The sequence below is a fragment of the Photinus pyralis genome, unplaced genomic scaffold (assembly GCF_008802855.1).
Source record: "Photinus pyralis isolate 1611_PpyrPB1 unplaced genomic scaffold, Ppyr1.3 Ppyr1.4_LG7, whole genome shotgun sequence".
NCBI lineage: Eukaryota > Metazoa > Arthropoda > Insecta > Coleoptera > Lampyridae > Photinus > Photinus pyralis.
Window position 1 is genome coordinate 1,939,720 of NW_022170738.1, and position 61,049 is coordinate 2,000,768.

At 36.4% G+C, this 61,049-nt stretch overlaps 7 protein-coding genes and 2 long non-coding RNA genes across 11 annotated transcripts; 7 read left to right on the forward strand and 2 right to left on the reverse strand.

The window, feature by feature from the left end:
* The first annotated feature begins 8,440 nt into the window (after window positions 1-8,440).
* LOC116176876 lies at window positions 8,441-14,195 on the forward strand. Its single transcript, XR_004146536.1, has 4 exons — window positions 8,441-8,610; window positions 8,670-8,873; window positions 12,950-13,451; window positions 13,500-14,195. It is a non-coding gene; the product is annotated as an uncharacterized LOC116176876 (long non-coding RNA).
* Window positions 14,196-18,981: 4,786 nt separating this feature from the next.
* On the forward strand, window positions 18,982-21,219 carry LOC116177421 (uncharacterized transmembrane protein DDB_G0289901-like). Its single transcript, XM_031496396.1, has 2 exons — window positions 18,982-20,739; window positions 20,791-21,219. Exon 1 carries the CDS (start codon window positions 19,050-19,052, stop codon window positions 20,718-20,720), a length of 1,671 nt encoding a protein of 556 aa, XP_031352256.1. The 5' UTR covers window positions 18,982-19,049; the 3' UTR covers window positions 20,721-20,739; window positions 20,791-21,219.
* An 8,913-nt stretch (window positions 21,220-30,132) lies between these two features.
* On the forward strand, window positions 30,133-30,910 carry LOC116176912. Its single transcript, XR_004146555.1, has 2 exons — window positions 30,133-30,572; window positions 30,623-30,910. It is a non-coding gene; the product is annotated as an uncharacterized LOC116176912 (long non-coding RNA).
* Window positions 30,911-33,812: 2,902 nt separating this feature from the next.
* Window positions 33,813-40,268, forward strand: LOC116175768 (G-protein coupled receptor 143-like). The gene is made up of 6 exons (XM_031494050.1): window positions 33,813-34,521; window positions 34,577-34,688; window positions 38,951-39,045; window positions 39,112-39,290; window positions 39,345-39,672; window positions 39,723-40,268. The coding sequence occupies exons 1-6, from the start codon at window positions 34,354-34,356 to the stop codon at window positions 39,924-39,926; spliced, it is 1,086 nt and encodes a 361-aa protein (XP_031349910.1). The 5' UTR covers window positions 33,813-34,353; the 3' UTR covers window positions 39,927-40,268.
* Window positions 40,269-43,203: 2,935 nt separating this feature from the next.
* Window positions 43,204-46,530, forward strand: LOC116175769 (transmembrane protein 65). 3 transcript variants are annotated; one of them, XM_031494054.1, is made up of 6 exons: window positions 43,220-43,531; window positions 43,587-43,834; window positions 43,923-44,048; window positions 45,166-45,207; window positions 45,259-45,326; window positions 45,379-46,530. In XM_031494054.1, the coding sequence occupies exons 3-6, from the start codon at window positions 44,036-44,038 to the stop codon at window positions 45,688-45,690; spliced, it is 435 nt and encodes a 144-aa protein (XP_031349914.1). In that variant the 5' UTR covers window positions 43,220-43,531; window positions 43,587-43,834; window positions 43,923-44,035; the 3' UTR covers window positions 45,691-46,530. The 3 variants fall into 3 exon arrangements, with proteins under 3 accessions (XP_031349913.1, XP_031349912.1, XP_031349914.1); XM_031494052.1 differs by having other exon boundaries at window positions 43,215-43,834; XM_031494053.1 differs by lacking the exon at window positions 43,923-44,048 and having other exon boundaries at window positions 43,204-43,834.
* Window positions 46,531-47,610: 1,080 nt separating this feature from the next.
* On the forward strand, window positions 47,611-50,198 carry LOC116175407 (protein CNPPD1). The gene is made up of 5 exons (XM_031493515.1): window positions 47,611-47,909; window positions 47,973-48,069; window positions 48,119-48,324; window positions 49,161-49,289; window positions 49,341-50,198. The coding sequence occupies exons 1-5, from the start codon at window positions 47,868-47,870 to the stop codon at window positions 50,130-50,132; spliced, it is 1,266 nt and encodes a 421-aa protein (XP_031349375.1). The 5' UTR covers window positions 47,611-47,867; the 3' UTR covers window positions 50,133-50,198.
* Window positions 50,199-51,721: 1,523 nt separating this feature from the next.
* LOC116175410 (sugar transporter SWEET1) lies at window positions 51,722-53,095 on the reverse strand. The gene is made up of 3 exons (XM_031493518.1): window positions 52,602-53,095; window positions 52,211-52,493; window positions 51,722-52,162 (listed from the first exon to the last, which is right to left on the reverse strand). The coding sequence occupies exons 1-3, from the start codon at window positions 52,769-52,771 to the stop codon at window positions 51,953-51,955; spliced, it is 663 nt and encodes a 220-aa protein (XP_031349378.1). The 5' UTR covers window positions 52,772-53,095; the 3' UTR covers window positions 51,722-51,952.
* Window positions 53,096-54,985: 1,890 nt separating this feature from the next.
* On the reverse strand, window positions 54,986-56,441 carry LOC116175408 (COP9 signalosome complex subunit 5). The gene is made up of 4 exons (XM_031493516.1): window positions 56,070-56,441; window positions 55,788-56,022; window positions 55,546-55,740; window positions 54,986-55,502 (listed from the first exon to the last, which is right to left on the reverse strand). Exons 1-4 carry the CDS (start codon window positions 56,228-56,230, stop codon window positions 55,059-55,061), a joined length of 1,035 nt encoding a protein of 344 aa, XP_031349376.1. The 5' UTR covers window positions 56,231-56,441; the 3' UTR covers window positions 54,986-55,058.
* Window positions 56,442-57,544: 1,103 nt separating this feature from the next.
* LOC116175411 (A-kinase anchor protein 10, mitochondrial) lies at window positions 57,545-60,070 on the forward strand. Its single transcript, XM_031493519.1, has 3 exons — window positions 57,545-57,771; window positions 57,821-57,988; window positions 58,070-60,070. Exons 1-3 carry the CDS (start codon window positions 57,747-57,749, stop codon window positions 59,671-59,673), a joined length of 1,797 nt encoding a protein of 598 aa, XP_031349379.1. The 5' UTR covers window positions 57,545-57,746; the 3' UTR covers window positions 59,674-60,070.
* The last annotated feature ends 979 nt before the right edge of the window (window positions 60,071-61,049 follow it).

A 61,049-nucleotide genomic window follows, 5' to 3' on the forward strand; every position in this document is an offset into this window, starting at 1 on the left:
CGTCTGAAAGATCAAACTTTGGTTATTCGACTACTGGAAGTCGTCGCGTTTCCATTCGGGCGTCGAAAATGTCCACATCTGAAAGAGATACAGATAAGTTGCCCGCAGGGCATACTGCGCCAATGGGTAACGAAGAAGATAAGATTTTGTTTAAGGAAGACGCGAGTGATTCTAAGAATGATCAAATTGTATTTGAGGAAGAATCGTCAAATAAGATCAAAAATTCGAGTTTCTCAAAGGAAGGTCCCGAGATGGGTAACAAGAACGCAATTACTGTAGGCTTAAAAGAAGGCATTGGCAGAAATGCTAAAGGCGATCCAGCTCCCGCTTGGAATTAATTAATTGTAAGTAGCTTTTTGAATTTTTCTTCCAACCGTAGACATGTTGATTACATTTATCAGAATGAAAGTGGATACAATGATAAGTTAATTAAATTTAATTACATCTTATCAGAAATTACAACACTAAACGCGTTTATATTATGTAAACGATCTTTGTGTTTCTACGACTGATAGATAAATTGTTTTTCGCCTAAATCTAATCATTTCTAATTTACGAATTTTCATTGTCATTACGGAAGCATGAAGTTGCAGTTCTCATGAAAATTACTTACGTCACGCATCAAACTACGTACATTTAATTTTTAGTAAAATTTACTATACGAAGTCGCTTCGCAAAATGAATTTGTAAAAAGGCGTTGAGTGAAAATTACATAAATTTGGTGAGATGTGTACCTAGGTCAAAGAGGTAGTGCTCTTTGAGATTAGGTGGCTTTGTTGTGGTATTGAGTTTTTCCCAGACCAAAAAGCTCGCCCAGTGATTAAAAATGAAAAAGAATTTTGATTTTCAATTTCCCATCGGGAATTAAAAACTATTGTAAATTGAACATAGAAAGAATGCAGGTTTCGTTTATCGTTTGCGTAAATGCAAGAAGTTCAACAACTTGTATTAGCCTGTACAAAAAAACGCAGCCTTTAGGTACTTATGCAATAGAAAGGTGACAATGACCTCTGAACTAGGAGTTTCCAGTTCAATATTGCTTTGCCTCGTTTAAGAACACAATTATTCTGTGATATTTTAAAACCTTTTTGTATAATTTTTCGTCGTTTATAGTTTAGGATCAATCGTCCTCTAAAGGATCGAAATAAAGGACATATACGCATCTGGGAAAGAATGTGTCAAAAATTGCATTTGGGCAAATTTAGCCTCCATTTTAAGTTTGTAATTTGGAATGGAAAAAAATCAAAACTTGTAAAAACTCGTTCATTTAGCTTGTTAGGGAGAAGTTTAGTTTCAGCATTCATCACAGCATTATAATATGGACCCCCCCCCCCCTCAATTATCACACTATTTTAAAGGCCATCAAATTCCTGTTACAAAAAAAACAAAGTCAAATTTGGGTGGTCTCGTTACGTATTAATGTTAAAAAATTAAGACGAGTACCTAGAAAATAAATTAATTTGGCACATCTCACGTTTTAATTGCGTAAAATTCATTTATTTTGTATCTGTCTTGATTAATTCACAACCAGAACATCCAAAATGAGGGGAGGGGGGCATATTTTACTTAATGTTAAAGTCGGGATGCAGGGATGAATACTAAAACTATGGTAAACCTTCCATTAAATTTCCCTCCAGCTACCTAAATGGACTAATGGAACTAGATGAGAAACAGATAGGTAAATAGCAAATTACAGTTGCGAAAATCAGCTTTGCCTAAAAAAAATCGACAGAAAGTTCTGAAATTATGCTCAATGGTAGAGCGTTGAGTTATAAATCCGGAGGTCGGGTGTTCGAACCTGGGTTGAGGTGAATTTTTCGTCTGTGGCAGAGATGGGAATTGCCTTAGATCAGTTTCGAGCATTCTGCCGGCTACTCCGAATTAGGTTTTCCTGCAGTTTTCCTAATTCGTAAGGTAAAATACCGGAGTAGTATAGAACAACTTAAGACCTTCTACAGAGGCACCTCTAAAAAGCATTATGCGGGTCACTCTGTAATTGGGCGCAAGCCTGTTGAGGGCCGAGAACAAGAGAGGGATAATAAATAAATAAATAAATTGTAGACACGCAACCACATGCTACTGTAATTGAAAACATGGAAGAGGATAAGTTTTTGTTCAGTGCTGACGTTATGCTATCCCTATTCTCAATAATAAATGAAAACTAAAGAGAATTCGGTTGATCGGTCATTGCAGAAGTTGACACCAGGCAAAGTGAAAGATAAAAACAATAAACGTAAGTTATGGATTGCAGAAGACGATGAATACGTACCAGAGGGAGTAGAAGTAGAATCAGGAAACAATAATAAACATGGATATCATGTAGAAATAGGGGATGGGTACACAGTAACAGAAGAAAATAGTCAGAAAAAGGCGTAAACGGAGGCATGCAGATAGCACGGATTGGAACAAAAACTTGAACGTCAAGTAAAGGGAACAACGCATTGAGTACTCGAGGAAGAAAAAACATACCTAGTGAAAATGGATGTGCAGATCAGTACTGCATATTGGGAATATCTGATGGCGTCTCGTTCCTGGATCATCAGTGACACAACAGTACCCTTGACAATGGCTCCGAAATGTTCAGGAACGCTACATTTAATACTGACGATGCATTCCCGAAGAAATCAGTATGTTGTGTAGGATTTGCTTTTAAAGCACGGTACTTTGTCATAGAGGAAATAGCCATTTTCTGGATCAGTGCTGTTACACTAATATTTCTGACCATGATGGTCAATATATTACGTTCCAGGTAAACAATCTAAAGCATAAACGTCACAAGGTGAGATCATTCTCAAAAAATCAGACTGACTTATTCACGCATACCCTCAGGGATCTAAATTGGCATGATATACGTTGGACATCCTTTATTAATGTACTCACCTACTATCATGACATATTCTTCCCCTACAAATACGTACATTATAAAAAAGATAAATGGTACTCACCAGAACTGTATAGCAGCAGAGAACATCTGAATTTTCTACATAATTTTTCAAAACACTATCCACAATTTAAGCCTCTCTATAGAGAAGCCCAAGTTAAATATATCCGCCAACTAAACGAAACTAAAAAAGCATACTACAAAAAAATTATCGATAGTTCGAGTAATAAATCCAAAACCGTTTGGAAAATTATTAACTCGAATAGTAACACCAAAGTAGTATCGGACAATCAATTTGCGTTCGACAATCCTACTACAATAGTAAACGAACTCAACAACCACTTCATTTTCTCGGTGGATAGAAATGGGCTACCATCAAACACATGCCAAAGCAGCATTGACGCAAAACTTACTTATCTTTCCCTACTATTCAACAATCTTTGTTCCTATATCCTGTTGATAAAACGGAATTGATTGACATTATTAGCAACATGCGAAATAAACATTGTACTGGGCAAGATGGTATCTCCGTACAAATGCTGCTGAAGATTCTTCCGGCTATTAGCTATCCCTTACTTACGCTTCTTAACCGATCGCTAAGTGATGGGATATTTCCAACCGTTCTTAAAATTGCAGTCGTCAAACCGCTACATAAAAAGGGAGATCGCAATTCTGTGAACAATTATCGTCCAATCAGTCAGCTAGGTACCTTTAGCAAAATAATTGAATCAGTCTTATATAATCGACTGTTAAAATTCTTTAAGTCACGAGTTACTTTCAATGCGTTCCAACATGGTTTTCTATCAGGGAAAAGTACAGATACAGCGTTGTTCGAAATTACAAACTCCGTGATACAGGCCCTAGATAAAGGTAAAATAACATGTGGCCTATTTTTAGACTTGTCCAAGGCTTTCGATAGCGTTAAACATACAATACTGTTAAATAAATTGGAAAATTATGGTGTAAGAGGAGTGGCCCTGAAGTTGTTCCAAAGTTACCTCTCTAATCGTCAGCAGTACGTTCAAATACAGCAGAATAACCTCTGTTTCACATCTTTACCCCTCGAAATTATTTTAGGAATACCACAAGGAAGCAAATTAGCTCCACTGCTGTTTGTCATTTTTATAAACGATTTACAATCGGTTTCAATGTCAAATAACAACTGTTCACTCATTAACTATGCAGATGATACAAATGTTATAATGACTGGATCAGATATTTCTAATCTGACACACTGTCACGGAACTCAGGTACTTCAACTAAGTAAATGGTTTGAAAATAACGGCCTCCAATTAAACATAGACAAAACTCAGTCTATTATATTTAAAACAAAACAATCTAAAATGATAACTCCCAAGTCACTAACATTCTCGTCCAACAAAGCACAAATGGAAGTAACGACAGTTAATCATTTAAAGGTACTGGGAATCCGCTTAGATCAGCATCTTGATTTTTCGGAGCATTTCAGTATGATACGTCCGAAACTAAATGCTGCCTGTTACAGTCTCCGCATCATGGCACAGCTGCTTGAGATACAAGATAGGTTACGCATATACCACTCAAATTTTGTATCAATACTTAAATATGGACTATGGTATAATCATTTGGGGAGGCTCCTCACAAATGCAGCGACTATTTAAAATACAAAAGACGGCCATTAGAGTAACCTTCAAGCTAAATAATAGACAAAGCTGCAGAAACATCTTTAAGCACAACAAGCTCTTAACCATATACGGATTATACATCTATGAATGTATAATATTTCTATTTAAAAATTCTCAATACTTTAGAACTAATTCCCTAAACCATCAGTACCTTACGAGAAACAAAATAAATTATGGAATACCTGAATACCACTTGTCATTGTTTAGAAGGGGCACCTACTACAATTCAATGAAATTCTTTAACCATCTCCCAGAAAGTATTAAACTGATTAGGGATATTAACGAATTTAAAAGAAGACTAAAACAATTTTTAATAAACATGGAACCCTATTCCATTAACGAATTTTTAGAATAGTAGGTAAATGTAATACATTAGGACGTATTTCTTCTTATGCATTGAAAAGACTTCATTTTGTATATAGTAAGAAATAAAGAAGTATTATTATTATTATTATTACCTGAACCTCGCAAGAAAGAGAAAACGTTTTGCTGTAAGATTGTATCCCTGAAATAGTCACAATTCTATGACTGCCCTTGTTTTTTCATAACCCACATCATTCTCTTTGACTTAAAGCACACAAATAATCCCAAGCACTCCAGTTTTTTCGACAGCTCCTGATAATGTTCATCTACTGAAAGTGCCCAGGCTCGGTCATTTTGATAATTAGGTCTCTTTACTGGTCCATATGAAGAACTGCGTGCCAGGTGAATGAAATCTCTCTCATCCCAGTCGCGTAGATAATTGCAAAACCAGAGACGATCTGCAATATGGGATTAGGGATCACGTGAAAGGGTATTAATGCTCTTCTTTTTCGGTATCGTCTCACTGTTTTACGTGGCATAGCCTTTTCTGTCTTTTGCAAGATTTCCACGGTAACATCTGCATTGCTCCGACATCTTTGCCAACGTTTCTCAGGTCGCCATTATCCAAATCTTATTTTACAGTTATCATAACCTTTTTTCCAGGTTGCCGTAACCCACCTATCACTTCGTGGTGGAGTCTCTCGGCAATCCATTTTGTGTGAATGAATTGTGCACCAGCTTCCGTTGCCTTGCGATACGCATTTGCTCGAATACGGTCAATGAAACGTTCCTCTTCCGTGCCATTACATAGATTCGCCATAGCATTGAATGGCCATAGTTCTTCAATCACTCTGAAACACATAAACATTCACATTATTCAGAAAAAAAGCGAACTTACATGTAGAGTAGTAGCTTTTTTCTACAGAAATGTTTCGATCGCAACCTGTGTAATGTTAAACAAAATGAGTTTCTTCAAAACCTAGCTTTTCCGCACGGTAGCATCTGTTGAGACCCAGCACTTTCCTTTTATTGTAGTTACTTCTCATGCATCGCTTAGAAGTTTATTGAGCAAAATTCCTAATCGCTGTAGCATGTTTTGATGTCGATATTCAATTTCTTTTTATAAGAAGTACTGTTAAAATTTCACAAAAATTGGTCCACAATTAAAAAATTTACCCCTGCGCTTTCGCCCGTACGCAAATTTTTTATTTGGCTCATGGCTAAGATTTATGAAGCAATTTAAATTGTAAAACAAAGGCCCCTTAAGATATCATCTAATTCAGGCGATTGAAATACTATATAGTAACCAGTGTAGAGTAGATCTGTTGATTATTTACGAATAAGCATAAAGTTGGTTAATTGTATTTGAATTTGTTATCTCAGTGCCTATTTTTCCTTTTAGAATTGTCTAAAAATTTGAATCGTAACGGGAATGTACCGTTACACGTGGTGGCTCTTCCAAAGAGTTTGATATTAACCTTGGAACACATCAAGGTGTTTTGGAGCCACTCATTTTCCTCTTTTTCATTAATGACCTGCTCAGGCATATTTCGCGTGTCATTATGTATGCCGAAGCCCTTTATAAAAGAACTTTATTATAAAACCACGAAGTCTTTGCAATATGATTTGTGAATCACAAGTTCAAATTCATCCAATAAGACTTGCAATTCCAGCACTCTTAGAAAGGCTTGTAAACCTAAAACCCCAAGTCGCTTTAAATGGAACTGAAACTATACCGAGTGAATATTCCAAAACCGAAAATGGGCAATTAGCATGGGAAAAAGGTTTTTTTACAGATCTAGTCCTTCAACAATCCTATTGATATTGATTTGGTCCCAATTTCGTTGCGAGGAGGTAGTTAGCTGATGTTTAATAATTCCACAAATCCAATCCAACATCATAAAGCAAGTTGATAAAGTTTAACATAGCACATACCAACTTAGAGGTTGAATTAACAGAGGAAAAAAATTTGGGAAATCCAATATCAACCGCAGAATGGGTTCCGAGACTACCGGATTTAATTGGTAAAGGTGTTAAGATACAAGTAGTAGATAGAGCAGAGAATTGGGACAGGTGCAGAGAAGATATGTTAATTTGGGGATTACGAAACAGGTCCGAAGAAGGAAATAGGTGTTTTTAAAGTGTTTATCTTCTGATCAAAAACTTTTTTACGTCGAGGGTGATGGGGAATCAAAGAATTTTCAAATCGGTTACAGTTTGAATTTCTCGGCATAGTTCTTGAAAATGTTGAGCTATATTATGTTCATCATAGGCATGGACGAAAAAGAATTGAGATTTAGATGTGTTTATTTTAAGATCAATCTTTTCACATTTTCCATTAGATTTCCGAAATCTGAAGTCTTTTAAATATCACGTTCGGATCACCAGTCAATGTGCCGTCGTCCATATAAAATAAGCACAGTTTAGAAGGAGCTTCTCAAGTATTGGTTGCAAGGCCAAACAGAATAGATAGGAACCTGTAGGTTCACCTTGGTGGCATCCATTTTGTGACGCAATAGTCCTGGAGTCGACTGAGTAGAATATACTTGGTTGAAGAAAGGAATTAAAGTCAGTGATTTGCACTTCACTTCCTCAATCATTGCATCGGGATCAAAAGAACTGAATGCGTTAGCAAATTCAGTTGTAGAGTTTTAGGATGATCACAGTCTAATTCCATGTTCTTCATGCCCACATTTAGTAGCAAAACCGCGCTGTCGGGGTTGAAATTAAGGAGTCATGGAGAAGCTGACTGAGTGGCAGGCCAATTTTTCTGTTATTCTACTGAAACATTTTCCAACCCTACCTTAACGCGGAATAATGTCATCATCCCTGTCAAATCAATGGAGTAGTGAAACCTTTACAATAACAATTACTCAAATGTAAAATTTGAAAAACTGACAACTCAAATGTAATACCCTGCACAACTGTTCATAAGAAAATAGCAACCATTTTTAGTGACCTGGCTCTGTGTGAAATTTTTATATTTTGTAACGACAATAATACAATATGACCAACCCAAAATTCAAAACTAATTACTTTGGACTACTTTGCAAATTGTAAATGTTTGATTTGATGGATGCAGTAGGTCCTTCATTAATTCTTCATTTTCTCGATTAACTTCTTCAAAATCTTCACTATTTCAAGAGCTTCATCGACCTTAATGAGATTTTGCGGTTTCGTCGGTTATTTTCAGGTGTAAAGGGTAGCTCTAGATTTGCTGCTTCTTTTATTAGGACAACATTCGTCCTTTTTGCATTATAAGTTGTGGTTGCGACACTACTTCGAAAGACGATATAAATCATTAGCTGACTATCCTTCAGGAAGGGAAATTTACTATTAGAGTTTGCAATTAAAACATCGAACGACATTTTTTACCCCAGTCGAGAGACATCTAATTAGTGTACGCCACAATAATTAATTATAACGACTAGCGCATCTAAAAATAATAGCAACAATGAAAATTAGTAAAATTTAATCGACCTTGACCGTTTAACATGGACGTAACAATTTGCCTCGAAGGTTGCCGAAATAAAATAATTACCTAACATTTACTGAGTCATTTTTTCAAGTAAAGGAAGGATTCGATTAGTTACGGTTACCTGGTACACTCGTGGCACAGGAATTTGTATTGTACCATAGATTGCGTAGTAGTACTAGCGTAAGAGAGATATCGTCCCCGTTAAATATAGTATAAAATCAACGTGAATGTCAATTTTAAATCACTTTAGTCTCGTGTAACGTTAGTGGGAAGAAACTTGCGTGGTAGGTACTTAGTGGTTTAGTAGTAAATTGTAGTGACCGGTGTTCATTTCTGCACGCAGTTAAGAATGTCCGAAGGCCAAACAAAAACACAGACATCAACGATGGAAACCCTTCACGCCTTACCTATACGGCTTGAAGATGTACAAGGAGAGGTTGCGGAAGAACCAGTTGTTAAGAGCAGACGCAAAAGAAACGTTATCGCCGTACCTCTTCGTGGTAAATTCAGGGATCACAAGGGCAACGTCGTGAAGCCGTTCGAATGAGTATGTTTTTAGTACTAAAAAATCGTATTTGTTTAGTATAGACTAATAGCTGCTTGCCGAATTGAAAAAAAAAGCGACAGCTTAAAAAATGTTCATTGAAATAATGCCAAAAATTTATTTGCGTCATTGGTATGCAATTCATACTTCTATATCGCATGTATTTATTTACAATCGCCTGTAACAGAACGCAGATGGCTTGTTACATGATTGGAAACAGGATTGTGTATAGACGAAGTCAATTAGTATGACCTACTCTCAGCGTTTTACGACTTCGGCAGATCTACCTGTGGGCACGAAAAAGTGGAGAGCCGTTCATCGTGGATAAGTCGAATTCTTTCAATTTACTTCAAATGTAAATGAAAAAACCAGCAAGTTGTCTTCTTGAATTATACACATTCTTTCCTAGAAAAAGTAAGGGCTGTCGACCTATGCTAAGTAGATTACTATACAGGGTGGTGACTTGCGTAACGCATCATAGGGATTTCAATGTAAAATTCATAACATGCGATTATTGGCTCCCCAAATTATTTTGGAGCAAAGATGTATTAAGGTTTTTTGTAGAAAAAAATTTTTTACGTCAATCAACCGTATTAGATTTCAATTTTTTGCATAATAAAGACGGAAAATTGGAAAAATAAAACCGCCATCTTTTTCAATAATCTGTGATGCCATGGAATGTCTGCTATAAAAAAAATCAAATTCTATCAAAAGATATTATATTTAGAACAACGAATTCAACATAAAGAAAGACCAAATTGCTAAAAACGGTTTTCTAATATAACAATTTACAATAAATGTTCGAATAAGTCACCATTAACTGCAAGACAGTAATCAAGTCGATCATAAAATCCATTTCGAAGTGCTTCTAATTGCTAACTGGATATCTTTTTGTTTTAGAAAATTCCATGGCATCGCAGATTATTGAAAAAGATGCGGGTTTTATTTTTCCAATTTTCCGTCTTTATATGAAAAAGATTGAAAACTAATACGGTTGATTAGCGTAAAAAATTTTTTTCTACAAAAAGCTTTAATACATCTTTGCTGTAAAATAATTTGGGGAGCCAATAATCGCATGTTATGAATTTTACATTGAAATCCCTATGATGCGTTACGCAAGTCACCACCCTGTAAATTTTCCACGGTGTATGTATATTCCTCAATATATGAAGTAGATGGTGCCAAACATTCGTCTTCTTTAGTAATAGCAGTGAATAAAAAACACAGTATTCAATGGGGGGAGGATAAGACGTTACAATTTACTGTTGAAAGGGGACACGCACATCACTAACTAAAAATGTTGCTTAAAACATTAGGATAATCTATCCCCAAAGGCTGGTCCACATTCGAAGATTATATCGATGCAGCCTACCAGCTCCAATTAATGGATTTCATTCATATTTTGAGATTTGTCCGTTCCTCCATCAGTCCGCGCGTCCATTTACAAGTAGGAGGAACATTTTTTTTTTTATTTTGGGATCTGTTCTTGTTTTTACCCTCTTACATTTTCCTAATCGACGAGATGTACCGAGACACGTAAACCGTATCAATGTGAAATTTCGTTTTTGTATAACTATACTAACACTCAACTGTTACCAACGACATTTTGCTAGTATACACTCATAGCAATTACTTTTTATTGTTACATTATGCAAAATTACGCCAATATACAGTCATTAACATTTCCAGCAGCGTACTTAAAAAATTTATAGCGAACAGATGTATCGGTTTGCACTACAGAACTTATTCCAAGAGGCGATAATTTGTAGTCTGACGCGTATATTTTAGGGAAATCTGTGACAATGTCTCAAGTAGTGAGAATAAAATGATTAAGAGACTAAAAATAACATTACGTCGTCATTCTTAGATAACTTTCGATAACACTATAAGGAACTACTCGATGTGCTCAAATGAATGTCGTACCTATTTCATTCGATAGATCATGAAAAACTATGTTGGTATGCAAATTTTCCGATTTAAACTATTGATGGAAGTCTGAACACTTTTAGGTAACGGTTTGCGTGAAACAGCCTGTATATACGCATGTATGTGTAAGTCCTAATACAAAATTCGCAATAATAAGCCGTAAGAAAGGTTCATTTGCTGACAACGCCATGGTATCGACAAATTTTGGTGTTCCGCCACACTTACAGCAGCGATATCTTCAGGTGTGTGTACATTACGATGATGCACAGGCCTTTGAACATCCAACACGGACCCCGTTTTGTCGAATTTTTTCACTCTTTTACCAATTGTTTGTGCAGACTACAGTAGGACGATTATGAAGGTCAAATCGTCCCTATTTGCGCGAAACGTGGTTACGTTTGAATCTGCACTTTTGTAGTAGGTTTTAACAATTTTAACACGTTAGCTTTTGATAACAAATCCATTTTCGTAAATGTCAGACATTCAACTAAAACTTTGACACTACGGTTGACAGATATCTTTTTTGACAGCTGTAAAGTGGCAGCTCTACGGTTTTAAAACCACAAAATTGATAACCCATTATTATCACACTATAACACAAATGATATATTAACTTTCAGTGGTTTCACATTACACAGATTATTATGTCAAAATTGGTTTTCTTAAACAAATATATAATAATTTTTAAAACGCAGAGAGATTATATTTTTTTGTGCACTAAAAGGATGGTTTGTGGAACGTGTAGACAACAATCAAACATTGAAACAAAAATATTTGATGAACATAATACTACAAATATTACTGCACTCTCAGTAGACAAATTTTTTTTTAATTTTTATTTTATTGCCTTCATTTTATATAAATTCTTATGTAATGTATGTCAAATGTATAAAAAATAAGAGGGGAGGGGTTACACCTTTATGCTAACCCCGCCCTATTAACATTTTATGAGTATTCTTTTTTTAATCGTTAGAGCCGTTGGCTTGTGTTTTTGCATTAGTCTGGCAGATTTCAGTAAAAATTGCGCATTAGATGAAGAAAACATGAAACTCACAGGTATTGATTAGGGTATTGTCCTGATGATTTTAAGATCGGGAGGCCTACAAAAAGTTATCAAAAAACAAAATGGCGGCCGTTCAAAGATTAGGCCTTACTTAATATGGGGAGTGCCTTATTCTGCAGGAACTATAAGTTTTTATGGAAACATGCTTCTGATCTTTTTTATAGCTCTTAAAAATACCTTTACAGCGATATATTACACGACTACTTCCTACTTCCGGTTATCGGAAATGACGTCAAAATCCGAGGTTTTCGTATTCATGCAGTTGCGTACTTTGGTTATAATTCAATAACCCCTGGTTTTAAGAAAACCATGCTTCTAGCCTTTTTTATAGCTCTTAAAAANCGAAGGCGCATGGAAAAAATGTTGGTCTAAGACGCATTACGCATAGTATACCTATATGATATTAGTATAACTAAAGGGTAGATAACACCCTAAAATAAAACAACGTTGACGAATTGCAGCTAAAGGACTTGCTTTAGGTGTCAAGTGTAAGATAAAATCATACTAAAATTAATCGAGGAACCAAAATATGCACTAATATAGGTACAGCGGGTTCTAAAAATGCAACTTTTTTATAAATTATCCTGTAGTATATCAATTGCAATTTCGTTGAAAATGGTTTTAAATTGTAGCATTAAAAGTCCACCTGTTACAAAAGCCCTCACGTCAGAAAGTGGACTAAACGATCCGTGTTTGTAATATTGATACCAGTAAAGTGGAGTGTTTTCCAAAATTAACAAGTAAAAACTGGCCTATTGTAAAATTTATAGGCAGAAGCACTCAAAACTGATCATTGTTTCGTGTCCTAGGCTCGTGTGCCCTATATTTACAAAACTAAGTCTGAAATTTACCTACAACCATGACTGTGTCTTATTTAGTTACCTACTTATGTGCTTCTATATTGCTAAAAGTTTTCGAAATTCGAAAATTCTCTTTCTGTTACAATTCAAAGATGAAATGCGACCATTTGTTGCAATTTTGGTAATCATTTGACGTGGTACTTTTCACAACTACTTGCGAAATATTTCTTGGTAAAAGTTATCTAACAAATAATTGTCAGTAGAAACTAACGATTTTCTTCTTGTTTCAGATTCCAGTTCGACTTTGGATACAATGCTTTATTGGAACTTTTCATACTTTTACAATAAAACACAATAATGTTAGGAAAACTATTAGTAGTGTGTGATTTGTTAAGGATTCTCACACTGTAAACTTTTGTTATTGCTTCTTTGTAAACGTTGTTCGAATGGAGATTTACTAAAAATCAAAGTAAAAGAGAGTGTATTTTTTATAAGTTTAGATTCGCATCTGGATAAAATTTTGGCATTCGACCTTAATCTACTTAACGCTGAATAAATGTATGACAAATGCGCTCGTTCAATGCTATTAACATTAATAAATCAAAAAAATAATGAGTTCTATCATTCAATTGAAGTTTCCATTCATACTAAACGGTTCTGTTCTGGTGAAACGACGTTCGAATCCACCTAGGAAACTCACGTACCCACTCTCAAGAATGTCCTTAACGGTTACTAATTATATAGTTTGTTTGTGCGCATTAAATTGCTTAATTGCCTGCGTTGGAAGTGAAGGTAACACGACAATTTGTGCATCTCATTAATTTAAACATATTGAGGCAGGTTTAGGAGTAAGTAATTTCTCCAGTAGCCCGACTATGCATGAATCGTCTGGGAAGAACGACAGCCAAAAGCCAATAGGATGGTATCTCGAACCGGAAGGAAAAAATTTAAATAGATCCATGTCATTTTGAGTTTGAGAACATGTAGGTATAGCCACAGCTGAGTATACTTATTATACTCGTTCCAGTAGTAAATAAATTAAGAATATTATATGCATAGTTACAGCGGCATTGCTTATTAAAATGAGTTTTGGATTAGATCCAAATGCAAACACTTAATCTTTGTTATCGAGGAAGATTTTAATACCCGTTTGAGCCGAGAGTGGATTACACACCCTTGTCTCTGAAATTAATTTCTCTGCACTGTTTCCTGAACCGAAGCAGTATCGCACAGTATCCAAGGTGGCAGCCTCCCTTTCTCCATATCAAAAACTGGAAATGGATATAGTGTTAACTAAACATCAAGATGCATTCAGTAACAAGGTTGGTCTGCTAGAGGGTTCACCTATAACGTTACATCTGGAACGTGATGGAACGCCAGTCCGCAAAAGTAAGAGAAATTCCGTTAGCACCACGCGACCCGTATGCCCAGGAAATTGAATCAAAAATCGCATCGGGTGGTGGTCACCAACAAAAATGACTACCACTCTTGCAGATCATGCATCCAGAAAAATCGCTACTTGATCGAACATCCAAATCTAACGAGAACTGCGCCAGGTATGCACTTACGCCGTCAAAATGTCGGGAACATCACTGTAAATAACCCCACGCCACGGACCTTGGGAACGGATTCATGTCGATTACGCCGGTCCCGCTGCTGGAAAAATGTTACTCATCACTCAACCATCAAGGATCCCCTAAAAATAATCCCCACAGCTAATACATTCAGGTTATGTTGTATCATAACATAACCTGAATGTACCTATTATTAGCATAGAATTTCTTCGTCAATCCGGGAAAGTCCCGCACTATATCACAGAATAGTCTCCTGCACAACTCTTTCTGGAACTATCACTACGACCTATTCAAACATGACGATCTGTACACAACAATCACTGAACTGAACTCATTTCGGTTGTTTTACGCAGCACAAGGCTTTATTTTCTCCCGGATACCCCACGAATGGGCAAGTGGGTTCCTGGTCGATCAACATCCGGAATCCCAGCAATGGTCTGAATAGACAGCATCACAGAGACCCCGACCTGCGGTACGGTCGCTTGCATTACGATGGACCAAATTCTGTAAATTCAGACATCGCTTCAAAAAATTGCGAACCGCGTTGAGTTGTCGACAGCTGGAAGCAGGAGCTCTTTCTGGGACCTTTCAGGGAGCTAGACTGCCTCCAGGATGCAAACTGCAACCCCTCGCCTGAATGCCGCACCACTGTAAGGCAATCCACGAAAAACCAATAATACTACGCCCGAGACTACGCCAATGTAAGACGATCCACAGAGGGTCGGCCACACAACTGCGAAACACTCCACGGAGAGCTCCACGTTTGCGTAAACCTCCACTACGAGTTTCTCCAGAATGATGGTATGTATGATGAGACATAGACATTGAGAGAGGGGAAGATATGGTGTGTTTGCCACGATAATATTTTGCTTTTTTTAAATTTGTAAAAGTATTTGGAGTAGTTTTTATGAGGACGCATCGTGATGATTGGCTGTTGATTTTTTCCTATTTGTCAATTACGATTGTGACTGAATTCAAGAAGTAAAATAAATGGATTTAAAACCACGGAATTAGCAAAAGTAGCCCTTGTAACTGTAATTTGTCCACATTCAAGTGCTATTTGAAGTGTAGATTGGAGAGAGCTGATCCACGACACAAACAACGTTACCACACAGTCAAGCTCTCCAAATCATTACGCCTCAACGTCAACCCCCCTCCCCCGCCATCTCATTAGACTTCAACGTCTTCCCCCCCTCATTACTCTCCCTATGGGACATAACCTGATAATCTAGCAGGGATGCTGCACACAGGTTATAACTGGTCAGTAGTAGACTATTAGTAACTACTAAAATTGCAACATTAACTTTATTTATAACATAACTATTATCAACATCTCATACAAGGGGTGGCATGGTCATCCTCTTATACGACTTCTTCATCTTTACCTGTCTAATCCACTATCTCCTTCAAAACGTCATAACGAAGATATTTGGGTACGACATTTGGACGCAGATTTGAGGTATTGAAATAGTTTGTTTAAATAATAATAGAAATAAAAAATTAATAAACGACAAGTAAAGTCAAGTCTTGCATCTGCGTAAGTATGTTAGCAGGAGTGTCAAGTAAAGATTACCAACTTAACAAGGTACTTATCACCCCCCTCCCTCTCCGCACGTATTTTGTAGCTGGTACCCATACCACCTGGTACATCTGGTTATGCGCCCAATTACGCCGCGCCACTTGAGTTACCTATAGCTAACGTCATCACAATTAAGTCAAGACAACTTTTCAAAAAGTGGGAGGGGCCATCTAAATGTTTTTAAAAGTTACTTTTTTTTATCATGTTGCTATACTAAATTGTATCATAAGGTGTCAGCTAAAATGCACCTTCGATTTTACTTTTCTGAATTAACTTCCTCTTTTATGCCAAATTTGAGGATCATTATGTTTGTGTACTACAAATATATCTAACACTGTGTTGTACCTTCCAAATATAGTAAATGTTTTTTTTTATTGCAAAATGCATTTATGGGCGTACTAAGTGGTATCATAAAAATCCTCACGTCTCTTGTTGCTACAATATTTTTTGTTTTGTAAACCGTTGTACTTGTCCCATAGATTGTTTAATCGCATACCCATAAATACAGCAAAGGGTTTGTATAAAACCACAATGGCGCAACAATTTCTGTTTACCGCACATGAAGAAAGATACAATGTAGTGTAAAAAACATGTTAAAAAACGTGACTATTGGAAACTTTTCAAAAATTTGTTAAGGCTTAACCGTGATGACGCTAGCTTTAATTCAAGCCACAAAATACGTAGTGTGTGTGGGAGGGGGGAAGGAGCAAGTTAACGGACCCTATTGATTGGTCCAGTGCCTCTATTTGAGGTGCGCACATACAAAATTTCATTTAAATATCTATCACAAATTTTTTAAAAAATCGTAAAGCCGCTAGTGAGCAAGAGGCGAATAGTGCACTTTCAAATTTGTTTTTTCGATTTTAATAGCTCGTATGGACATGTCACGCGTTAACGAGAATACAAACATGAAATAATGTTTAATTTCTGATCGAATGACACCAATTCCAAGTCTACAAGTGGTGTAGTTCCGGAGCCTTTGTGACATACAGACAACCAAGAGCGCAAAAGTACACTTTTTATTTTTTGAAAGTGAAAGTGCACTAAAAATCGGTTTGCGCATTTTTTGATTCGGCATTAGTTTTACGTTTATTTGATGCCTATGTACAAAATTTCATTTAAATACCTTAACAAAAAAGAAAATTGGATTGCGCAAATACAAAAGTTATCGTGCATAACTGCACGCGGACAGACAGGTGGACGGACAGACAGGCAGGCAGGCAGCATTACAACATTATAAACGATGCCGAGGATTGTTAATAAACGGCAAAAGTGTAAAATTACCTATAGTACATGAAAAACATAGATGTCTTACCATAACTTTTTTCTTAAGCGGTATAAAAAAATTCCTCCCTTGGTGCCATCCTCGACACCATAACCAAGTAGCGAAAAAAGTAGAACAATAGCTCTTAAGATAAAGAACTAGTAGGGACTGGACAGACAGACGGACAAAGCGGACACAATAGCGATTTTTTTGAATTTTTGTGGAAATGCGCCAAAAAGCAGACATACGCCGCCTGTGCCAAAGATATTAGAAATAATACACAGAACTGCAACCAGTTATGATGAGTGTAAAATGTATAATTACAAGAAACAAAAATCTATGAAAGAGAAAGATTTATGAAAAATCGCTGGTTGGAGGAACAAACGCAAGTCAGAAGAAAAGGCACTAAGTAAGATTACCTTACAATGAAACTGACGTCTAAAAAGGTTCCCAAATACTTAATTTAGAAAGACAAATAGAAATTAATCAACAATTTTGGAACAAGGATAACCCGAAGAAAATTGTTGTAAAACTGTAGAGAAAAAAGTAAAAAAATAAAGCAAGACGACAAAATAATTTTAACTGTAGGTGTCCTTAAAAACGTATAAGCGCGTGTCATCCGGCCAATCATAGATTTTGAAAGAGTGGGAAGAATACTGAACCTAATTATATTAGTCCAAAGAAGGATATGGGTAGTTGCTATCGTAATGCAGATGTAGTAAACTCTGCAGAAAACCAATGCAACAACTATAAAAATTACATCGCATTAATCGATCGATCGAGTCATATTATAATTACGACTCAAGAGGGCGGGCCAGCGACATTAATTTAATCAGCCTCCAGAACTCCCGTTTTAAATGCTGAAAGTGAAAAGTGACGTGAAATTTTGCTAAGACCAACCTAAAACATATAGGTTTATATGGACGTCTTTCATAACATGTTTCTCTTTTATTTCTGTGCAGTTGTCATTTTCGCTGAATAATCTGCCCGTCAACACAAATGACCATCCACTGAGACAAAACATAACATTGATTTTAAATGTCCAGTTGGCAGCCCTAAAATTTCAGCTTAAAGTGAAATTTTTCGCACCCGAATCGAGAAGTTATTTCACTTTCAAGAAAAGCACCTATTGCGCATGCCCTCGGCTAAGAGAATTTCAACTTTCAAAAATCTTTCAGCTTGTAAAATTCAAGTTTGTTTGTCAGAATTCAAAAACAGCGGAATTTTTTATTTTTTGCTATTAGTACATGCAGACCAACTTTCCACTTCACCATAGCATGAGTACGTCGTTTTCTTTGCATGCCTTCTGCATTTTTGGTTGCTTATTAGGTATAGATATTACTGCCCAAAACGGGTCGTACTAGGTTTCGGAAAAGCTTTCAATGCGTCATTAACATAATATACCTACAAAACCACTGATTTATGACGCACATGGAAGCATGTAGTTAGTTTCGAACACGAATTCTGCAGGTTAAATTTAATAATAAATAATAAGTGGGTAGGTCTTAAGTATGTAGCTTATCAATTAGGTATAGCAATAATCCCTTAGTATAGTTAAATAAATTGTAAAAATACAATAGGACCATCACATCCTGTTCGCAAGTATCTCTTTGTCTTCTTGGTAAATGCAATTACGGTCTAATTGGTAAGACGGAAACTAAATAATTAGTACGTGTCTTCGTTTTATTCTTAAAGCAGCCGACTAGTTACTAAGATAACGCCGAGGGAGGTTTTTAATTACCTATATCATATTATATATTAAAATGACCTTTTCAATAAGACGCTTCCTCAAATAATTTTGCAACACAAAAATGATTAGTTAATTATCAACTTGAACTTTATCACGCCACTTAGGGCAAGGAACGGATTGTTCCTAATAACGGCCATCATTCAATTTACAATGGAAATATAACACAAATACAGTGATACGTGCTCTAGTAAAAAATCTTCGGCCTACAAAATAGGTTAGAAAGATGAGCGTTAAAGTAATCGTCCGTTTGATCGTGTGTCTGTGTTTTATTACCGTATTAATGACTACATGTGAAAGTAAACGTGGTGGTGGTGGACGTAGAGGTGGAACTTATCGAGGATCCTCAAGTGTTTGGAGCAAATCTAAGCAATCGGCGACTGGAAGTAATTACGACCTATATAACTCCAACAGAGGTAAATCTAAGAACCAACCGCTGCCGGAAGTGGCAAAGAAACCGAGTGGGTCAGTGGAGACCCCCAAGGCTTCAGCCCCACCCGCTCCGCCTAAAAGTAATGATGCCAAGCAAACATCTGGAGCGTTTTTGAATCAAGAAAGAGCACACGATGTTCAACAAAAACCGATCGGTTGGGATACCCAAATCAAGAATACCCCCACAAACACTCAGCAGCAGCCTATTGGGTGGAACGTAAACCGTGATAGTGGAAGTGTAAGCAAACAATCAGTTACCAACGTTGGTAGCAGTAATGTGGGTAACGCTCCCCCATATTCGCCGGGTAATACTGGACAGAGCACGTATGGAAATCCCCCTCCTTACTCTCCCAACAGTGGACAACACAATTACGGCAATCCGCCGGCTTACAGCGGCAATGCAGGGCAATCTAACTACGGATATCCTCCAGCTTACAGTGCCGGGGTCAATCAGCACGGAAATCCACCCCCTTACTCCTATGGTGCGAACTCTCCCTCGTACGGCGCTGGTGCACCGCATCAAAATTTTGGTAGCCCATATGGCTCTAATCAGTATAATCCGCACCAAACGGTTCCCAATTTTCAACAAAATCCACATTATGGTGGTGGAATGTACAATCCTTACGGTGGTGGTTACGGCGGTGGTTACGGCGGTGGTTACGGCGGTGGTTATGGTGGACAAAAACCTGGGCTGTTAGGTTCGATATTTGGAGGAAATAAATATGGAAGTATGGGGTATGGAGGGTACGGCGTAGGAGGATACGGAAAGAAATTCGGTGGTGGATTTGGTATGGGCTTCGGTAAAAACGCCTATCGCAACTTAGCCATAGGGTTACTCGTTTGGAATTTGGTTTCGGGCTTTACTCGCCGGCCCTATTACGTTTACAACTATTACAATAATCCCGAAAAAGTTCCAGCAGAAATTCCGCTGCCTGCTAATGCTATTGTGATGTGTCCAGAAAACACAACCTCACTGTGCGCTCCAAATACGCTTCCACTATGCACATCTCAAGAGTCCATTTTTTGCGTCGCGCTGGCACAGCAAACTGTACCGTGCGGCGAGAATTCAACTATGAAGTGTGTCAACAGTACAGTAGCATGTAATGAAAGTGATGATGATAATTGCAATCAATTTCCAAATAAAAATGGCACGGGAGCAGTTAACGTACCTTGCGTATCTAGTGTAACAGTAACAGGCAAGCTAAACGACGCCGCAATACCGCTGGCAAATACAGGCAACACCACAAACTTTTGCGTAACAACCATGGCAATGCCCCAACCTGAAGAAGACATAAAAAAGAGCGAGGAGATCAACTGCACTTCTAATTCTACGGAAATTGGACAGTCATCGTGCCCAGGGTTACCTTCAAATCCATTGGCGCCTGTTGGAGTCTTACTAAATTCGACTGCCTCCAACCCTTCTGGAAATAATGAAAGGCAACCGTTGGGTGCGTTGGCAATGTAAAAAGCCGTACAACAATTAGGTAAACGACAAATGATTGCATTTACGATTATTATACTATATAATTTTTCAGATTGGACTGTCCAGAATTACTTTTATGGTTGTAATGTAACTATCTGGTCCGATTACGATTAAATGTGTTAATGTATTTAATAATTTTCTTTGGTGTTCGATGGGTCTCTACTGAATTGGATCACGATAGCGATTCGAAAGGCGATTATCGTGTACATAGCCCACTAGAGAGAAATCCTGTTCTATCATCAACCTCCAATGTATTTAGCAAGGATCACTTTTATTGCACGATATCCATTAGTTGTCTTCGTGCAAGTTTAAGTTGTTGTGAACACATCAGAAAAATGGGTTGCGCGATTTTACCCCAGCCCTTATTTAGTTCTGATTAGGTTACGTCAGATTTTCAATTGTTTGGGACATTTAAGGATATTATTTTTCGAGTAGAGAAAATACGTTACTTAGGAATAAACGTTTTATCAACATGGATTAATGGGGAGTTTTGTAGAGTTGAACAATGCAAATGCAAAACGTTTTATACCAAATAAACATCTTTTCTTTATACGCAACAAATTGAACTGCTGTTTAGTGACGTTAAATTAGTAACGTCGGCAAAAGTTTCCTGGAAAATAAAAATTATCTCCCATAGCTATTCTCGCACGATTAGGGCGTTGTGCGTGGGTGCACCATCTTGTTGAAACTGTATCGTTTGTTTGGTGACGCCACACGTAGCTCCGGAAACATTTCAAGAAACTCAGACCTGTCGCTGAGACATAGCACAGCACATACGCATACCATTGGAATTCAAACATAGTAAGCCATTACAGTTCCTTTGGTATTAATAGAATAGGGTGACTGTACACGAGCCGCATTTTGCTATCGGACCGACCACACAATTACCGTCCACCAACCACAAGCTGTAACCAACTGGGTCGGGACGAGTTCATTTCTACCTCTGCGATCGCACCGAAAGAACGTAGCAACGGATGATACGTTTGACACGGATACATTTATCGGCTTTAATTACAGTTGCGGTTCATATGACCGCAAATCAGTCACAAAAATGTTGTTGGGAAGTTGGGTCGGTGCGTCGACGTGACCAAAATTCTGTGGTTATCTGAGGGTCGTGTGCGGCCGCCCTTAGATGGTACAACAAACGAGCTGCTACGATACACTTGCTCCAATTCAGGCCATCTTCGCCACAGAAAGTCAACCTTTTTTTTTTATTTTGCTGAGAGGGAATTAGGGAATGTTCCCACCGCACACCTAGTCTGAGGTAGTCTGAGGCTCTCACCCACTAAACCCCTTCTCCCTTACAATTTGGAAAACTCCACTTCTGGGTATCGCTAGGGCATTCTTCCAGAGGGGATTATCCCTAATCCCTTTTATTACCTCGTCTCCTTTTCTCGCGTGCCTATTATCTTTTCAATCAAGTGGGCAATTATTTTCCATTTCTCTTCGCTTTCCAACATTATCTTCACTATGCTTTCCTTCTCTATCATTTCCCCTACCCTGATAGCGACCCGATACCTTTCACGTGCAGCTCACCACAATCTACGCAGGCATCCCTCTCTCTTTTTCTTATCCATTTCAGGTAAACCCCATTCTTCTCATGCCGGTTCTTCCGACCCATCAGACCCTTCGTCCACGACTCTCGTTCCTCCCACTCTTCTTCCGATGCATTTAGTACGTCTTTCTTATTCTTCCCTTCATGCCTCGCTCAGACCCTTAGCCTCAGCGGAGGTGTGCGGGCCACTACAACTATATCCTTATTGGATACTGTCCTATACGCCGAAGCTATCCTTAAGGCCATTTTCCTCTGGACATTATCCACCACGTCCTTGGCCTTTTTTGTTTTCATTACTCTTCCCCACACCTCGCATCCATATAGTAACACGTTATCGACCGCCGAGGCGGGCACCCTTCTCTTCCACTCATTCGGTCCCCCGTATTCGCCATCTACCGGCTAAGTTGTTCAGCAATTCGTCTTGCTTTTTGCGTGACTTTTTGGACGTGTTGCATGTAGCCCAGGCTCTTATCTATCTTTAGCCCCAATATGTCTATTTATTTCCCCGCCACTATCCTTGTTCGCTCTACCGCCAGTGTCACCTCCGGGAGTCTTCTCCTTCCGGCTATCAGAGCCGCTTGAGTTTTACTCTCTGCTCCATCCACACTTGCACCTTATTTATAGAGCTTTGCGTCTTTTCTGCCGCTCGCTCGATCTTGTGGTTTGTCACCACCACAAAGCCAACCTGGACGACACAACCAAGCGGCAATTTCTGTTCCTCATAGCGAAGAAGACTGTCCCTTGTCCTGCTGTTCACCCATAGCGTAAGACTCCAACACCTACTGTTCTCCATTGCGTAGTTGCCCCAGGTCCTATTGTTCACCTATAGAGTAGGAGTACAACATCTATTGTTCACACATAGCGTAGGATCGCCCTCATCCGTATTACATCTACATCTGACGTTAGAGGCGACACCGTTTACATATCTACTGCTGGTTGAACAGAACCTGTACCTCCGCACAAATTTACACGAACTTGTACGGGATTGCTCTGGAACTGGGAATGTTGACTTTTTCGTTTCGTTGGCTATTTGTATTTTGCCGGCTGGAAAACAGAACTTAGCGTACCCGGATACCTCTCTTGTTTTTCTCCATACATTTACATATGCTCTAAAGCCCCTCTACCTCTCCGTCACAGCGGTTACTAGAACTGGCGCACCATTTGTCGTTTTTATCTCCACACATACTTTCATTCAAGTTTAATATGAAGGGGTTTAAGTATAAATCTCCCTATGTTACAAGAAATACAAATTCGAAGAAAATAATTTTTAAAAATTGGAAAGCGATCACCGTTACAGTATCCCAATGGGAAATGTATCAATCAATATTGATTTAGTGGGAATTAAATTAGTACCTTTTGTGACGAGTCTGGGAATGCAGATGCGCCACAAAAGGTTATGTCACGCATGCAAACTAGGCTGAAGTCAATAATTTTCTTGGTTGACGTGTCAGAGGTATAATATACCGAATTCAAAAAGAAACGAACTAAATAACTTGAGAGCTGTAGGAGTAGTTAAGGCCTTGGACGAACGGACCGGACGGACGGAGAAAGTGCCCATAATAGCGCGTTGGAAAATGCGTTAAAAATGGTCCATATGATAATGAATTTTTGCCTTTACGGGTGAATGTTTTATTTAACAGGAAATTGATTTTCCGGAAATGATATTTGATAGCACACTTCCACATCCACACGATTCGTATGTAAACGACCTGAAGTCGATAGCTGTGGCTGCTTACTATTGCTGATTTAGTAAAAAACACGGGAATGTGGCTAACTAACGAATTTTTTTACAAATATTTGTTAAAAATGCAGTTTGTTCCACCGCTAAAAGAGTTTCAACGTTCCTTATTCCTTTTTTTATAAATCGATGATAAACTTCGGAAAATTTGATTAAATAAAAGAAAAATCAGTGAACTAATTTATACTTGGACCACCCTCGTATTTAAGAACTACCTTGTTTTGGTACTTTGAACTTGGGTTTAATGTCTCAGTTAAACTTATGTGACAGTTAATTTCTATAGAACCAAATATAACATGTTCACATAGAAAGATAAGTTAATCGACCCTTAATAAGTATGTGCATTGCGACCGGATGGAGATTTCAAATCTCACCACTCATATGCTGAGATCTTACTGAAGAATGGAAAAGAATATTTTTTTATGAAAACGACACACAGGAAGATAATTTATTAATTTAGCGGCAATTTGACGCGCACAAACTAAGCCTGAAAGCACGCAGTTATTGGAAGGTTGATAAATAAGAATTAGAAACATCGTCACAATCATTATTAATGGAATTCGTCAATTGTCTGCAAACTGTATATAACATCCTTGAAGGGACTGGCACCATTTAGATTGTATTCTAAGTACGTTCAGTATTCATCATGCACTTACTTTTGTACGCACTCGTAGTAATTACATTAGAAAGTTCTTTGACCAAAGCGAAACGTGGGTCCGTGGTGTCAATTGGCAGTAGCGCAGCTGGTGCAACTTATCGGTTCTCCTCTACACGCCACGATTTCAAGCAGTACAGACCAGGAAGTAGCTAAATGTAAATACCTTATAGCTTCTACTAATTTTTTTGTAGTGACATCAGGCACGCTCATCATTAGTCGAACTTCCGCCCTGCTGATCTTCACATTGGTGGCAGTTCTGTTAGGTAGTAATCAGATGCTCAGAGGGATAAAATAAAACGTTACATAAATAATATGTCAATGGAGTACCGGGTAAACACATTTTATATTAATTAATTTATTATTTATAATTAAATTATGATACAAACATTTTTGAACTGTTATTGACAATGTAAATTTTTAAGAATTTTCCACTTTTCCAATGTAAAACAAATTTATTTGGTTAGAATTTAGAAAATTTTATTTTTTAGCGCATTTTTGATTCTCAAAAAGGAGGTTATTGTTCCACTAACTGTCAGCTGTACGGGTGCCTTTTATAAATTGATCAAAATCTTGGCCAACCGAATATCGTAGAACTTTCGGGTTTTCGGTAGTATATTCGTACTATCGTGTTATTCCTGGATCGCTTAGTCTGAAAGCTGAAAGCCATTCTTGATAATTTATTAATTTTCTTTAAATGTGTTAAAATTAGAATTAGAATATCATATAGTGTTTGGCATATATATTCGTCCGACAATCAGGCCTCTACTATAAGAGAAATCGTAAATGAATGAATAAAATTGTAAGAAAAACGAAATACTATCGTAAAATGAGTGTTTTTATGATCTCAATAAAAAAATGATGATCTTGAAATAATTCGTCCAATTGAAAATCTGATCTCACCATCGTGTAGGAATATCTTGAAAGACTGCCAGATATTTTGGAAGTAGTACCCATAATGTGGCCAAAAAAATAAGGCGCCTTCTCTGAAACAGGCTGTATATAAAATAAACAAAGCGACCTCTGTATGACCCTTAAAAATTTAAATGTTAACTCATTTACAACTGGTGCGCAATATTAGACAAGGTCTTGCAAATTCAAATTTATACTATCAAGCAAAACAACAGCAAATAATATAAAGGCAATTAACCTACATCCTGCTTACTTAATGGTACAAGGAAAAATAAAGAGAAAATCTACCTATAGTCCATACGCTAAGCAATGTAACATTAAACATTAAGTCGTAAATCAAATGTCATTTATAACGCGACCGATCGATGGTTGTGTATAATATGCACCTGAAACGCAATGTAAAAATCCTTACGTAGTTGAAAACTATTGTTCTATTATTTTCAAGTTTTCATAAAATTTACATTGCATTTCTGGTGCATATTAAATACAACTTTTATTTGATTTACAACTAAAATGACTCATGTTACATTGCTGAGCGTATGTCCTATAGTTCGGTAACGAACACACACACCAAAACCTTCTCTCTACCTCGCTCGATCGAAAACAATCTTCTCTCTCATTTTTTGTTCTTGAGCAAATCGAATTTTTAGATTATTTTTTAGAGTTTTCTTTTACTCGTATGAAGTAGACAAAATCTATAGCTGGATGACTGTATAAGACAGACCACTAAAATACTCTGAAAGCCAAACAAAAGCCAAGAATTTGGAACACTCCTATAAACTCTTAGTCTTAAAGATCTTTAAAAGCTGTGGGCGACTCCTAAATGTTCTTAAAAGATCTTAAGAATTAATGCGCTCAGTGAAAACATTTGGTTACTTATAAAGGCTTTGTGGTCCTCTTTAAAGATCTTTAAAGGCTCTTCCCTATTAAATATCTCTCTGGTGCACTGTGGAAGATGCTAGAATACTTCGAACACCCTTTAATGATCTTTAATGCTGTTAACTGCTTTTAAACTTTCTTGATTCCGATTGGCCTCAATAAGGTCATAAATTTTTAATAATTTTCACATTAAATAGATATGTTATTTTTTTAAGCCCCGTTCTGATTTAGAGGCAAATAAATACTGGGCACTAAGCTAAAAAAAGAATTAAACACGTATGGTGCGATCCACTTTTTATCTTCCCCGATCATCTTTATGAGAAGGCAAACTAAATTCATTGGCCAGAATGATCATTCCGTGCGACTGTTTAGAAAATATGGACTTTTGAAGACTCAAATAAAATTGAGAAATTTAGATTGGCTCACTTTATTTCATGAAACATAATTATTGGAAAAATGTTTCTATTTTGTAGTAAGGAAATTGAAATATAAGTAAACTTGAATTTAATACAGCGAAATCGCCAAGAATGATCCATAATGCGGCAATGACTAAAAACATTTTTTATTATACCTGAATCACAATCTCCGTTTTAAACACTCAAATGCGTGCGAAAAAGGACCTTTAAAACACACGTGCTTTAAAGTTGCTAAGTAACGATACTTCAAGTATGACTTTTGAAACTGTCATCTGGATGAGATAAAAAATCCTCTTAGGTCGCTTTCTGTAAATGCAGAACATTTCTTTGGCTTTTGTACCTATCCTTTGGTTGAAGCTTTCACAAAGGCGCGTAATTTAGGGTATGCTTCCAAATTTGTTCCACTTTTTAATCGCAGCATTGCTTTAAAGTTTTGAATGAATGCACCAAAATATAGAAGATTTAAATACCTTTGACATTTCCTTCTAATATGCCAGCATTATGGATGCATTTAAGACTGTAATAATCGTAAGTAACTTCCTATTCATCCATGGAAACAACTTTTCATATTCTTTATAATAGGCTTTACTGGAGTTGGATTTTACACCTACCAACGTTTGTTTAGATTTTACAACAAACGATTTAATGGACGGTGTATTATCTTTTTCAACGGAAATCGTTTTATTCACAAAAACGACGATTTTTATAAGCAAACGTCAAGTGACATTTCCATGGCAATCGTGAAATTACGAACACCCAGCCCACTTAATTAGACATGTATTCGAGTATAACGTCAATATGACTTCATTGTATTTCCTATTTTTAAATTATACTGCAGGTATAATAAAAAATACTATAAGATACACGTGTATAATTGTCTTTAAAGCACTTGCAACGTTAAAGGCACTCCGCTTTGCGTCGTGCCCTTAAACTCGTTGCGCGTGCTTTAAAGACTTGATTATACACTTGTATCTTAATATACTATTCTATGTAGATACCTAGAAACTAATTTGATGGAATCGATTAAAGTTTCATCTCCGATTCAGTACAATTTGTGTCAAACGAAAGTGAATATCAGCACGCGTAAAAAAGAATTCAATTGCAAATGAAATACATCCTGTTTACGACGTCTCTTTATTGCGGTCTAAACCCGGCATACAAACAAAGTTCATAACCTTTGCTCTACATGAATTAGTTTTATATTAAAAACTTCATCCTGCATAGCGGCTTGCAATATCTCGAAGGCTTTTATAAATGGAAGCGTAAAACAAAGATAAAGATCAAATGTCGATGTCTATTTCCAGTTTATTTCCAAAATGTTGGCACACGAATTTAGTGTAGGTAGCTTCCCTATACAATTACTGCGTCCAAATTATCTTTGGCATAATACCATGCACCAGTGGAATAAACACACAAGTGTTTTTTCAATATGTACTTACTCAGAAGACGCCAGAACTCAATACGCAGAAACAACATATTCTGTCGGGTAAAAATGCTTGTCTTACCCAAATCGGGATGAGACTGCCCCTTAAAGCCAATTTTCGTAAAACGCTTCCACAATTTTGTTTATAGAAACCAACCGTCAAAAGGGAAACAAAAGAACATGATGCGAGTGAGCCTGCATTTTGACACCCTATATTACAGAAAACAATGACTTGGAGTAGAGCTTTGATGGTCAGTTTCATCGTTTCTGTGAATTATTTTATTGGGGGGCATTTTCTCTATTTTCCATCAGGAAATGTAGTCTAGGCGATAAAGACATCTAACTGGACATTTTGAGGTGGAAAAGAAAAAAATGGTGGAATAAGTTCAGTTAGGTGTCAGAAACAACATATTAAAAATCCCACCTCCCAGACTCTGTGCTAAAGGCTCCAGCCACCCCACCACCCCCAGAAATCGTGTTTTCGCACTTTTTGGCTGATATCACGCGATCTATGAGGTCTAGATGCAATATTTTTTGCTGAAAATATTTCTCGTGAAATTTTATACAAGGTAGATACTGAGAAGTTAGCCTAGGCCTACCTCTTAGCCTAGAAAATTCATAAAAATAGGCGAAAATCATCAATTTTCGTGTTTTTTGCGGTTTCTTGCAAATATATCGCGACCTTTAGCGTTAGATGAAATATTTTTAGCTGAAAATGCCCTTCGTGAAATTTCATACGAGGTAGGTAACTGAAGAGTTGGCGTAATGTCACCTTTCACCTTCAACTTTCATGTGTGAATGATCACATATTTTATTCATAACGCAAAATCACATTGAGGAGGCACTCGTTTTATCCTTCATGGGACTCTAATGAAAGGTCCCAACGGAAGAAATTAATTTTTACCAACCATATAGCCCTCCTCCTTGACCCCTTATCGTGATCGGATATAAGTCCTTATATTTGAAGAAGACATTGATTTGGATAAAGTATTATTTTTGAAACCTCAAACTCCAAGTGTTAGAAGACAGAGAAACAAATTGGTTAACTTTGTTAGAAACTTTGTTACCGGGAGTGGTCTTTTCGGTAAAATGATCCCCAATCGAAGAAATGTCCATTAGTCAGTTGAATACGTTCACTAGTTCGGAACACACTGCGAAATTTTCAGAAAATGTGCATGTCTTTACTATACATAATCTCAAACTTAAAGATACAGTGATATTCATGTAGAAATAGACATAGGGATTTCCTATAGGAGTTTTCTATGTCTACTTTTATATGATAAAACGTCTTCTGAAGGACGCCTAACTTTATGCAACCAAAATAACCACGTACAACAAATGAAGATCTTCCTGTCATATTAATTAACTTGAATAGAAAAAGTTGATATTTCCAATTAGTGTAGTGCCAGTAAGGAGCTTAAGAGATTTATTTTCTGTGAAGCCAAAGCGACAATATTCAAAATTAATAATTAATATGACAGCCAGATCTTTATTTGTTTCAAGAAGTTATTTTAGTTGCATACAATTAGGTGTTCTTCAGAAGACTTTTTATCATTTGAAAGTAGACATAGGAAATCCCTATGTCTACTTCTACTTGAATATCACTGTATATGGCAGTTATTTTAAATGGTAAATGGTATTTAATTAAGCACCTTTTTCAGAGCACTTAAGCAACCTCTCTTCTCTTTCGGAAGACAGGCATATTTTTTCCTTAACTAAATTCGACATTGACAATTGCTTGTGCGCCTACCAAGAATTATTGGTGATTTAGAGCAACTCACAAAGCGGGGATTCTTTTCCACACTTTTCAGTAGGTCGATCGGTTCGTCAGTCAGTCAGACTACGGACTTTCGCCAAATGCTTTCGTGCTCTAGTTGTGCAACTATAGATCTTAGATATCGATGGTTTTCGCTGAAATTCTAATAAACTAATCACATTTTCTATGACATACACTTATGAAATGTAAAGAAAAAGTAATACACTCGCCGATAAAATTTTCCTGCGCCAGTAGAACAACTCCCATCCGCCCCTGGCAACCGACCAAGTAATAAATTACGACACCGGAAAAGCATCACTTAAACTCAATACGCCTGACAAACAAGATGGTTTACACGGAAGTCATTAAACAATTTTTGGTAGCTGTTTTGATTACATGCGTGTGTGCCAAATCTGTCGAACTCAAATCGGACAACCCCCAAAACCAAATTGGCAACAAAGATTCCGGATATCCATTTAATGTACAAGAAACCAGCACTGGTGAGCGCAATTAAAACGTACCTAATATTCTCTTATTGACCGTTTTTCAGGAATACGAAGTGTGGGATCTCGAGGAACCTACCAGCACTCCAATGAAAAAATTAAAACAGCTCGTAATTTTGGACGTTCGTCCAATAACGGATACATTAAACCGAATTTGAATGACTTACTGGACAAATTACCAACCCGCGGTAAACTGTTTTCGAATTATCAAACGACCACAGTCTCCAAAATAATCTGAATATGATCATTTATTAATTGGAAAAGGTTTGTAAATTTTTGTACTACGTGCTCGTAGGTGTAAATCTGTACGACAATAAAAGTTAGCCACCTTGAAATTGGAACACTTATTAACCTTAAGTGAGTAAAAATTACACGGAGGAACAAAAAACACCTGTAGCGTTGAAGCAAATGAAGGCATGTGGAACAAGAAGTTAAAGTCAATGTTCTTACCAGGTATGTAGCTTGAAATGATCGGCGGCCCGCAGAGAGGGTTATTTGTGGATGTCTAATGGTATTTTTTTGTTATTGTTCTTAGACAAAAAGGATTATTCTAACAAAGTAAGGTTCATTCCATTTGTGGAATAAATAAGTGACGATTTCGACATCTTTTAGGAGAATTAATAAAATCAAAAAGTTAAAATAGGTCCCTGCTTGGATTTGAGTGTCACTTTAAGCAGACAGCAACAGTAGTGTTTGTAAGATACTGTCAATATACGAAGGGAGGAATGCAAGCATTTTGCATTTAGATTGCAGTCGGTATAATTACTTTATTAAACTCTTAAGAAAATAAATAGGAAAAAACTGCCCCAAAACAGACGAGTGACAATTTCACTTCCGGTTGACGAGTATTGGCCCAAATTTAATCATTGCCTACCAATTACTGAAAACAGAATTGAAAAATTCGAAACCATTCGTGAGTTATCATATACACAGACGGGCGGACGGAGGGACAGAGAGTCCAAACTCATGAACTCGCTTTTTGTCGCTCGTTAATAAATGACACATTACTGGCGCGCAAACATTGAAAAACGGCTCCAAAGGGGTCTCGTACTTTACTTTCCAAGTCAAGAAGTGTCATTTTATAAACGAGTTTTGTATTACATACATATTTCCCGAAATCCTCTTTTTCAATATTTTTTGCGCGATCGGTCATTTCTGACTATTTACCATGTGTGTTTCCATGACAGTAAGTTGAATTTACCAGTTGCTATGATTACGACGACGTCAAAATTACTTACCGATCTAAAAACAGAACAGCAAAAATACTTACCGACGCCTTTTTAAAAACAATCAGTTCAATATTACATTTAATCTTTAATTATTGTTACATTAAATGTACAATTTGTGCTGATGTTTCGTATACAAAGAACACGTCATTTAAACCTGAAGCAATAGAGATCAATGTGTTTAAAGTTGTGCTTTCGTTTTTCTTAATACATTCCAATTACAATTTTGTTCTGTAAAATCTTCGACATACCATTCGGCCACCGGCGAATACCTCGCTCATAAAGTTATAACGGAAGTGCAAAGCTAGCAAACTACATCAGACACATGCACAAGAAATTATTAATTTCAGTTTTGACAAATAAACTGGTTACCTAGTGATGTACACCATACCACTTCGATCATTGCAATTTATTCTGCTCGTTAATTTCTTAGTGCATATTTATATTGGTTGGATAATTTTAATTTCGATCGCGCAAAAAATGTTATAAGCACGTCGAACGTTAAGGGTTACCGTTCTCAGACAATAATTGGAGTCGTCGCTCCGCTCCTCCTCCAAACAATTGTCTTCGAACGGTAAATATTCCTTACCGTTCTCCATACTTAATATACTATTTATTAGCATTAATGTGTCAGTTTTGAGAGGAGTCTGGTAAAGTGAGAGGCGACAAGAAAAGGTTTAATGTTACTGCCACTGTCATGGAAAGCAGAACCTGACATAAAATAAAGTTTAAAATAGAGCTTATGCAAATGCTCATTTTTCGCCAACAAAAAAGAGCACTGACCAACAGAAGAGTTAGCAACCGAAGTCAGCTCATATTTCTCAATCAATCATCCAAAATTTCCAATTCAAAGAATAGTTACTGCATTTCAAGTCAGCGGGTTTGTTAAGTACCTATGCATCTAGTGAAGCCAACTGGTAACTACCCCAGAGCGTTGATTCAAAATTCCAGAGTTCCTCATTGAGGAAAGAATTGTAAATAAGAGGTTAGTTATAATTTTTGTAACTTTCAATCGACAGCTTTACAATCCGTTGTATTATTACAATTGAAACTTTAAATGAGAGATTCTAAAGTTGTCCATGTAAACTACTGTCTTTTAATGTGCATTGTTAAAAAAGGAATCCCTGAATGTGTCGACCAGTCTAATCAAATTTTTTTCTTGTGGAATAAAAAGAGTTCCATAAAAAATTCACTGTAAGGAAATCAAGTTCGGCCACTCTACTACAGTCTACTGAACTGTGAATACAGGTACAGTGACGGTAGAATAGAGTGCGACGTAGTCGTAATGGAAGGTAAGTACTAATAGTAGTAGATCTATCCCACTCTACTCTACCATAATCTAGAACTCTACCACACTCGTCTACATTAGTAAAGTTAGGGTATACTCGCCCCCTTAATTGCTACTAATCTACCAATGCTTAATGCATTTGAAGTTGGGTGTTATGCTCATTTGGCGTTGTATATGGTCTACTCCACAAGTAAAAAATAAATACCCACAGCTCTACGGTAGCAGAGGGATGTACCTATACGTTCACAGGTACATCCTCCGTGAATCGTGGCGATTTTGCCATAATTAAATGGAACATTGTTCTTTATTGCAACAGCTCCACATTACCTTCTCCTCTAATTGCGCTACAAAAAGTAATCATTTATAATGGACATACTCGACGCACACACGCTCAATCATGAGTAATGGATAATTATTCTCACGCTCGCCCCTTTTTGCACCCCTCACATGTTTTTACAAATAAAAGCCTGTCAGTTAAAAAATTGCTGGTATATTTCATCAATAGGTAAGTGCATAGTAGGTACAATCGACCATGGTCTCCCATCAGATAAACCGCCTGCTATGAAATTTTAAAAGTTAAAAGCAGGTCAGGTGGTCAAATTGTAATCTTACAAAGTTCAGAACTTTCCTTATTCATCAATAACCGCCAAAAAAAGTTATTACTCATAAAATTTAACATATACTTCAGATAACCTATAGAGTAAAATCTTACATGAACCGATACACTCAAGCAACACTTTGAACCATCTGGACCAGACAATGGTAATACATTTGATTAACGTGCAAGTACGAACCAGATTAAGTTGGTCAAAATATGAACCTTTATACTTGAATCTAAAACTGCAAATCTTGATCGTGCTGGCACCAGTTGCTTCCAGATTTTTCCAACCAGATTTCGCACAGAATTACAGTGAACATGCAAATCAAAATTGACTTTGGGAAATGAATAGGTACCGCTACCTTTTATTTATCTTCGTAAACTATAGATAGGTACCCAAAAAAAACAACTTGAAAATCGTTAAACTGGGAAACTTGAAGTGGAGATATCATATATCAGCCGAACCCTACGTCATGTCAGACATCGTATCGCGTTGCATCTCGCAACATTGCGGGCTTCGGGTTGTCTACAAAAAATCAAACATGTCGAAGATCAAGAACGGTTCCGCTTTTAAATAATAATTAGTTTAATTGCTAAAAATAAGTGCGTGCCGCATGTTACTAAGAGTGGAAGTGTCCTAGAGTTGCCGGTAAACTTTAGGAAGTAATGGCCGATCCGACAATTCAAACGTTTTGTTGCTACAATACGAACGGCAATAACTCCCCTTGGAAAACTGAAAATACCCTACTGGTAGCTACCGAATTTAATTCGGCAACTTACAATGCAATATGCTTGTTTTCGTCAACTTTAGGTATACTAGGCGCTATTTATCAAGTAAGTGTCACTTTTTCAGTTCAAATAGGTACCTTTAAAGGTGCCTTTTTTTCAGATTTTACCGAGAAGGGAATTTTCGCGTCACCATCGGTGGATTTCCTTCTCTGCGGAAAGGGGTAGGAAAATCATTCTCTGGCTTGCGGTCACGGACCTGTTAGCCTCTCTAGGTGAGTTGACATCGAAAAAGGAACATTACCCCAAGGACGAGTATGGTAGATGACCTGAACTTTTAACCTGCAATAAATTGTTATCACAAATGTATTAGTACGTTATAGCTTAACGTAATCTAATGTTCGTCCTTTACGGTTAACCCATTACATCACTCGATATTTTTAAGCTGTTTGATTAATAGCGAGCGGATCATTTTTATCGGTGAAGGCTTCATCCATATTTCTGGTAAGGTAGATATTGACATTGGCACTATCTACCGTATCAAATGTCGATATAAACATTATAATAAATAGCGATAAGCAATGTCCCACATCGACATTGAAATTATATACCTGTATCGATTTCTTAAATTATCACAAAACAAGAATCTATGCATTTGGTGCATAAAGGATCTCCACCACCAAGAAAAGCGAAAAAACCGTGTTCGTCGTGAAAATTAAAGGCAACGGTTTTTTGAGAGGGGGTACTGGGTGATCTGAGTAAGTACATGAAAAAGGGCACGGCGATGTTTATAAAAAAGATATTAAAAACCTTAAAGCTGAGGTCATTCGAGAGAAACGATCGCAGAATTTTACCGATAGGACCATATTACTGATACACAACAATTGCAGGGTCCAGGAATTAAGACATATGCCCTGGCTATAGTACCTATAGTTCGGATATGGCCCTCTGCGACTACTATCTTTTCTAGTTGAAAAAAGGGCCGAAGATGTGCTTCTGATGATAACTATGTTGAATAGCCACCAAAAGAATTTCGTCATAAGTAACTGAACACCCAATGTACTTTTGATCAATTTTGATGAAATTTTCAGGAAAATTATATTTATTTCGAAATAAGAAACAAGGAAAACATGTTACAATTCACAATTAAAACAAATTCGAACCACACTAATAATTGTATAGGTCATTCCATCGATTCTTGCGCATTCAGCTACTCGACTGGGCATACTGAAAATGAGTGAATCAATCCTAGCCTGTGATACACTGTTCTAAGATTCTAAAAGACACCTGTGAAGATCACTGTTTTAACAGTGGCGGATTTACATATAGGCACACTAGGCACGTGCCTAGGGGCGGTAACTCTAGAGGGCGGCATTTTTTGCACTATATTTATTTTAGGTAATATTTTAAGTTTTAGTCCCCTAACAAGTTACAAATGACAAAAATTTTTAATTAAAATTATGAAATAAATAGGAATTGGTAGATAGTTTAAACAAACTGTAACTGCAAGAAATGTATTCGACAATGCAAATTTTGGAGTGTGTGAAAACTTAATCAGATGGTAGAGTTTTCAACTACCAATCTGAACTTCACCCTTTTGATCTTAACGGTGAACATTTCATCTATGTCTTTTTTTACTGTACCTGCTTTTCTAATCACTGTGTTTTTCAATAAACGGATATTATTATTATTTATTAGGTATACTGTATTTCTTTTCATATTAGTTTTAAAAATTTCAAATTTTAATTTGAATCTTAAAATTTATTGCAATTTAAAGATTATTTTGGGGCACATATCTTTCGCCACTGACTGTTTACAAGTGTTTACAGGTGATTGTAGGTAGAGCATTTAGCCCCATCATAACCTACACAAGCTAGATCCAGCGAAGGTGAAGGCGATGGAAGCATTATTATTATTAGTGTTAGGTACCTACCTACTTTAATTTTTATAATGTTTAAATTTTCATCGTTCCTTATTTCGAAATAAATACACCTGACCTAAAAATTTTTATCAAAATTGATCAAAGTACATTGGGTGTTCAGATAGAGAGTATATCACTTCTAAGAAACACTAACATTCGTAATTAGGAACCGATTTCGATCAAACTTTGAGGATTCGTGTAACTGGTAAACATCACACAATTCCGCCATATTAGAACAAAAGGGCAGAAAGAAATCTACCTACACCTGATCGACCGAGCCGAAAAGGATTTTTTTTCTTTCATATTTAGGTAGATTGCGTAAAAATGTTCCATCGTAACAAGAGAAATTATAACGGGTCTTCTAAAAGGAAACTCCGCAATTGATAGCGGCCGTATTGTTGAAGCTACATCTGTCAAATTGTCTGCCAAATCACCATTATTACCCCCCGGATGTCTTACTTAATTAATGACCACCAACAAGATAGTGAACTGTTAAGGAAGTCGGGCATCTTTAATTATTAATTAAGCCCCGCGCTACGAATCAAACAAAAGCTAAGGTGACAAATCATCCCAACATATTTTTCAAACATGTTCACTTATCAAACTTCATGATGCCGAAGTGACATCATCCCGATGTGCATTTGTAACTAAATAGCCCTAATTAAAATGACTGAATATGATCCCCATTCCAGAAATCCAGTCTCCGAGGCTTCTGAAATACATTAAGAAACAAACCCCTATTGATATTAAACGACGCAGTCAAAGACATTGACACTTGTAAGAACGTGATTTACAATGAACCAATACCATAATTTTCTATATCTTTGAATTTTTTAGTTTCTTTAAGTTCCTCTAAATTATTCCTCTTCGGGTTCAACTCAGATTTTTAAGTTTCTTCAAATTTTTCCTTTTCTCCGAACTCTTCAGATTATTTAAATTATTCAGAAGCGCCAGATTCTTAAGATTCCTTCCATTCTTACAATTCGTTTTATTTTTCAAATTCTATAAATTTTTCAGTTCCATCAGATTCGTAAAGTTCTCCTTCCAGAAAACTCGCTCGCAGTTAAATTTGCCAAAGGAAGATTTGCCTCGTAAAATTCAGCCAGGCATGATTCGCCCCCGGAAGGTTAGCTCTCGAAAGATTCCTTCCAGAAATTTGGCCCATGTAGAATTTCCCCCCGCCGAAATACCTCTCTACAGGAACTAGCTCAAAGAGAGATTCACGTTTAGGAAGGTTCCTCCTCAACGAATTAACCGTAATAATAAAGCTCGATTTTAAATTGCGTAGCCCGTCTCAAACTGTTGCATTTGTTTTCTCATAATTCCCATAAGCTGCACACCAAAAAGCAGGCACCTGACGTCGATATCATGGTAGGTACTACAGAATTTAGCTCCTTCTCCATCACCCCAACATGACTTCAGAATATTTTCCCTCGGTGTATCCGCTCTTGGGAAATTTCCCACCGGCATGTAATTCTGGACTAAAGAGTGCACATCAGAAACAGAAAGTACATTTTCAGAAACTTCTATTTTTGACCAAGACTTACCTATGGGGTAAATTCGCACCGGGATACTCGTTTCTGACAAATCGCTTTTGAAAACATGACCCGAAAAATTCGCTCTTGAAGGTCGTGATAGTGACAGCAATCATAAAATGAACTTTGTTCAATTTTAATTTTCTTTATAGTAAAAAAAATGTGTGTAAAGGCGCCATTAAATCTTTAAATCTTCTGGTGGTGAAGCTTCCGGGGGCGAATATTCCCGGGACAAATCTTCCTGTTGACGAATATTAGAGCGCGAACATTCAGGGACGAATTTTTCAGGGCAAATTTACTGGGCACGCAATAAGAAATAAAACTATTAGAAAGCTGATTATATTGTAAAATACTTTCCCTTTGTGAATACCCACTTCCGACGTTCAGTTCTCGTGAGATCTCAGTCGCGTTTTGTCCGCTTGAACCAGGAGAGGATGCGTCTCAACAAGACCTAAGATTTGTGGGTACACACATTAGTACATAAATGTAAATGTTGGCATCTTTCAGCCTAAATTTTGGCGAATGTATGACTTAAAATCTGTGGGACGGGCTGACTGATTTTTTTCTAACTTGGTCATTAAAAAATTCACATACTTGTTTATCATAGCCTATGCATTATTAGCAATCGTAATTACATCTGCATTTGGCATCTTGTGTATATTCAAGGAAGTCGTCACAGAGAGCCAGGTGAGGGCAGCTGCACCCCTCCAGAGATTGAAGAAATGTAGCAAAATGTAAAGCAAATGTCACTTAACTTTCTTCACTGATAATTTCTTATTACACTTGTGGTGGTAGAGGTTGTCTAGACAGTACAAGGGTAAAAGTTTAGGAACTTAAGTTTAAAAATGATATTGCGTTTTTTAAATGAGTTATCGTGCACGCGGACGTCCAGACAGACGATAATTTTCAAACTATGAGCATCAAATTTTATCAATTAAATTGATTTTTTACAAGCTATTGAAAAACTATTTTCTAAAATTCAAAAAAGGTTACCGTCCAAGCAATTAGAAACTCGACATACTCGTATACTTATAACCCTTTCTGCATTTCATTTTTTGAGGTAAAACAAAATATTTTATAGGAGTACTAATTCGAGCGTGTCTATGGCTGAACTTCAAAGATATAATGCCGGCGATAGATGGTTCCCACAGCGTTATTTTCTGCGCCCTGTCTTCTGTAAGTTCTCAACTTGGTTTACATACCTAGGTACCACTAAATAGGTACTTAAGTCCAATGTTTTAGGCCTGGATCCAATATTTCTACACATCCACTTGGGTATGGACCTTGTGTTATGCAATTGATATGAGACTGATCCTTAATGAAAAAGCGGAGCGCATAAAATTGTACCACACAGCAGCTTGGATTATACCAGCGGTTCTTACGGCCATCGGGTTATCACTATTGTATTATCCAGACGCAAAGTAGGTACCTATGACATTCAACTGTGAGGAAGATTTTAATTGTGATTGTTTCAGTTGTCGTGCCAGTTTATCGAAAAAGGAAGCGATGCTACGAATTCTTCCAAACTATATTGTAACATACATTCCGATTGCCATAATAATGATTGCAAGTCCTTGTCTTTACCTATTTTCGTGCAAAGATATGGAGAAGATTATCATGTGCAGTTCGGGACAATTTACGAGAAGCGAAAGGGAAGTAATAGGTGCAATCAGAATCAAGTTTGCGGTCATTAATATTGTATTCTACGTTTGTTGGTTTCCAAATTTGCTAAACGCGTTTTTATTATGGACTTTATGGTTTCAGCTTCCTGTAACTCTAGTCATTGTCACATGGTACATCATGGTAAAGTACCTTATTTCCTTGAATCTTTTCTACTACATGATTAATTTCAGGCATTTACCAACCCCTTGCAAGCCTTCTTCAACTGTTTGGTATACAGGCGATGGAACACAGGCTCTGAAGAGGTGGTTTTGCCTTGGGGTAGATCGAAGTCCTCTGGAATTTATAACACTACCAGAACTACAGATTCGCAAGAAGATCTTCCTCTTTTACACAATTTTCAGCGAAATAATTCGCATTTATACGTTAGATCTTAGTTATTTATGTACACTTACACCGCTTGTGTTCACAAAATAATTTATTTCATTTCGATGCGCACCAGCAATATAAAACGGATGCAATTTGTATTCCATTTAAATTTATCTGAGATACAGTATAAGAAGGATATAGGTACTGTGTTCAATGAACCTCTGCTCCCTGTAACTTACACATTTAATAGTTACCTAATAGTCTCATGAAGATTATACAATTTTTTCTTTGTTATTTTTGTTAGTGTAGAAATTGTAGTTTCCAGGTTAGACACATAATTGTTGCTGGTATGATTCTCGACAGATTATTTAAATATTTGAAAGGCACGAAATTATAGGGGTACGCACTTGTGGATGATTTATCTAATTTGGTACAACATCTGTTCCAAAGTTTAACCTTTTGTACCGACATATATTATGCACACTGGAAGTAGTAATCGCTCTGGATTTTGAGGATAGTTCATTTTGGAGATGCGCTTGCTTTAGGTCGATTTTACATACAATTGTTGGAACACGGTAAAGTAATATTCGCGTAAGGTGTGTAAAATGTGGAAATAATATCATCCAAATCGTCCGTATACAAAAGAAAAAGCAGAGGGCCTAGCCTTGGGACCCCGCACTCAACGCTTTCCATTGAACACGATACGCCATGATAAATACCATAATAATCGTGGTGTTACACTGTGGTAACGTACCCCTATGGTTAGGAAACACATCTCACAACTGAAAGAATTAGCAGTATGAGAAAAAATACAAAATGCTCTGTGTATAAAACAACCATGAACTATGAAGTCTTCAAGTTTGATCGTTGTGCGCAGTTGTGGGGGGAACAGGGATTTACCCCAAAGATAATACTCTTTGTTTGTCCTTAGAAAAGAAAAAATAGAGGAGTGATTAAGAAAAAACAAATGTGTACCGGTGCACCCAAAACATGGCCGCCTACAGTTCATTCATCATTGGCGTAAGATTAAAGCAGCAACTGTAAGTACATACACTGTAAATACAAGCGTCTGAAATAGTGCACAACTCTTTCTGCAACAAATGGAGCGATACGTTATAAATTTATGCATATATTTTCAGTTCATTATAATGTACAATACGTACAATGGAGGTACGCCACTGATGAAGCAGCTGATGTAATAAACAAAAAGTAAACAATTTTTGTGCACCGAGAATATGGCCGGTACATGAAAGGCAGGATTGCTATTGATAGAATCAATCCCCTTTCTTGCATAGTCTAAGGATTTAGTTTGTTATACTCTACCGGTGATTATGCCTTTATGTTGTTTTATCAAGTATTTATTTATGTATTCAAGATACAAGTTTATTATCAGTGTGTTGTTGCACTACCTATACTATTTTCGAGGAGTAAGTACCTTATACATGCGATTCTTCGCTCTATCTGTTGCTTCCTCATCTCGTGCGGACTGCAGTTCTTATGTCTTAGCATATACGAGAACGAGAGGGGAGGAGGTCCTCTAATTTGATGTTTATCTGTATGAGTGAGGTTTAACTATTTCCATGGAGTGAAGCACCTCATTCAGTCCGATGCTTCGCTGTGCCTCTTTGTTGCCCATCTCGTACGGACTGCAGCTCTTAGAGAGCTTAGAGAAGAGGGTAATTAACATTTCCTCTATTTATTATATTATGTTCTTTCTGGGTTGATAATGGACTCAAAAAAAATGCTTACATGTACTTTTTTAAATAAACATAAACATGACCACGTGTTCACGTCTATTGCACTCCGTCTGCACTCTCTCATGAGATGGAGTTTTTGGCTCTCTTTTGTAATTAAAAAAAGCGATACAGTGTCAACAGTTTTTCTGGTGCACACAATTAAAGCATCAAAATATGTGGCATGTAGGCTTCGAGTATAAAAAACAAGTTTTTGGGAACAATTGGTCGGGCAAGCAGGCACCAAGATTCTGTGAAAGGGTAAAATATACAAGGTGTGACTCATATTTAGGGCAATAAAACACGTCTGTTAAGAGCAAGACGGAAAAATACATGGTAAGAGATTTTTGTTTTCTTAAGCCAAAGCAACAATATTCCAACTAATTAATGTGACAGCCAGATGTTTATTTGTTTTCAAAAGCTATTTTGGATGCATGCATGCTTCAGAAGCGATTGTCTTTTCAAAGTAGACATAGAGAAAAACAATACACAAATCCTTTTGTCTATTTCTTAATAAATATCACTGTACTGTATGGTAATAAAGGCCGTATTAGACGATGCAATTTTTATTTCAATTTTTGCAGCAATTCATTGCCGCAAGAAATTGCACGAAAAATTGCTCCGTGTATGTTAAAATTGCACGTGCAATTTCTTGCGCCAAATATTGCAGCAAGACATTCTGCAATTTTCTGGTTATAGAACTTGTGCTATTTTTCTTGCAATTTAGTAACTATTTTAGTAACATTTAATTTATAAAAAAAATAAAGTGGTATGCACTGGAGAACATTACCTCCTTATGCTATATACAGGTTTGTTATTTAAAGTTAAAACTGAAATAACCTATTTACGAGGAATTCAAAAATGGATATTGCTGCCGCATCTTTAGTTATTGCGTCTGCTGTTGCTCTTTTAAAAAAAAAGAAACAAAGAAGACGACGACGTTTTTGGACCAGGCAGTGGCTTGCCAATAACGATTTCACAAAGGGAAACCTAAACCTACTCAATGAATTTAACGAACCTGAGTGTGAATAAGTGCGTTCAAATATAAATAATAAATTGCACGGCCTTCAACAAAGGACACGTCACAAAACACACGTTTCCTGGTCTACAACAGACGTGAAGTTGCTTTCAAGTATTTCCCAGTGATGCCAATTCCACTTTCATTGGCACCAATACATGATTAGAATTGGGTATAAAAAAATTGCCAAATAAATTGCATAGTGTAATCATTGCATCTTTTTGCAATAATTGCTGCAATAATAGCAGCAATAGTTGCTGCAAGGATTGCAATAAAAATTGCATCGTCTAATACGGCCTTAACATTGATTAAATAAAGTATTTAAACAATGGTAATAACTAACAAACAAATATAAAGATAAAAAATAATTAAAATTTAAGTGAAAATTCCAGGAAGTATTCAGATGAGCAAAATTTGTAATCTTTGATAAGGTTATAAGTTAAAAACAGTGATTTACCCATGGCTAAAGTTTAATTAATTCTCTATTGTGTGCAAAACAATAATTAACATAAGCATAACATTCAAATCTTTGCGGTGTGATTCCAATTCAGTCGACGATCAAAATTATTTCAATTGGGAATCTCGAAAATTAGCCCTCGTCAGTCGTCCTCTTTGAAAAAACAATGTTGTGTGGAAATCAACAGAACATGGTTAATCAGAATGTGTATCTTGTGTGGTGTAATAACGTCTTGAAGTTCGATCCATTGAGCGGTTTGAACACGGCTCACGGCTGATTTATTAGTGACGTCACAACCGTCATGAAGGAAGTGACACAGTTTTAAATCTCCAAAAAAAAAATAAATCAAAAAAATGTACATTTTTTCTGCTTCCTAAACGTGCATACGGATGTGTTCCTATAGTGAATCTTAAATATTATAGCGTATGATGAATATACATCCCTTAAAACTTGCAAGTAGATACAGTAGGTTTATTAACCTAACTTTTCGAAACTTTTCAAGAGATTCAACAATTTCTAGTCAAAAAAGCTCAAATGGTTTACTTAAATATGACTGTAATCAACAATTTAAAATACATAAAAATAGTATTAGCGTAAGCGTAGCAGTAAAGGGGAGTGCTGCTCGAGCGGAGACCACTACTACCACACAGGGTTTAAGTAAATTGCAGGCGCAGGAGTTAATACTGAGACTCAATAGTGAAGAAAGAACGCTTCTGTATTCTGCGTTACAAGAGTACCAATCGAAGCTTATTAAAGATGAATACCAAGGTAAGTGTTTGTGTTTTTCACAACTTCACAATTCTACTCACGTAACACAAACAATCAAATGTCAACGAATATTTTATGATACTTGAAGGTCAGTTAGCCGCATCTCGTTGGCGAAGTAAATTCGGAAGACCGTCTAAATTACCGAGGTTAGGGGATGTTGATCCTACCGGCTCTTATTGCCTTCTTCCAGAGGATTGGCTCATGAAAAAGTGTGGTAGGAAAAAGTTTTATGCTGCCGCTTGAGTGATGGGTGCACGACTAATTGCTGCTTTATTATTACTAACGTTTGTACCAGGTGGTGGTGGTTTGGATTATAAAGTTGATTTTTATTGTAAACGGCATGATGTTATGGTGAACATTTACATATGCATGAGACTAAACGATTAGTTTTTAGTCATCAAAGATTCAGCTGGAACGATTTGGAGAATTTTATGACTGTTTGGTTTGGTTTTGTTATGAAGGTCCAATATCAACGAATATTTATATAATATGATAAAAAAAAACATACTCCATGGCTACTTAGACTAAAAACTCGTGAAAACAGAATCTCTATAATTAATTTTTTCACGTACAAGAAGAGATACAATTTCACATGATTTAGATGCAGAATTTATATCTCTATAACTTTTATTTGAAGTATTTTTGCGTAAAATAATTAGGAAACGTTTGCGCAAAGAAAAAGTTATTTCCCATGTTAAACGCCTATGTTCCACTTTTCGATTTACACCCTGTATATTTAAGAAGCAAATAGTGCTAGAGCTAGATAGTGTAGCTTCTTAGAGTTTGGGTAAGGTCATGGATCATTATATGTGCGCCTGAACCATAAGAATATTACCCCGCCACTTTTTAAAGGTCATTTTTAAAAATTAGGTCGTTGCTCTTGAAAAAACTTTAATTAACAATAACCATAGTTATTATGCCCTTTAAAACTCCCCACTTCCTACCTTGTTTGGTTGCCCCTTTATTCTTTAATTGAAGCACTTCCCACTCCGAACTGATGTTTCCAATTTCAAAATGTTCCCTCGTTAGATTTCCTACCTAGCATGAAATACTCTACAAAGTCTTATTTGGTATATGGCAGGTTCTTTAATTCTACTTGTTCGGTAACTCGTCAAAATCCAATGAAACAAAAATCTGAAATGAGAATTGGTTTATTAAATGCGATTTGTGCACAGTTCATGCAAAATGTTTACCACTGATGCTATGTAACACATTAACATCTCATCTAATATATCTGCCGTAATTCTGCTTTCAACAATCGAGTACTTGTGCAGCAATTACAGCAGATGCATTGAGTTCTTCATGCTTTAATACGTCTATGTTTTTCTTAGTGGAGTCTGTTCCACCGCCCTCCATGAACAATCTAGTCAACAGTAAGTATTTAAATAATATTCGATTACATATAAATAACAGTTGTTTCTCAGTTGCCATAGCAAACGCCATTCCATTTATAGGCTTCGGATTTCTAGACAACTTCTTCATGATACTCTTCGTAAGTACTATTATTTCTACTTTTGTCAGTGACATAATATAATTTGTAACAGGGCGACCAGATCGACTTTTATTTGGGTTCCTATTTCTGTTTATCTACAATGGCTGCTGCGGCGCTAGGTAACACGTTCTCGGATGTATTAGGTTTAGGTTCGGCTTATTATGTAGAAAGATTAGCGACTAGAATAGGATATACGCCTCCAAAGCTATCGCCAATACAAATGGAAATGCCGATTTCAAGGCACTCCGCAAATGTCGGTCGAGTCGTCGGAGTAGTTTTAGGATGTCTTCTCGGAATGTTTCCACTAATGTTTACCGGGGACCATAAAAAGGAGGAGAAGGTTACCGTTGTCGCTCCAATTTGATGTGGTGAATTTTTGTCATTTCTTCTTTCTTGCGATGTTTAGATATCTGAAAAGTTCTGAATGTTTCTGTATGTAAATGGAAGTAGAAAATTTTAATGTATCTCAAAATCCGAACAATGCTAAATCAGGTTGTCGTGGACAATAATTATATTTAAGTCAACCGGCATTGTCCTCCTTAACTATTTTAATATTTGGTATATTCTCACAACTGAGAACTGAAAAGAGTCATACTCTCGTTAATGTATTTAATAGTGAATTGTTTGTATATTGTGTTATATAGTATGGTAAATATTCTTGTTAATTTGTAGAATTTTATCACGTTTTTATAAGCAATATTTATTTGTAATTTAGGTTCTATTTTACTTTGTGACAATTTAAGACTTATACGCCTACTTTACTATTCTGCTACATTTTTGGCTGTTAATGTAAAAACATGTAATAGGTTTTAGGCAGTAGTACTATACTGCTTTTTGCATTTGTAGCAACGAAATAGTTTTTCCGCCTTGTTATGTATTCTTAGTAATAAACTCTATTATTCATTCGGTCTTCCTAAATTTCACTTATGAATGACATATCACTATTTACACTAGTAAACCTTGCCTTGCATATTATTAGAATGTGTGCGCTCTACGCATTATATTGTCATGGGCTTTTAAAACCCCAAAGTATATTTGATACAATATTATAAAAGCTCTATTTTACGATTACTTACATAAATGTATCTACTGAAAGTAGCAGTCCATTATTCGAGCTTATCTCATCTGTCCAATTACAATTTACAATCTATTGTATACATCGTACCTACAATGTAATTAAGAGAAATAAATTCTATTCATTGTATGCATTGTCGTTTTATCCCCTACTTGAGCACTTTTGGAGAAAAAATTTATTGGTTTTAGATGAGAGCAGTAAACTACTTGGTTTAGAATCTATGTACGATATAGTGATTCATTCCACATATTTTCTTGTGAACGTTGAATTTGCCTTCCACAGCCATGTAAATTATATATCAAGTTTTGTGTATGTGATTTATATTTATCATGCTTTATTATCAATCTCCTAGCGAGTTTATTTATATTATCAATCATTTAATGCAAAAAATTATATTGCACATCTAAATCAATGCAGACTCATTCAAAATACGAATTACTCTATTACAGGGTGTTATTTTAGGTTCCTTCCCAACCGTCATAATTAAGTGCCCTATACTTTTTTTTAAGTAGAATTTGTGACAACGGTGAATGGGTGCACCACAACTTTTTCGTGAGTAGCAGTTTTCTATATTATACACGTTAAAAGTTTCCTTTAAAAATTCAAACGTGATCCCCAACCAGTAAAGCATTCTTATAAGATGTCCCAGTAAAGCTGGATTCGCATGAATACGAAATCCGACGATACGATCATCCGAAATGCTTATGATTGGTCAATAATTTGAAATGTGCTTGACATTTCAAACTATAGACCAATCTAAGCATTTCGGATGACCGTATCGTCGGGTTTCGTATTCATGTGAATCCAGCTTAAGCCGTAAGATCCATTAGAAAGCGTGTCCCAGATACCATTTGTTGGAAGTTATTACATCACTGAAATTAACGACAAAAATGGTTCAATCTACTATGTAGGTATCTTAAGATTGAGACTCGGTTCTAGTGATTAGTTAATTAAGAGAATTAACGGAGTGTATATGATCAATATTTTTAAGATAAGGAATATATGCCTCGAGGAATACCTCCATAGTCGAGACATTAACCTTAAACTGTCCGGAAAATTCAGAACTGCCTCACCCTGTATGTAAGTTTTATAATTGGCTAATTTCAAGGTTTAATTTTGAACGTTCCAGCATCCATTCTACATCTTGTGTACGGTGAGTTGCCTACAACTTGCACACATTATTTTTAAGGAAAACATATTTTGAATTATTAGAAAAGATTGCGCAACCAATCTTGTTAATTAACCCTGCGTTTACGAGTAAACAAAGAGCCAGGCCAATCTCCGAGAGGCCAATTGAAATGCAAATCAGAGGTAATTAATCAGGATCTAATCTTTGGTACAGTGTGCTGACCCTGTGGCCTGCACCCATCTTTAGAGTGCCGTCTTGCGTGTGAGTCATCTCCGTCTGCTTAGTAAAATTAGTGTGGATGGTTTTTCGTTAAGTTCCAAAAAACCACCTCAACAATATGTCTAAAATATCCAAGAAAAGTAAAGAAAAAAAATTTAAGGTAAGACCTCCGAACTGCACTTTACAAAATATTTCAATAAAACCTAACCTCATTTATTTTCAGAGTATTGGAAACCACCAACAGTTTTTGGAACGGATTACGAAATCCTTATATTACGGAAAACTACCCTCAACAGAATGCTTAAGCTTACCTGTTACTGGTAATACTCCAATGAGTAATACAATATGTTCACATAATCTCTTTTGTAGAATTGGCAAGTGAATTATTTTCTGAAGCACAAACAGGCCGTTCGTTGGACAGGTTACATTGTAATGATGCAGCTAAAATTTCTCGTAACGCCTGTGTATCTCCATGCTCTTTCGTTCTTGCCGTATTGTACCTTGAGCAGTTGAAATCATGTAACCCAGAATATTTGTACCGCGTAGCTCCTTCTGAATTATTCTTAATCTCTCTGGTACGTATCTAGTGAATTATAAGCATAATGTTTGCATCATATTTTGTATTGTATAATCAAACTTTGACCATTCTGCCTTGTTTGTTGCCTTTACACATGCTTGTAGTCTATGACACTTTCTTCTGTAATCATCAAGTTTTTTGTTTTTTTGCTGGTTACATTATTTTATTGAGAACAGAAAAGAGAAATGCTATAGTTTTCTCAATCTTGTAAAATGGAGGGAGGAAGACGATTAAATGTGACCATCAAAAAAATGTTTTTTTACTTTGTGGCAGTGGAAATCAATCATGTGCTTCCAATATCTGCCGCTTTAGGATGAGGTGACATATTTTGGGTTATGGTGGGCTGATTATTTTTACTTTTTTTTGTGCAAATTGTTCTAGATTCTCCTCTTTCATTTCTACGTCTTTACTGTTAATTTACTTCTTTGTAACACATGCCCCTCTTCTAAAGCAAAACATGTTTGTTCCGGCCATATTTTAGAACTTGTTCTGGCATGTATTTTTCCTTGTGGTACACTGCAAAGGCGTTCTGCTCTGTCAATGTTAGAAGCACTTCATTCCTCCCAAATACTATAGAGCAAGTTTTTTTAAACCAATACAATACGATTATCCATATGTTCAGAATACCATCAGACAATTTCTTGGGAATTTGTCCCATAGATATTCTCGCACGATTGGGATGTTGTGCTTGGGTGTACCATCCTGTTGAAACTGACAGTTTTAAACTTTTGTTTTCTTTTGTGTCATACATTCTTTGAATTGCTTTACTGAGCCATTGTAATTATGTCTATCTTTATAACATTAAAATTTGTATTCATTAATTTTGTGCTGTAGATGGTGTCGAGTAAATTTTTGCACGATGACGGTGAAGAAGATGAGGTATTTATTGAAGAATGGGCGCAATCTGCACGAATCTCCACCAAAGAATTGGCCCAATTGGAAATGAACTTCCTTGCTGCAATAGTAATAGAGTGTAATTATTCAGTACTTGTAGTATATTGCATAATCTTTCAGGATTGGAAAGTGTTTGTGCACGAACATGCCTTTTGGAAAAAATTGGCAGACATTGAGAGTATGATTGCAAAAAGACAAGGCACAACACGAGGATGGTACACGTATTATGAATTAGAAAAAATCATGGCAATGAACGTGTCTCACTTGCTTCAAAGCATTACGGTCACTTTGTCTGTTTTGATAGCAACATATGCCTTAGGAATTTTGACCATTTTGGGTTCCGTATTTATTGTTAGTAATATACCCGGTAATTGTTTGCAAAGTCGAACTGTGTACATGAAAGCGGAAAATTATGACTCGAGAATCCTAGACGAAGTCGATAATAATACGCACATTATACTAAATAGCTTCCCCAGTGACTTGGCTGAATACACCAGACGAAAGCATATGGATGCTGTTGACATTTTGAAAACTAGCATCCTTCTGGCCACTCTTACATCTGAAACGGATTCGAAAAATGAAACTGAACCAGTGCCAAGCAGTATTAACCCGCCGGCAAACGTAACCAAACATTCGTGGGCATGGTGGCTCAGTCCCACCATGGATTGGTTAACGCAAACTTCTCGGATCATTGAAAAATTTGATTTTATACCGGAAATCAAATCTTTTACTTATGATACCTATATAGACTCTTCATTTGCCACATCTAAGATATTAGCGTTGGAAAATCAAATTCATAAACCGACCAAGGTTAGAATTCAAGATCAATTGGAACGTTCTTGGCACAAGGAGTGGACAGATACGTTTCGAAATGTCATCTTGCAGTATAAATTGCTGTCAGTTTGCCAATAAAAACCTGAACCAAATAAATTTGTAACTTTTATGTATGATCAGATTAATAAACATCTTGTACCAAAAGTTTTTTTTATTCCATCATTAGCCAAAATTTATTCTCAACCTTCATTCACATTCAATGACGTATTAGATAAAATCTTTTAGAGCCAAAACAAAAAAAAACACTACGTTTTAACGTCCACCAAACCAAAAAAAAAAAACGATAAACGTCCACTAGAAAACGGGAAACGATTCAAGTCTTCCTCTGCGATTTAAAACATTATTTCCGCACACTCCTCTACTTGAATTTGCGTCTTCGGAATTAAACACCCGATTTCTTATCCACGAAACCTGCTCGTCTTGAAACTAAGTAGCTACGCAGTGATAACATACTTCTTATCGAAACGATCGGATTTAAATGAGAACTTTATTCAAAACATTTCCAAGTGTATGTATAACTCGCTCCGCCATGGCTGCAGGTAGGGTTGCCATCCGTCCGGGTTTCCCCGGATTTGTCCTAGTTTAGGGGGCGTCCGGGCGGGGTTTCATTGGTAGTCCGGGTTTTAGGCTACTGAGATATCTATGAGTTTCTGTCAAACCAAGATAAACTTTTAAGGCGCCAATCAGCTTTGGTTACAATTTTGTAAAACACCGAATCCTCATTAAACTTGGAGTTATTGAACATTGTCTGGTGCTTTTTTTGCATTCCTGCTCATAATGCCAACGTTGAAAGAATATTTTCACTAGTGGCATAACAGTGGACCAAAGAAAGGAATTTTTCCAATACCTACATTGTTTTCTTGAATTTAATCCCTAATTTTTGTACATTAACTGGTAATTTTAATCCCTAGAGATTAAAAAAATTTTAATCCCTCATTTTTGTTTTCTTGTAAACAATTCATGGAAAAATGGATTTAAATCGATCGGTATTGGAAAAAATAGTATAAGCAACACTGGATTAAACTAGTTTTTGTTCCCTTAAAAATATTTAAAAAAATATTAAATTTAAACCATTCTCTCAGGAACAAAAACTTTTTTAGTCCCTTGTTCCTTTATACTATTATTGAATTTGAAACAGTCTAGTCAGTGATAAAAATAAAGTAGAATTTCAAAGACTATTTCTTTAGACAATATTTTTTCTAAAATTCAGTTGATATGTCCGGGTTTATAATCCCTAAATCCGGGGTTTTCACGCTTCCTGTCCTAGTTGGCAGAGTTTTGAGATGGCAACCCTAACTGCAGGAGGTACCAATGCAATTGTGAGTCATAGAAGAAACCGGGCCTGAAACCTCTGACCCATGCAGCGCGGAAACGTTTTTTAAATCTGCTATTTCAAAGAATATCCCTAGTCATCCAATGTGAAAACAGCGCCAGAATCATGGACACCCTCTCATAGATGATCCAGAAATGTTCTCTTTATAATTTATTTATTTTCGGGCTATGTTCACACTATTAATATGTATCACAATTAATTTTATTATTCCTTTTTATAACGCTGTTTTTTAAAAAAAAACATGTTTTTACTATTGCAAATTATATCCACTATCGAATGGCTATTTTCATATATGTTGGGTTGACTACAGAGGACCTTAAGGAATTCATCTGGATGTCATGGTCAATACACCACACAAACTAGAATTTATTGTCAATTTTTCTAAAGACAAATATATAACACTGTGTTAAAATAACAATAATTTGCGAATTAAAAAACCTTTAGGTACCAAAAATAGTAAATACACAAATTTCAATTATTATCAACTATCACAGCTTGGTTTATTTGCACCTAATTTTACTGGAAGAGGCCTTTGATAACATATTTAATATAAAATGCTTGTATATTACGATTGTTTTTGATGATCTCTTTTTGGATACTTGAAGCATAATACCAATTGTATCACAGATAACACCAACCCTACCACGTTTTGCAGTATCATAAAATGATTTAGAAGAATTATAGCGTAAAGTAGCCACAATGAAGAGCAAATGGTACCCATAAACGTAATGGGAAATGGAATGCAAGATGCATCTTTTGTTTTCACGATGTCACTCTAAAACAGACAATTATGATAATGTTTAGGCGACAACACAAATCATACCACTTGGAATAGAGGGCTGCCGATAAGTAAAAGTAATAAAACTGTTGTGATTATACTGTAACGATATTCAACAACCGTCGGATCTTCCCAACTTGTATATGCTAACAGAACTGCAACTAATGCAACTCCATAGGATAACGGTTTGTAAATTTCAACAGGTCTGTTCTCAGAATAAGCATAATAGAATGATAGGTACAAGGCGTTTAAGATAATTGCGGCTAAATTAACCACAATTGTTGCTTTGTCAGCGAGCATAATAGAATACTTCAACATTAAAGTCCCACTAAAAAATAAACATCATTAAAAATACTTCCCTAGGATCCTTGGCTTAATTGTATAAGTGGTTATCTAATAACGTCTACAGTACAAATTTTAATTAATGTGTACTTGCATTACGATACCGCCAATGAAAGGCATTGATGGAGTTCCAACTGTAGATTTACTTTTGTAGATATCTTTACACATAACGGCCCCCGAAAAAAATTGTGCAATTGTCACGATGCCTGCAACTGTGCCCACTAACTCCTTGTGGGGTTGTAATAGATTGGAAAGCGATTCCATCTCAAGAAATTTAACACTTAAATTTTAGATTGTTATTACTTGTCAAAGTTGAAGGTGATATGTGACGGTGTAGCACAGCACAGTGTGGAATGTGGGAATGTCCCGTAGATATAAATGTTTACTTCCTTATCAACTGATAAGCAATCATCATTCATCATTGGAAATTCCACAAAAATAAATACACTTCTCGTCAGTCAGAACACCGAATGGAAGTAAATACGTGCACACACAGTTAACCAAAAACGTTGGTTATTGCCGTCTTTATTTTACGAGCGGCAACGTTGGAAATGAACTAATTTTGACAAGTAGCTAAATTTTGAAAGTATCTACAAATCTCTTATATATATGTACTAATGAGAAGGCACATATTGTATTGTATATGATTCAAGCATTGTATTTGTTTTACATACAATGATTCAAGTGACCCATTAAACTGTGTACTCTGTAACTGGAACTGCATTATAACCGAAATTGTGTGCCGCTTAACGTAGGTATCCTCATCCTTGTCTAGCACGTTGTTTGTATAATCATCCGTTTGGCGCTCATTGGACAAATACACTAGTGCGCCAAAGACAATCAATTTGGAACTTGTTACATAAATAGCTATTATAAATAAGTAAATACCTTTTAAATATTGTATTGGGAAAAGGAGGTTTTAGTATCTACACGCAAATCGATAAATCAAAATTAAACAATTGATTTTTTTGTCCAGTGACAATCTTTAGTTTAATAATAGGCATATAATAGGGTGAACCAAAATCATTGAGTTAGAAAACTAATGGAGGGAATCAAATGCTTGGCCAGACGTAGACCACGGGAACCAAAAGTGGCCTCTAACTGTGATTAAAGTACCACACCACTTCCGTTATCATTAGCGTCTCACTTCAGTGGCGTAGAGATATAATTTTCTTTCCACTAATAGGAATAATAACAAAAAAAAACGTATAGAAGGACTAAAATACATGCTCGTGGTAAAGTAAACAAAATAGACAAGGATGGGAAAGTATGCAGATTTAATATAATCATTGATTACAAATCTAAATATACTTATATACATCGATGTGTTCCATTAGTATAATTAAGGCCAGTTTACTATAGCCACTACAACTTGACAACTCCCATTAAATTCACTGTGTTGATCAATAGCTACAATTGATTGGTTGGTCTCAGGTTCATTACAAGTTTTGATAGTACCTACTGCATATTTGACGAGATATTTGATGAACATTTTCCAGTGCAACCTTTGGTCGAAATCCAAATCACAGTCAATGAAGCGTTGTGAGCACAAAAGTAAATTTCGAGAGCTGTTCTTGAGATATATTTACAAATGTTAGGTAACCATTTTGTTCGAAGTACTGGTTCGTTTGGAAAACTAAGAAACATAAACTATAGGTGCCTACAACATGATAAATGACATGTGTTACCGATGAAAGGAAATGCCCTGTTTCTTCCCTTTATGAGAAATTTTGCATGATACGCAGCTAATCATTCTCAATTCACAAAATTGCGTGTGATAAAAACACTATGCGGCAGTTAGTTCTTATATAAACCAGAGCACAAACCGATCCGAAATTATTAGGTACTTTAAAATGGCAAATTTAATAAAATTTGAATTTGGTGGAAAACTGACAGTGACAGGACCCGCGTTTTCATATGTCAAATAATGTTGGCCAAAATGTACCTTCACGGGAACCTATCCACGCGAGTGGCCTCTATCTGTGGCAACTTCCGTCTACAAAAATTCTTACCCCCTCTACCATTATATTCCCTCCATTAGTTTTCTAACTCAATGACCAAAATGCACACTTTAAGATCAAGAAGTGCATGTATTAGACGAAGATTTGAGATCTGTGTTGAAATACTCAAAATTAAATCGATTAGTACAAAATGATAACTACCTGTAAAGTGTAAATGCACTTTTCAAACAAAACAACAAAATCATTGTGAGAACCCGAAGCTAACTTTTTCTTGCCAAGCTTCGTTACGAAAATCCCTGTTCCTCGGCACCTGCATAGAACAGTCGAAGACATCAGGACTGTTGTATACAGTGTTTCGTATTTTTTCTCACAGCTATTTTTTAAAATGTATGGTGCCACCTAAATATGATAAATGTTTACCTGTGTATGTGTTACATACATGAGCCCTTAAGAGATATCCACGGTTTTTAAGACAATTCAGAAAATTTCACAAAATAAATTACTCAAAAACTTACCCTTTAAATACATCAAAGCAAAATTATGTATTTTTGTGTACATTTGAAAGTTGCATACAAAATTATCATCTAAAACTAAACAGAAGACTTAGGACAAGTGCTATTAAACAATCTATCCTTAATCATTTGAGCCATCAGTCCATGAATAATCTCAATGGTAGTCTTACAACTATCTTTTGTTGCCTTTAAAAGTTTATCTTCTGTTCTCTTTTCATGGGGATCGCTACCGCCGACCATAAATCCACCACGTCCCAGAGCTGCTTCGGATTGCTCCAGTTTCTCGGATAAGTCGAAAATTTGTCCGGTTGTGTAATCAGCATTGGTCAGAAGACTTGAGGAACTTAACGTGTTCACCCAGTACTTGTTCCATAATGAATCCAACAAGCGACGATCCAAAGCAGACTTAAAGTAGGAAACTTCGAGGGAGTAGTACTGCTTACAGTGCACTCCGAAGTCTTCAATTTTATTTAAAGGAATCGTTTGATATTCTGAAGGTTCCTCGTTTGCCGGTTTGTAACCCTAAAATCGAATTTGAGACAGCCATTTAAATGTGACCACTAACCTTGGGATAAGTTCGAAATGCTCCCAGGCACACTTTTCCTGCCGAAATGGTTCTGACAGGATCTATTACGATAGCGACAAATGGCTCCTGGAAGTTTTGATTCAACATCTGAGTGCTAACGTCGATACCCGACAGCCAACATCCGTATCCTGGATGGCTATGGTACCACCCAATTGCATTTTCTTGCCGACCAACCTACTCACACGCCCGTAAAGTAACGCAAGGGCTTAACAGACACTTACCAATTTAGCAGCATCAATGTATGAACTCATATACTCGTATGCCTGAGCCTGCGCATTTACTCGGGTTTCTGTACCCTCCACTGGCAAAGCAAACGAATCCATTACAAACATGGTATTACCATCAACTTTCCCAAGAAGTAGACCCATGACCTCTAATGTACCGCCCGATCGAGCGTGCATCACCATTTTTAACAACGCCAAAGCCGAAATCTTAATGTCCTTAAAAAAATGGGGACTACAACAACAATTAGTCCCATTCTTACAATTTATAATAATACATACTCCTTTTCCCACGGTTTAGCTGCCAAAATGTCTTGCTGTTGCTTTTTATCGTAACGATAAATCTCGTCTACTGAACTTATGTTCTCAATTTTGTTGGACATTTCCCATGTTTTTTGAGAAACACTTTTTTGGGAATCTGAGGAAGTGCCAGGCTTTGACATTTTGAAAATATGAACTACAGCAAAGAGAGGTTAGGGTCTTTAGTTGTTAATTACAAACACTGGGATGTGTTATGTGTCTATTTCTATTCACGTCTCACGTATTTATCATACCATTATTTAATTAAAATTGTTTATATTTGACTTATTTATTTTAATATATCTTATAGCTGAATGTGGCTAGAGAGTCGCAGGCACAAATCACATACAAATGTGATTTGTGGTCGCAGGAGTGCCAACTGCCCTTCGCAACTGCCAGTGCAGGACGAAGAGTTCAGTGGACCACCACCATATACAGTGTGTCCCTTGTCCCAGTGGCACCATAGGGCAATGTATTTTTTCGCGAAGGATCCACAAGGCCTTTGAAATTAGCGTTCAAGGTTCAACGTACTACTCCAATCTCTTTCTAGCATGAAGCAATTGTAATAACGTACGTTTAACTTCAAATATATGTCAAAGGCAACGTGGATCCTTCGCGAAAAAATATTAGTTCTGTTTGCCTATGGTGCGTTCAACCTGAGACATACAGCATATAAAATACGTACATTTTGTTTAATGAATAAACAATGGGCGCGGACAACAGCAATCAGCGCAAGAAATTACACGAAAAATTGCTCGGTGTATTGTCAAAATTGCATACGTGCAAGTTCTTGCTGTATTTATTGCTGCAAGACCTTCTGCAATTTTCTTGTTGAAGAACTTGTGCTATTTTTCTTGCAATTTAGTAACTATTATAATAACATTTAATTTTTAAATTAATTAAAGTGGTCCCTATCCATTGGAAAGAATTCCCTCCCTAGTTATGATCAAGTTTGTTATTCAACACTGAAATAGTTGATTATTTTTATACAGAAATATAAGCAATTCGTTAAAATAGTTATTATTATAATTTAAAAAACAAACAAAGAAAACAACGACGTTTTTCAGTGGCTTGTCACTATAATGATCTCACAAAGGAAAGACTATATTTACTAAATGAATTTCTTGAACCCGAAATTTTCTATATTAGAACGGAACATGGATGAAAGGACTTTTGAACAGTTAGTCCACGACTCCACCTAATTTGTCCAGACATTGAAAAGCAGGATGCTGTGATGAGTAATCACTCCAACTTTTTTTTACAACAATTGCTGCAATTGTTACTTGCAAGAATTGCTCTACAAATTGCATCGTCTCTAATATGGCTTTTACCCGCTGCTGTCCGCCGACCGCGCCCCATGATTTAACTTGAACTCGACATCAATCTTTTGATCGCCCTTTATATGGGCAGCAAGGGCACTACATATATTTCATTTTTGCCTTTGACTATCTTCACATTAGTTTTGGTAATGTGTCATATGTCAAAAACTCAAAAGTTCTTGAAATTGGAATCCGCCTTAACCAAGAATTTTCATTTGTAATAGGCGAGAACTTGTTATTTTTGTCATGATTACGTGTAAAAATACTTACTTATTTACTAAATGTTATTTGACGGTTATTTTTGGATTGTGTACTGCAAGATTTTAAAAAAATATGAAAAATGTTAAAGTTCTGGAGAAAGTCCAGTAAGTGGAGTATCAACAAAATTTAAACTTTACACTCAAATACCTTCAGGTACCAAAGAAAGCAACCGATCCAACTCCTCGTCCCCGGTAGATGTCACGTCATCCAGCGGTCAATCATTTTCGAATGTCAACAGCGTACAGTCGGGTATAGGCAGTTTTGACTCTTGTCATTCGGGTGTACTGGCCTCGTTTGAAGATGAAGGTTTATTTGATGTTTGTAAGTTGATTCAAGTGTACTGAGCTAATTAGTAACAGTGTATAAAATTTCTTAAACATAAATTACTCATTTTTGTTTTAGGTGAAGTGGAAGCAACAAAGCAACACTCACGATTATCAAAAACTTTAGAGGAGGTCTTGGATGATAAGTCGGCCCTTGGCCATTTCGCCCAGTATCTTGAAACTCGTAATGTTCTGTCACTCATTCATTGTTGGATGGATATTGAACAATTCAAGTATGAAACCCAGAAGCTACTGACCAACCCAAAAGAATGTGCGACCGAAAAGCACAGGTGCAGATCTCCCATGTTAAGTGCGCCGATTGATCACGACAGTCTGTCTGTGAGTACTGACTGTGATTCTTACACAACGGACTCTTATAGCTTATGTGATTACTCTTCTTATCTAGTATCCGATAGTAAATTAAGTGCTGAAATTAAACCCTCAGTAAGTGACAAAAGTAAGTTAGATGTTATATGTGATAGATTTCCCGAAACTAGTCAAACTGTGGGCTCTCATACGTGCAGGAATGAGGTGAACAGTAGCTGTAGCGATGAATGGATCCGCAATATAGACAAAAGCCCAGTCAGAAATAAATTACTGCACAAATTAACGGAGGAGGCGCTAAAAATTTTTAAAACGTATATCAGTTTAGAAGCCAACGAAACTATAAGATGTGTAGAGGACATTCGAAAGGAAGTTATAGAAAGCATATGTGATTCGACGAAAATTTTGAAACTTACATGTTTTGAATCCGTAGAGAAATATATTCGAGATATCTTAGAAAAGGATTATTTCCAAGGTTTTCTCGCGAGTGATTTTTTTTGTAAGCACCAAATTGATGTATTAACCAGTGGTAATGTCGCGCTGGATGATATTTTATATAACGAAACTGCTTTATTTTATTTTATGGAATTTTTGGAGCAGGAAAATAGTCGAAATTTGCTAGAATTTTGGATTGCGGCCAGCAATTTCCAATTACAGTTAAATGAACAGAAAGAGTTTTTTGATCCTGTTGAAGCACAAAGTGATGCTGTGGTATTGTACGATAAATATTTCTCTCTTCAAGCACATTGCCCTTTGGGGTTCGGTGATAAGATTCGGTTTGCAGTCGAACAAAGTATTTGCGGGGAAAATGGAGTCATGGTGGACTGCTTTCATCTACCGTTGACCATAGTGGAACAAGTCCTCGAAAAGAATTACTTGAAGTCTTTCGTCGCCTCTCAATTGTTTTATAAGTATTTATCGGAACTAATTAACTCAGTGCACAACAATTCGATGGACAATAAATATTCACCTTCGGAGTGTAGTAGTGAAAAAAGCTTTTGCACAAACAGCACCTTTTTGGCCATGGAGGTACCACAGAATATGAGAAGACAAAAGAGAGAGAAAGGGACTGATATGAACATTGATACAAGGCAACTGTATGATCCAGATTCGTTATGGAAACGAAAAAGACATAACAGGTTATCGTTAGGCAGAATTTCCGCTTTGGGGAAGTATGAACCCGACTATGACCCGGAACCTGATAAAAGTGTCACCTCTAAACTTAAGATAGCAGTCAAAAAGTTTGTTAACATCGAGGAAGACAGTAAAAAACAAGAAATGGCTTGGCAGGTTGCAGAAATGATCGTTAAAGATATTACCAATATTACACTACACGACCAAAAGGGATTTCATTCTTGATTAAATTGGTAACGATTTGAGAACTTGGGCGTTGTTGTACTTAATTTTTATATATATAGGTGATAACAATTGGTTGTTCTCTAGCTTTCCATGCAATGCAGCTAACAAACACTTTTTTTTTTAGTTGTCAAGTAGATTTCAATGGTGCTTTTATCATTTTCATATTTAAATCAGTACTAGTCACTTTTATGATTCATACTACTGATATTTTTGCTTATCTATAAGTACACTAGATCTACTTTTTTTTTAATTGTATATATGTAACTATACGTACTGCTAATTAGTATTAAAACTGAAGGGAAATCTTTGTAGTAATTGATATACGATGTTTATAAGTAGGTGGTTATAATTTTGAACAAAAAATTTTATTTTTAATAAAGAGTTAGTATATATCATTTTTAACTTCCTATTCTTTGACATGCTTTGTTGAAATACACTGTATAAATAGATAAATGGAGGTGGACAACCAGAGGGTAGTGTTTGTTGGGGTAATTTTACTTTACACTCCTGAATTAAACACAGGAGTTTAAATGGGTGTTAATTGAATAGTCGCAATCGCTGAAGCAGAACACATGAAAGCTGCTCGCAAGGATTCCTTTCCCTGTAGCCGTCATGGTTCTAAATTGACCAAAATTTATAAATAAATAAAAGCGTATCGTATACCTAATCTTTGTTTTTTAACAATCGGTTTTTTCCAAATAACTTATTTTTATACACATAGTCCTCCTTTAACTATAGATAGAGGGTCTGTTATCACCAGCTCTTTCGTACCGGACATTGTTTTTTACTGGTTTATAGTTTGGATATTTTCGGTTAAGTTGCTTAATTGTGAAAATGTCATTTCGTTTTGTTTTGAATGTTGTTGAAATAATCTAAAAGGCGAAAAAAAACAGAAATTTAATTCGGCTCAAAGGACCAACACCTTGAAGGTCTGATTTTTAACAAACCTTATCGTATATTTACTATGTTTACATTGGTTGAGGGTAACTTCAGTGTTAAGGTAGTGCTGTAGAAATTTTTTTAATAACATGTTTGAATTTGAATAGACACCCTTTTGAAAGTGAGAGTTTACATCTTGGGGTTTTTTGAATTTGTAAGAGAAACTTTGGGTTTTTGAGAACATTGTGTAAATAACGACTTTTTGGAAAAATTTGCTACCAATCGCAGTCTCCAGTTCTGCAGAAAAGTGTGTTCGATACATCATGTTGACTTATTATTCGCGTTGAAACGGTCTTCAATCTCTAATCGCCACACCAATTTCACCCCTTTCCGCCTTTATTTGAGCATTATACACTTGAAAAGGGAACTTGAAGTGGGGTAAACTGTTCTTTGATAATTTACATACTTAAATTACAAAGCATAATCAAACGACATAG

Bases quoted from the DNA above. Each gene is read 5' to 3' on its own strand.
- LOC116175768 (XM_031494050.1), top strand. From the start codon at position 34,354: ATGGCCGATCCGACAATTCAAACGTTTTGTTGCTACAATACGAACGGC. The intron at 39,291-39,344 runs GTAGGTACCTAT...TGATTGTTTCAG, and splicing joins TTGTATTATCCAGACGCAAA to TTGTCGTGCCAGTTTATCGA. The intron at 39,673-39,722 runs GTAAAGTACCTT...GATTAATTTCAG, and splicing joins TTGTCACATGGTACATCATG to GCATTTACCAACCCCTTGCA.
- LOC116175407 (XM_031493515.1), top strand. From the start codon at position 47,868: ATGTCTAAAATATCCAAGAAAAGTAAAGAAAAAAAATTTAAG. The intron at 48,070-48,118 runs GTAATACTCCAA...TCTCTTTTGTAG, and splicing joins CTTAAGCTTACCTGTTACTG to AATTGGCAAGTGAATTATTT. The intron at 49,290-49,340 runs GTAATAGAGTGT...ATAATCTTTCAG, and splicing joins TGAACTTCCTTGCTGCAATA to GATTGGAAAGTGTTTGTGCA.
- LOC116175408 (XM_031493516.1), bottom strand. From the start codon at position 56,230: ATGTCAAAGCCTGGCACTTCCTCAGATTCCCAAAAAAGTGTTTCTCAA. The intron at 55,741-55,787 runs GTAAGTGTCTGT...GCGTGTGAGTAG, and splicing joins ACATTGATGCTGCTAAATTG to GTTGGTCGGCAAGAAAATGC. The intron at 55,503-55,545 runs GTTAGTGGTCAC...ATTCGATTTTAG, and splicing joins CATTTCGAACTTATCCCAAG to GGTTACAAACCGGCAAACGA.
- LOC116175411 (XM_031493519.1), top strand. From the start codon at position 57,747: ATGTTAAAGTTCTGGAGAAAGTCCA. The intron at 57,772-57,820 runs GTAAGTGGAGTA...AAATACCTTCAG, and splicing joins AAAGTTCTGGAGAAAGTCCA to GTACCAAAGAAAGCAACCGA. The intron at 57,989-58,069 runs GTAAGTTGATTC...TTTTTGTTTTAG, and splicing joins TGAAGGTTTATTTGATGTTT to GTGAAGTGGAAGCAACAAAG.
- LOC116177421 (XM_031496396.1), top strand. From the start codon at position 19,050: ATGAGCGTTAAAGTAATCGTCCGTTTGATCGTGTGTCTGTGTTTTATT.
- LOC116175769 (XM_031494052.1), top strand. From the start codon at position 43,492: ATGATGAATATACATCCCTTAAAACTTGCAAGTAGATACAGTAGGTTT. The intron at 43,835-43,922 runs GTAAGTGTTTGT...TGATACTTGAAG, and splicing joins TATTAAAGATGAATACCAAG to GTCAGTTAGCCGCATCTCGT. The intron at 45,208-45,258 runs GTAAGTATTTAA...GTTGTTTCTCAG, and splicing joins CATGAACAATCTAGTCAACA to TTGCCATAGCAAACGCCATT.
- LOC116175410 (XM_031493518.1), bottom strand. From the start codon at position 52,771: ATGGAATCGCTTTCCAATCTATTACAACCCCACAAGGAGTTAGTGGGC. The intron at 52,494-52,601 runs GCAAGTACACAT...TTTATTTTTTAG, and splicing joins TTCATTGGCGGTATCGTAAT to TGGGACTTTAATGTTGAAGT. The intron at 52,163-52,210 runs GTATGATTTGTG...TGTCTGTTTTAG, and splicing joins GCAGCCCTCTATTCCAAGTG to AGTGACATCGTGAAAACAAA.